Source organism: Rhinolophus hipposideros (genome assembly GCF_964194185.1).
Source record: "Rhinolophus hipposideros genome assembly, chromosome: 9".
NCBI lineage: Eukaryota > Metazoa > Chordata > Mammalia > Chiroptera > Rhinolophidae > Rhinolophus > Rhinolophus hipposideros.
In genome coordinates, this window is record NC_138055.1 from 92,620,209 (window position 1) to 92,692,297 (window position 72,089).

General features: G+C 45.6%; 1 protein-coding gene and 1 long non-coding RNA gene across 3 annotated transcripts; one reads left to right on the plus strand and one right to left on the minus strand.

Moving 5' to 3' along the window:
* The first annotated feature begins 7,594 nt into the window (after positions 1-7,594).
* On the plus strand, positions 7,595-21,418 carry AMER3 (APC membrane recruitment protein 3). Of its 2 annotated transcripts, XR_013994034.1 has the most exons (3): positions 7,595-8,072; positions 13,311-17,177; positions 19,807-21,418. XR_013994034.1 is itself a non-coding variant. In XM_081060217.1 (2 exons), exon 2 carries the CDS (start codon positions 13,331-13,333, stop codon positions 15,764-15,766), a length of 2,436 nt encoding a protein of 811 aa, XP_080916343.1. In that variant the 5' UTR covers positions 7,595-8,072; positions 13,314-13,330; the 3' UTR covers positions 15,767-19,763. The 2 variants fall into 2 exon arrangements, 1 of the variants encoding a protein (XP_080916343.1); XM_081060217.1 differs by lacking the exon at positions 19,807-21,418 and having other exon boundaries at positions 13,314-19,763.
* Positions 21,419-52,403: 30,985 nt separating this feature from the next.
* LOC308502169 lies at positions 52,404-58,058 on the minus strand. Its single transcript, XR_013994000.1, has 3 exons — positions 57,936-58,058; positions 54,032-54,203; positions 52,404-52,600 (listed from the first exon to the last, which is right to left on the minus strand). It is a non-coding gene; the product is annotated as an uncharacterized lncRNA (long non-coding RNA).
* Between the last annotated feature and the right edge of the window lie 14,031 nt (positions 58,059-72,089).

Consider the following 72,089-nt stretch of genomic DNA (forward strand, 5'->3'; position numbering starts at 1 on the left):
TTCACCAAGGCACATTGTATTGAAGCTGTCTAAAATCAATGACAAAGAAAGAATCCTCAAGGCAGCCAGGGAAAAGAAGACGGTAACTTACAAAGGAAAGCCCATTAGATTATCATCAGATTTTTCAGCAGAAACTCTACAAGCTAGGAGGGAATGGAACCAAATATTCAAACTATTGAAAGAGAGAAATCATGAGCCAAGAATAATATATCCAGCAAAGATCTCCTTTAGATATGAAGGAGGAATAAAGACCTTTCCAGACATCCAGAAGCTGAGGGAATTTTCTAATACACGACCTGCACTACAAGAAATACTAAAGGAGGTTATTCGACCACCATCAACAGGGACAACTTGTGGCAACCAAAACATAAAAAGGGGGAGCGTAAAGGCCTGAGCTGGAATATGGGAATAGAGAAAGTAAGCGTACTGAAGAAACTGGAATACTCTAAATATCAAACTTTCTTTTACATAAACTCAAGGGTAACCACTCAAAAAACATCCAAATCTGAAATATATACTGTAACAAAAGAAGAAACAGAGGGAAACATCATAGAATACCACCACACAGAAATAACAGACAACAACAAAAAGGCAAAGAAACAATGGAGACACAGCCTTACCAGAAAACTAAAGACAGAATGACAGGAAATCCTCACATATCAATAATCACCCTAAATGTAAATGGACTGAACTCACCAATAAAGAGACACAGAGTAGCAGATTGGATCAAAAAAGTAAACCCAACCATATGCTGCCTACAAGAGACACATCTCAGCCACAAGGACAAGCATAGACTCAAAGTGAAAGGGTGGAAATTGACATTCCAAGCAAATGGTACCCAGAGAAAATCAGGTGTAGCCATAATGATTTCCGATGTAACAGACTTCAGGGTGAAAACGATAACAAGAGACAAAGATGGACATTTCATAATGGTAAAGGGGACTATACAACAAGAAGACATAACAGTCATCAATATTTTTGCCCCCAATCAGGGAGCACCAAAATATACCAAGCAACTACTAACAGAACTAAAGGGAGAAATTGACCAAAACACAATTATACTGGGGGACTTAAATACATCATTGACAGCTAGGGATAGATCATCCAAACAGAAGATAAATAACGAAATCGCAGCCCTAAATGACACATTAGATGAAATGAACATAATTGACATATATAGAGCACTTCATCCTAAAACATCAGACTATACATTCTTTTCTAGTGTACATGGAACATTCTCAAGGATAGACCATATATTGGGACACAAAATCAGCCTCAGCAAATTTAAGAAGATTGAAATCATACCAAGCATATTCTCTGATCACAAAGCTTTGAAATTGGATATCAACTGCAAAAAGAAAGCAGGAAAAAACACAAATACATGGAGATTAAACAACATACTTTTAAAGAACGACTGGGTCAAAGAAGAAATTAGAGGAGAGAACAAAAGATACATAGAAACTAATGACAATGAAAATACATCCTACCAAAATTTTTGGGATGCCGCGAAAGCAGTTTTAAGAGGGAAATTTATATCATTACAGGCCTATCTCAAGAAACAAGAAAAATCCCAAATAAATAACCTCATGTTACACCTTAAAGAACTAGAAAAAGAAGAACAAGCGAAACCCAAGGTCAGCAGAAGAAAGGAAATAACAAAAATCAGAGCAGAACTAAATGAAATAGAGAACAAAAAGACAATAGAAAAAACTAATGTGACAAAAAGCTGGTTCTTTGAAAAGATTAACAAAATTGACAAACCCTTTGCTAGACTCACTAAGATAAAAAGAGAGAAGACACTAATTAACAAAATCAGAAATGAAAAAGGGGAAGTTATCACGGATACCACAGAAATACGAAGGATTATCCAAGAATACTATGAAGGACTATATGCCACCAAATTTAATAACTTAGAAGAAATGGACAAGAAATAGAAAACAAACTTTCAAATTTATGGAACCACAAAAGATCCCAAATATCCAAAACAATCCTGAGAAAGAACAAAACTGAAGGCATCACACATCCTGATTTCAAACTGTACTACAGACCTATAGGAAGCAAAACAGTAGGCTACTGGCATGAAAATAGACATACAGGCAAATGTAATAGAACTGAGAGCCCAGAAATAATCTGTTGCAAATACAGTCAACTAATACTTGAAAAGGGAGCCAAAATGGGTAAAGGTTAATCTCTTCAACAAATGGTGCTGGGAAAACTGGATCAGCACATGCAAAAGAACAGACCCCTATCTTATAACACTCATAAAAATTAAATGAATTAAAAACTTAAATGGAAGATCTGAAACCATAAAATTCCTAAGAAAAAACATAGGGAAAAGGCTTCTGATACTGGTCTTGGCAATTATTGTTTTGGATATGACACCAAAATCACCAGCAACAAAAGCAAAAATTAATAAGTGGGACTATGCCAAATTAAAAAGCTTCTGCACAGCAAAAGAAACAGTCAGCAAAATGAAAAGGCAACTTATGAAATGGGTAAAATAGTTAGAAATAATATATAGGATAAGGGGTTAATATCTAAAATATATAGATTCACACAGCTCAATAGCACAAAACAAAATAATCTAATTTTAAAATGGTCAAACAATTTGAGTGGAAATTTTTCCAAAGAAGACATCCAAATGGCCAACAGATACATGAAAAAGTGCTCAACATCACTAATCATCAGGTAAATGCAAATCAAAACCACAATATCACCTCATACTTGTTAGAACAGTTATCATTAAGAAAGAAAAGTGATAACAAGTGTTGGTGAGGATGTGGGGAAAAGGAAACGCTTGTGCAATGTTGGTAGAAATGTAAATTGACACAGACACTATGGAAAATAGTTTAGTTTCCTCAAAAAATAAAAAAACAGAACTACCATATGATCCAGCAATCAACTTCTGTGTATGTATCCAATGGAAATGAAATAGGGTCTCCAAGGGATATCTGCACTCCATGCACCTTGCAGCATTATTACAATAGCCACGATGCACATACAACCTAAGTGTTTGTCAGTGGATGAGTGGATAAAGAGGTGTTGCATACTCACATATACAACAGAAAGTAATTCAGCCATGAGAAGGAAGGACATCCTACCATTTGTGACAACATGGATAAACCTTGAAGGTATTATGTTAAGTGAAAGGTATTATGCTAAGTGAAATGGGTCAGACACAGAAAGACAAATACTGTATGATCTCACTCATATGTGGACTCTAAAAAAGTCAAACTACTGAAAACAGTAAGTAAAATGGCAGTTACCTGGTATTTGGGGTGAAAATAGGGAGATGTTGATGAAAGGTACAACCTTCTAGTTATAAAATGAATACATTCTGGGGACCTAATGTGCAGCGCTATGATTAGAGTTAATAACACTATTATGTACTTCAAAGTTGCTAAAAGACTAGATTTTAAATATTCTCACCACAACAAATAAATGGTAATTATGTAACGTGCTGGGGATGTTAGCTAATAGCTATGGTGGTAGTCATTTTGCAGTATATAAGTCTATCAAATCAACACATTGTACTCCTTAAAGTTATACAGTGTTAGATGCCAATTGTACCTCAATAAAGCTGGAAAAAGAGAATTATTAGTAGCAAATAAAAAAACAAGAGAAGGAAGGAAAAAAGAAAGGAAGGAAGGAAGGAAGGAAGGAAGGAAGGAAGGAAGGAAGGAAGGAAGGAAGGAAGGAAGGGAGGGAATAAAATGTAAAAACCATTCTTAGCTTGTGGGCCACACAAGCTGATCGGTTTGTTAAGCCAAGAGCTATCTGAGTCCTTCTGCTTAAGGTTTTGACTTGGAGGTCCAGGTGAGGTGGAGGCATGAGGATACCAGTGCAGCTGGCCCAAATCTGAGCATGCAAAGTCACTATGGCTGGGAAGAGAGTCACTGAACATTTCTATTGAGGAGAGTGATCCTGTTGAGAATGTCTCCCAAGCTGAATTATGGAGGGTGGACTGAAGGAGGCTGAACCGGAGGCAGGAACAACACAAGAGGGTCCAGGGACAATACATGAGTCTTGAAGCACAGTGATGCTGGAAAAACAGCAGAGGCGGGGGTGGGATGGGAGATAAATGTTTCAGAGGAAGAATTGCTAGAACTTCTCTGGCTATAACAACTCGGACAGACAGGGAAGGTCTGGAACGATTTGTGATTGGGAAGATGAAAACAGTGGAAAGAGCAGGTCTGAAGTTAAGATGATGAGCTCAGGTTAGGATGTGTGGAACTTGGAGGTGCCTATGGGATAGCCTGTGATCAGAGGTTTTGAGAGCCATGAAGAAAAAGTTGAGGTTGATTCCAGTGGTAATAGGGAACCATTGAAAGTTCTTGATCTAGGGGAGCAAATGGAGAACTTAGAGTTTAAAAAAGGTTATACTGGTGTTTCTCCAAGTTGACAGTCCCATTCCTGCCAGCCTTCCTCGGAGGTATGGGTTCCTGTTTCCTCACGTCCCAGTCCTCTCAGATGTGGGTCCCACAAGGAATTCGGTTCTCTCAGGCTGTAAACCTGGATTTTTGCAGCCCCGCTGGGGTTGTGCTCCAAGTCAAGTGCTCAGAGTCAAGTGAAATCCTTTGGGTCTGTCAGGAGAGCAAGGGCTGTGGCCAGAAGCTCTGAGACCCTCAATGTAAATTCAGTGTCAATCAAATGACCAAGAGTAAGGTCAGAGACTCCTAAGGGCCTGTTCCAGGAAGGAAAAGGTAAAACAAAGTTAGAGTATTATAAAAAGAATATAATGTAAGTTTACATTAGAACAATATTAAAGAAAAATAATTTAGTGATCTCTGAACTAGGTAATTTTGATGTGGAAGATCTTTCCAGAGGTTGTCTGTCGTTTTGGAAAGAATATATATATATATATATATATATATATATATATATGTATAATATATGCCAAAAAATGTATGCAAGTAGACACAATGTATACAAGTGGATACTCTGGTCAACACTGCTCAAGCAGTAGTTCGCCATAATCAGAAGTGTGTGGACGCTGATGGTAACCACTTTAAGCACCTCTTGTAATTGCAGAAATCAAACATGACTTGTATTCATCTTTTGTTATTGGTATATATTGAGTATTACAAGTTTAATATAGTTTTTTCCTTTCTTAAAATGTGTATACCTTTTTTGGCTCTCTCTCTCTCTCCCTCTCGCTACACACACACACACACACACACACACACACATATGTGTATGACGTGTGATGAAAACATATGGTGACTTTAAATAAAAAAATGTATTGCAGTAAAAGACACATTGCCATTAAGCCTTCTCAAAATACTCTCCCTCACTTTGAATACACTCATCCCATCTTTCTTGCCACTTTCTAAAGCAGTTCTGGAAGTCCTCTTTCGTGAGTGTCTTTAGTTGTGCTGTAATGGCTGCCTACATGTCCTGAATTGACTCAAAACATTTACCTTTCATGGTGATTTTGACTTTGGGGAAGAGCCAGAAGTCGCATGGTACCAGATCTGGTGAATAAGGTGGATGAGGACACACCAAAATGTTTTTATTTGACAGAAATTGCCATACCAGAACAATGTGTGACATGGAGCCTTTCTGTTGTGATCACAAAATACAGTGAATGCTGCTGCCGAGTGCCATCCAATGGAAAAGCAGGGATCTTCAATACGGGAAACGGCACATCAAACCTTAGTGTGTGACAAGTTTCAACTTGTTCCGTGCAGTCAGTCAGGTGTGAGCTATGGTTGAGAGAAGGTGTGTTTTAAAGTGTGCCATAAATCATCTTCCATCATGACAATGCTCCATGTCACACATCGCTTTTGGTATAGATATCTATATCTATATCTATATCTATATCTATATCTATATCTATATCATCTATATCTATATCATCTATATATCAAATGTTTGTTTTGTTTTGTTTTTGTTTTTGTTACCCAAAAGTAGGGACGTTTTAAAATTCTCTGAAAGGACAAAATGACTGGCTCAGAATAGCTGTCATTTACCAAAGGTTGACAAGCTAAGCACGGAAAAGAGCAATTATCACTAACTAGAAGTTTGAGGATAGAGCCCATAACTATCCTCAAAAAGAGAAAAGTTTAAGAAATATGAAGAGTCCTAATCCAGAAGAGAGGAGAACATACTACTGTGTTTCCCCGAAAATAAGACCTAGCTGGACAATCGGCTTTAATGCATTTTTTGGAGCAAAAATTGACATAAGATCCGGTATTGTATTGTATTGTATTATATTATATTATATTATATTATATTATATTATATTATATTATATTATATTATACTATATTGTACTATATTATATTATATATTATTATATTATATTGACCTGGTCTTATTTTCTGGGTCTTATATTAATTTTTGCCCCAAAAGACGCATTAGAGCTGATTGTCCGGCTAGGTCTTATTTTGGGGGAAACACGGTAGGAGAGGCTAATGTTTATTAACTTTAATTAGAAAGGACTGTGGAATCTGTGTGCATACTTTCCTTGATTTGGAGGATGTGGCAATGAGGTATAGGCCCGCTTTTGTTCTATGCAACAGGGGAAGAATTGATTCAAGGAACTCTGATGGCTGGAAACTGCCTGGAAAGGTAAGGACTGCACCACCAACATGGGAGAAGGAAGGACATCTGAGCTCACGCTGAGTCAGTCACCAGGTAGAAAAATAGTTCAACTGCAAGAAATGCAAGAAGGTGGGCTCATCCAAAGGTGGTGGGTGATACTTCCCAGAGGAGGGGCCTGCAATGGAGTGGCCTCAAGGTGGCTAATTATAAAGAAGGCAGATAGATGGGTTATGACAAAGCCAGTCCAAACCAAAGTGGGATATCTTGTGTGTCCAGGTTTTTGTTGTTGTTGTTTGTTTGTTTGTTTTTGGAGGTGGGGACAGGGAGCAAGCCCATGAGGCTCATAAAAAGGCATGGCGTTTGTCATTTGCCGGAGACTGCACCTCCTTTGGGCCTCAGCTCAATAAGCGTGGACTGGGTGCACCCTTCTTCCTTTATCCCATCCCTCACTGCCTGCACTCACCTCTGTTGTATGGGATCAGCCTCCCCACCTGCCGTACTGCCCACCCCCCTCTCATGGGATCAGATGCCTCAACTAGCACCAGATGTGCACTCCTGCCCCTCCACCCACACCCGGTCCCCCATGCTCCTAGCATTGCTCCCTGAGCAATCCTGGAGTTACTTAATCCGTACTTTATTCTTGCCTCCCAGTGTGCAGACCCTCTGTCCTCAGCTCAGCGGGGAAAGTCCCCACAACATTTCTGCTCCTCCCCCAAGACTGCTGCAGGGCACAGCACCATGAGACCCCACACGGGGAGTACACATAAGGGAACAGCCTCCTTCGTGCCCATTAATAATAATAATAATAATAATGGTGTCCAAGAAAGGCACTCTGTAAAGAAGTTTCTGGAAGACTCTGCCCTGCATCTGGAGATTGGCCTGCCCCCTTCTTTCAAGCCCACCCCGGATCCTGGGTAAGACTGGTGACTAGGCCGCATGTGCCCTATCCCTTCCGAGAGGGTTGGGGTTAAATCTGCCCCTGCGCTATGGGGTGTGAGAGTAAGGGCACCCCCACCTGTGAGCTCTAAGGAACTCGGACCTTGGCGCCAGAGTGCGGTGGGCGGCGAGAGGAGGCGACCCGGCGGCTGTCGGCCCAGCAGCGCCAGCAGCGGGGCCTGGGGAATGCAAAACCGCAGCCCCGCGCCGAGGCAGAGACACACAGAGGCCGCGACCCGGAGAAACAAAGCTAGGCCGAGCGGGGTCCAGGCGGCGGCGGCGCACTGGGGCGGTGGCCTCCGGAGCGGCCTCCATCCTGGCCCCACGCGTGTCACCTCTTCCACCACTGCGCTGGGCGCCTCCCTCCGCTTGGCTCCCGCCGGGTCCAGCCCCGCCCCATCGCCCTCCCGCGACTTAACCCTCGCCTGCCCGCCTGCGGCTGCGCCGCGAGCCGACGCTGGTCCTGGGCTCTTCCCACTCGGCGGGGGCGCGCGACGCCAGGAGCTGGCCGTGGTGCTGAGCGCGCGCCTCGGCTTGGGGCGCGGCTCCCTGCCCTGTCAAAGCCCGTCTTGCGACACTGAGCTCCAGCGGTAAGTCGCCAAGGCCCTGAGGATGTAGGCTTGGGGGGAGGGGGTGATCTGGCATTTCTGTGCATTCTTTCGCGTGATGGAAGGGCTGAGTGATGGAACTAAGGTCTGCCCTCTCTCCACCCTGTTTACCTGGCACGGATGGTTGGGGTCTGGAGACTGGGGGTGACGACTCTTGTAGGTCCGGAATAGGGAAGGGAAGAAACCCTATGCCTGCGGTTGGGGGCTCAGGAAAGACCGGATAAGACTGGAGACCCATCTTTTCTCGGTTGGGCAGACCAGGAATACCCAGGGCTGCCTTACAGGAGGTGGGCCAGAACCTTCGCTCCCCAAAGGACCCTTTGTCTCCCCTAACGTGGGGGTTGGGTGAATTGGTGATGCTTGCTGCGGATTCTATTTCTTGCTGCAGATGCTGCTTACCCCACACCCACTCCAGAACACAGAGGCTTTCCCGCCGCACAATCGCCTTCCTTTCATCCATCGGAGGGTTTTAGCTTAGACAAGGCAGCCTATGACAGAAACTAACTCTTGCCCTGTACATAGCTTCCCACACCCACACCAATATCCAGCAAACTCCCCTAAGAGGCCTCTGCTTTCTTATCACCACCCACCCCTTTGTATTTCACTGCTTGTGATTTTCCAACACACTGCTTGTGTGTTGGGGGCGGGGTTGGGGACGGCACAGCAAATATAAAACTATTAATCAAAATTTTTATATCTCCAAACCATTTCTGTAGCATATCTGTATGTTGAGGTTTTTATTTTGTTCCATGAAACACCCAGTCACTTTCATATTAAAAAGGGAAAGAAAACCACAAAAATTACCTTACAAAGGGAAAAGAGAATCCTAGGCAATTGAGATAAAGTCAGTCATCATGTAGAAAAGCAGCCAGTAAAATTACTTCATCTGCTTAATTTACAATAAGTCTATATGCACGTGCATACTCTGCGTAAGGCACTGAGAAGGAAGGTGTGTACGCACGTGGGACATCTCAACCATCACTTTCTCTCCATTGGACTCTGCTCTGGCTCCTAACCTGAAATCTTGCCTCCACTCTTGTCCTTATTTTCCATTCTCATCTACAACTGGAGTAATCTGTTAAAATGGAACATTGGCCCATGTCGCTCACCTTTGATGGCTGGTTCCCCATGGCACATAGGATAAAGGCCAAGACCTTCCCTGCGACCTTGGTCAGGTGTGATCTGCCCCACCCTCCTCCCTGTGTCATGCTACTGGCTTGCTGCTCTGCCTACCTGGGCCTGCTTTTAGATCTTTAAATATTCTCCCTCCCTTGCTCCTCAAGGTCTTTTCACAAGATGTTCCTTATGCTTGGAATATGCTTCCCACATCTTTTATCCCTGGTTGTCTTCAGCTGTCTTTTAGATCTTGGTTTAAATCCCACATCCTTGAATGCGAATTGATTAAATGAATACATGGTGTGGTCCCTGTTCTGATGGAATATGCAAGTTCATTTTAGAGATGAAAAACTCAGTCCAGGGTCTAGGCGTCACTGGGACTCGTCTTAGAAAATGACGTGCATGAACTGTGAATTAAGCAAATCCAGACCAACATCCTGTTTAGGAAACTTAGATGTAAATATATGGCTAAGATTTCTCAAAGCACAGATGTTTCATTTATATAAGTAGTAGCTCATGTCTACTATAGTTGGAATCCTGAACCTTAGAGAAATTTTCAACCTCGTTGGGGAGCAAGAAGACCAAGTAAGCACCAGAGTGAGCAGCTAGTGATCACTGAGTGCTACAGACAAGAAGGCCCAAATCCAGGGGAGGGACAAGTCTGCTTTGTCCTTTAGGGAGGGATAAATGGCACAGTTTCATGCTGGGCTCCACGGAGGGAGTGTTCAGCCACAGGATTGCAATGCAGATCTTACATGTTTGAAGCTGAGAACCTGGACGTATTTGGCCTCTGCCCGCAGGCAGTGACCGTGCCAGCGTCTGCCTGTCCAGATAAACCCCACTCTGCCTGACAGTATCATGGAAAGGCACTGCTCAGTCTGTCTCCACGTGGGCAGTGGGCCCTCTGCCCCCTCAGGAAATCCCCACTCATGTTACATATGGGCCCACCTTTCCAAAGAGTCAGGCTCTGATAAAATATTTTAATGTGGAAACTGGACTGAATACACACTGGATTTCGTATGATTGCTTCAGTATTTTGTGAGTCTCTCCTCTGGTTCATTGTTCTGGACCTCAGTGCTTATTGTCCCATTGTGCAAAGTGTTAAATGAACTTAGCAAACAGGGTTGCCAATATTAGGGACACTGAATCCAGCGACTTATAGAAATGACAGCTATTTTGAAGGATCATTTTACAAATTCAGAGTGTGGTGAAATTTTCAACAGTTCATGATTTTAGCTGTTCCATAAATTAAGAAGCCAGTAGTTTTATTTACAAAGATCAATATCAAATAAACCATCTTTGTTCTTGTGGGCGCAATATTCTGTACCCAATGAAATAATCCTTATCATTCCTGGTTGAAGTTATTTCCAAGAATATGGTAATAAAAATATTTTTCTGAAACAGAAAAGAATACGATAGAGATCTCATAATGAATATCTCCAAATTTCTTGCCATAGAAATTATATTGCCTTCAATTACAATTTTTCTAAATTTGTGTGAGCTAACTTTGCTTTTGTCTTTCATTTTCATTATGCTTTTCAAAGTTCATCATGAAAACACATTTACTGCTTGATTTTTGAATTTCCCGCGAAGGGGAGTTTGAGCTGTTGCTTCATAGAATAGCTATCACGGTTAAGAGCGCAGGCTCAGAATCAGACACGCGTGGGTTCTGATCCCATCTCCGTTACTTACCAACTGCGTGGCTTGAGTCAATCCATTGACTTTTCTAGATCTTCATGTCTCTTTTATAAAATGGGGGCTTTAATAATATGCCTCTTATAAGGTTATGGGCCAAGCACTCAGCATGATTATATAGATGTAACCAAGACTCAAATCTGCGTCCTTTGACCCCAAAACCCAGAGAGTAGCCGCTATTCTCTGTGCAGCAAAACCCACCAGGGCTGGGGGAGAACTTATCTAGGCCACAAAGGATTGTGGGGAGTGGAAATGGGGTCTGTCGACGCAGAGTGGGAAAGTTTGGGCTCATGCCACCTGGCAGGAAGCAGAGAGCAGCTTGAGGCACTGTCCTCTCCAGGATGCTGCCAGCGAGAGCTGAGCTGCAGACAGAGCCAAGGCTTGCTTCTGTGGGTTTCCCTGGCACAGTGCCTGCTCCTTTCTTTATCCTCCAGTTAAAAGTCCCAGGTGTCCCACTGCAGGGGCAGAAGCCCTGCTCGTGGGTGGAAGCAGGGTGGAGACTGGTCAGCTTGCCCCTGTGAGCCTCTGCAATGCCAGCTTTGTCGCCCCTTCTCATGCTTTTTGGCTTTAATGTTGCCTCCTGCATTGTGAGGAGCCCCTCTGCTTGCCTCATGTTGAAGCAGTTCGCTGACTCTGCTCAGCTGATGGTTGTCAAGCAGCTCTCTGGAGGTAGCTGTGAGGCTTCCTTGGTGTGAGAGACGTGGGAGCTGACAGAGCCTCAGGCTGCCACACCTGCTCCATTCCTCCCTCACAAGCTGTGGGCTGAGGGGTAGTGATTTCAGGTGCTCCCTGTGGTTGAGTCCTTAAGGAGAGTCCAAGAAACCAGCCCAAACTCTTCTCTAATCTCCCTGGCCAGACTGACAGGACCAACCTGTAGGTCACTCACTGCCAATCAGAGGAAGACACTGGGATGGACTGAGCATTTGAGCTGGGTGCCTATGAGAACACAGCAAAGGAGAGTCGAGCAGTTCTCAGGCTGCCTCTTTTGGTGCGGTTTTGTGGGCCTCCAAACTCACCCCCAAGGCAAAATGTTTAAAGCTAGACCCTTTTTTCTCTCCCTCAAAGCAACTTTTAGCACAGGCCCCTTGCTCGTCTTCTGTCAACTCTCCACTTTCTTGTCTTATCCCACTTCTCCTTATTCCCCTCTCCTGGCATGAATCCAGGCCTCAGGGTTTCGGGCCTTCTGCAGATGCTTCTCTTTCTGTATTCAGCTGCTGAATCCTGGTATTCCTTTCTTTGAAAGACACTATAACTTGACACCTCTTTCACACTTATGACTGCAGCCTCCTCTAGACCTTATCTCTACACACACAGCCCAGCCCATTTTACTTGCCTCTTTTGAGTCCCCTCTGCTCAGAGCTCTCTCCTGATTTATTCTGTCCTCCACTCAGATGTCAGATGAATGGTCTTAGATGAACAACTTCTTTTTACCACTACTTCTACCCACCTGCTCCCTCAGAAGACTTCCATAGCTCTTCATTAATCACTCAGGTAAGGCCAAACTTCTCAGCTGTGCAAGGATCATTAAGGTGTTAACTGTCCACCACCTTTCCAGTCCCACACCCAGGACAGACATCAATAAGGATCTCAGAACAGTTTTCACTGAACTCAGACTGGGCATCAGAAACCTTTTCTGGATGGCACTCTAGGCATCAATACCTTTCAGTTAGGTTGTGCACAAAAGGTGACAACTGCCTGCTCTTCCTGTCCTTGATGCGCTGTGTCTGTCCAATCTGCCTATTCCTGGCCTCCTCTCTTGGGTCTCCCATCACAGTACTCTCTCTCATCTCAGTGTTCAAGCTCTGCATGCTTGGCTGTGCCTTGCCTGATGGCCTCTGTGTAATTGAGTTTTGTCTCCCTGAACAGATGCAACAGCCCTGGAGGGCAGTAGATGTGTCTTCCCCTTCTACTGAGGACCAAATGTATCCAGCCCGGGAGGCAGGCTTGGGTTTTTCATTGAGCTTTGTCTCTTAGGTGAAGGCAGCAACTTATTTATTGAATTCTCTGCTCTGTCCATTTAGAAGAGCCATGATACTTCCCCATAAGTATGTGGTGCCATGTGTAGAGTGCCTGGGCAAAATGGAAGTGTGACTTGGCCAGACAAGCTCTGCGAGGATGCTTGGGTGAGTCATGAGACCACAGATACAGGAGCACCACACCCCAGTCCGCTCTCATGTGGGCTCCTACTCTTGCCTTTAGTCATGTGACTTAACTTCTCTGGGCATCAGTTGTCTGTGCAAGCCGGAGGCGTTAGCATGGCTGAGGCTGTTCCCATCTTCTCCACGGTGGATCCCAGTTTAGATGTCAGAGCTCAGCTCCAGTGCCACAGTGTGAGCAGGCGCTGCAACAGTCTTTGAGAACCATAGGCCTCTACCTTGGATACTAAGTGTCTCCTGCTTTTCTCCACAGCAGCTAAGGGCACTGGCAGCATGGAGTTGAAGAGAGGAAAGACTTTCATCAAATCCAGCCTGCACATTTCCCACGAGAAACCCGTGGGGCCAGCAGCCACTGCCTCAGCCAAAGAGGATGTAGCCCCCTGGTCAGTCTCGCTGGGAGGGCAGCAGCCACCCCACAGTGAGAGGGGCCCCCAAGTCACTCCCAGCACCCAAGGATATAACAAATGCTCCAATAAGGGAGTGCAGCCAGAGCCTGAGGAGGGTGCCACAGCCCTCTGTGGGGCCACCTTCAAACTAGCACGAAAGAGTAAGACCCACAACGACATGCCTGGGACTGACAGGATGGCTGCAGCTGCAGGGAAACTGGTGGGCAGCGCGAGCTTTCCAGGGCCCTCTGGCAGCCAGCACATGATAGATTACCGCCACTTTGTGCCCCAGATGCCCTTCGTGCCCGCCGTGGCCAAGAGCATCCCAAGGAAGAGGATTTCTCTGAAAAGACCAAAGAAGTGCTTTCGGAACCTATTCCATATTCGCAGAAACAAAACTGAGAACTTGGCCTCGCTGGCGACCAAGGGGAAGAGCCTGTCCTCCCCCAGGAGCCCATCAGAGGCTGAAGGGCAGCTGGGCGAAGTCTTTTTCCCTTTGGGCGAGGGACCAGGGCTGGACGGCTTGTGCCAGGACCTGTCTGATAGCGAGCTTCTTCCCGACTCTTCCTTCGACCTCTGCAGGGCCCTGTGTGAGGACGTGGCCTCGCTCAAGAGCTTTGACTCACTCACAGGCTGTGGGGAGATTTTTGCAGATGAGAGCTCAGTGCCATCCTTGGAGCTGAACGAGGGTGTGGAGAGGCCAGCCCGGGCAACACAGGCCCTTGAGAGCAAGGTTTGCTCCTCCCAGGACAGCTCAGAGCAGCTGGTGTCTCCTGCCCAGAATGAAATGTCTGACTTTGCCAGGTTCTGGGACAGTGTGAATCACTCTGTGAGGCAACAGCAGCGCGCCCTACTGGGCCCATGGGTGGGGGGTCCTCAGGGAATACACACAGCCCAGCCCAGGCTGGATTCAGCTGGGCTTGCTGAGCTCCCTCTGTGCTCCTGCAGGGACCCTCCCAGTGGCTCCAAAGCCAGCTCCATAGACACAGGCACCCCCAAGAGTGAGCAGCCGGAGTCTGTGTCCACGAGTGATGAGGGCTACTATGATGCCTTCTCACCTGGCCTTGAGGAGGACAGGAAGGAGGCCCTGAGCCCAGGCACCCCTGCAGCCTCCTTCCCTCGTGACAGCTATAGTGGAGATGCCCTCTATGAGCTTTTCTATGAGCCTGGCGAGGGCCCTGTTGGCCCGGACCTGGATGAGGATCTGTGCGTGTCTGAGAGTCTGTCAGGGCCAGCACTGGGGGCACCGCTGTCCATGTGCAGCTTCCATGTGGGGGCAGAGGAGAACTTGGCCCCAGCACCAGGCCCTGACCTGCTCAGCCAGGGCTTCCTGCAGAGCTCCTGGAAGGGCAAGGACTGTTTGCTGAAGCTCTGTGACACTGAGCTTGCTGTCACCATGGGTGTCATCAACTGGCTCCGCAGAGGCCCTGAACTCCGAGCCCCGCCCGCCCCAGTCCCTGGGGAGCCGACAACCCCACCCAGAGGACTGGTGGAGAAGCTGGGAACTGGCTCTGAGAAGAAATGCCCAGGTCCAGGGAAGCTGGAGGGCAGGGGAGCCCAGGCCTCAGATGCACGTGGGATCACAGTGGGCTCAGCACCCAGCAGGCAGGAGTTGTGGGTGCGTTCAGGTACCAAGGGTCTGCTTGCTGGAGAGAGTGAGGTCCTAGCAGGGGTCAAACAGGAGACCAGCTCTCTGTCCAAGGACCCATCTCTGAAGAGTACGCAGGTCTCTGGGGAAGAAGGGACACAAAACTGCCATGAAGGCTTGTTCTCCTTGGCGGGGTCTGCAGCCTCTGTGATGACAGACACTTTCAGCAAAAACAAGGTCCCAAACCCCTCTGCATGGCCTCACTCCCAGGAACCCAGGCCACCTGGAAACGTGGAGTGTCTCCAAGATCCCTGGAGACCAAGTCTTAGGGGGAGCACCCTGGATGCAGAGTCCTCCCTGACTAGCTCTGTGGCCCAGGTTGCAGCCCTGCCAATCCACCCAGACGGCCAGCCCCACGCTGGACAGCCCTTCAGGCAGGACACAGGCAGCAGGCTCTGCAAGCAACCTCAGGCCAGGGGCCTTGATATTCTGCAGCAGAAACAGCCTAACAGCTTCTCTAGAGTGGCTGCCACCTGTGGCCTGCCCTCCTGGGCCAGGCCATTCCACAGCCCACAGGATCAGCGGTGCCCAGGTCTCGTCCTCGACCTGAGCCGGCTCAGGGTGGAGCCCACCAGGCTGGATGCCCAGGTCTGTGCCTCCGTGGAGGACCAGCCTCCACAGCTCAGCTCAAGGGCCAGGGAGCAGGCGGCACTCAGGGCTCAGCTGGACTTGTAGTGTCCTTCAGCCCCGCTGCCCAGCTGAGCCCCTGCAGCCACCTGCCAGGAATCGTGGGCCTCATTTCTAACAGCCAGTGTGAGGCGATCTCCTCTGCAAATGCCCCAGAAAGCTGCTGCAGGTTCCTGGTCAATGAGGGCTTCCTCTGCAACCAGCCAGAAGTGGGGGGGGGGGAGCTCCCAGGCCAACCAGGGCAGAGCCGCTCCCCTGCAAGATGGGCTTGCACTCCCCAAGAGCTGCATCGTTGTGGCGACATTCAGGAGAACCTAAGACCCACATCTCCATGTTTGTCCCTGATGTGAGGACTGTGTTGGGGGTGGATAGGGGGCAGCAGAACTAAGGCAAGTGGGGCAGGGCGTTTTATTGCGGAGGCATCCATGCCTGAACCCATGAGCTCAGCCAGACCAGGTACCAGGTAGCCTAAGCTCAAGGACAACTGGGAGCTCCAGTACTCTCAGAGAGTGCCTCACTGACTCCCACAAGGAAATGAAGAGTCTGGTCCCAGTGTTGGCTGTGAAGTGGCCACACCTGGGTGCTCCTCGTACAGCATGCCAGAGAGGAGCTCAAGCTCGACACTGATGGGAAGGAAACAGTACATATTGTAAACAGGAAATCGAGTGAGCCAATAAGTCTGCATAGGGGTTGAGAATAACGAAAATGTGAGTGTGGCGTCCAAGGCTCTGGGGTGAGACACTGAGAGTGAGTGACAGATTGGATGGGGAGCTGCACGTGAGCTTAGAAGGGTTTGCTGGCCCCACCCCCACCTGTGCTCCAGCCCCAGAACAAGCAGCAACGATGTACTGGGAGCCCCAAAGGGCTTCCCCACAGGAATAAGAAGCAGGACCAGCCCCATCTCAGCAAAAGCAGAGGCCATGTGTTACTGTGCAACCTGGTTCTGACCAACAGATGTTGGTGAATTCTCTGTCATAAATCATCCCCTGCAAACAATAATTCCCCCAACTTACACTCTTTAATGGATCCGTGGACAGCAAAATGTTCTTTGGGAAGAACGGACTGATTCTGCTATTCGCACCCTCTTTACTGTCAGCATCCCCGCCTCCCCCTTCAAGAAAACTTACCTCGAAGGGGTTGGTCTCGTCCCTCCATAGCCACAACACATGCGCAGAACCAAACATTCAGAATTGTGATGGGAAAAAGTGGCCCATACCCTCAGGAAGGGCAAGCATCCTTTCTGGCCAGTGTCGGGACAGGAGGTGGAGCAACAGACTGCCTGTCAAGGTCCTCTGTGATGACACACTACAGTGAGATGTGAAGGCTGGGGTGCCACAGGCAGCCTATGAAACCGTTTCTACAGGTCAGGGGACGGGGAGAGGACGGCACACTGAGGGATGCTGCCTGACAGCTGGGCCCAGCCTGGTGCCTCTCCTGGCTGTCTCAGGCTCTGTTTCAGGTGAGAAAATGCTCCACAGCCCCGAGTTACAGCTGCTTGCTGGGGTGAACTGTGTGCACGACACAGGTAGCCCCGTAGGTGCAAAAGCTTGTGGCAAGGCGCCTGAGCAGGCCCATCCAAACCTGGACACAGAGGAAGGTCAGGGCCAGCCTTCCTGGGAAACTACACTTGATCCCTCCTCTCAGGCCCGCCACAGATGACTCCTACAGTTTACTGAGCACAGCTGAGGGCAGGTAGCACACAGCATTTCTCGCCTCATCCCTGCATCAGCCTGAGTGCAGCTGTCACCCTCATTGCTCATATGTAGAGATTGAGGGCAGTGCTGATGTGAGTTGCCCAGGGATACCCATGGCAAGTGAGTGGGGTTGATGGGATTTGAGACCTACCCGTGACTCCACAGGCTCAGCACTTCACCAGGCTCTAGCATGTCTCTCGCTGACCTCCTGCAGTGAACACCTCCCCCAAAGCCTTCATTGCCCCCTTCTTCAAGGGCACAGATGTCTGAGCACCCTCTGGGTGCCAACCTTGTGTCTACCTGAAAGCAGGCTTAAGATCCCCGGGGAAAAGGGGCACCCCCTCACTTGATCACAGACCTGTAACTTTGTACTACAACTGAGCAGAGCAGATATTCAGTAAATACTTGTTGAATGAATGAAATATCAAAAGGTTGTGCATAGTTTTCTGACTTCTTATCGACCGTGAACCTTGTGTCTAGAGAATGTCAGAGTTAAGGTCTCCCCTTGGCAGAAGTTCTGATGGCGTTTTCTTGATGTGACACTGACTGGTGATGATGGGGAAGAATCCAGCCAGGCCAAGAGCACTGCGGAGGGCAGGTGCCAAGGTGGCCCAGGCACGATCAGGAGGGGCCTAGGGTCAGGAAGGCAGGACAAAAGGGGACCCAGGACCATGGCAAGGCATGGTCTGCAGTGACCCATAGCAGGTACCTACCTGGGAAGAACTCCTGGCCCAAAGGCTTGCAATCCGGGGAGCATCTTAGGCAATCCTGGCACTCGAGGGATTAACATTCTCAGCAGTCTGGGGGGAGGTCCCAGCAACAGCTTGCTAGGCACCTTGTTCGGAGAATGGAGGAAGGCAGTGTGACCTTCCTCTGGTTTCTAGTGCGTCTGAGGCTCCCTCAGCCCATCTCTCTCTCCAAACCCTTCCCCTCAGGCTATCCTCCTCTGCAAGAGGAATCCAGGCAGTGCAAGTCTGACTGGGCTCTGCAGTCCTCAAGGACATCCTCAAGGTGACTCATGGATGGGAAAGAGGGGAACTGGGGAGCCAGCTCCTGGCACAGGCACTTAGCCCAGTGCTGGGAGCGGAGGAGGCCTGTCTAGGGCATTTTCATAACTCTGGTCATTTCTAACCCTCTCATTCACACATGGTAGAAGTTATAGGTTTTGTACTGTGTAAAGTGAATCCTGTGAAGTAGGTCCAGTTGTCCTCAGCTCACAGCTATCCCACAGAGCCTGAGTGAGTCCCATAGTGGTAAATTGGGGGCTGCGGTTCACTCCGGAGCCTTTGTGTTACGTGCCTTCCAACCTTCCAGGGTTGTACTGGGAACTAGGGGATGCTGGGTGGGAGTCGGGCAGGCCCCAGCCTGTTCTAAACATTGGGACAGCCTTGGGCCCTAAAGGAGGGTGGCTGTGGGCGGGCCAGGAGAATGAGGAAGACAGAGTAAGGGAGGTGCCCAAAGGGGGTGAGGCCAGACATGCTGGGGAAGAGCGTATGAACCACATTGGGGGTGCTGCTTACCTTACCTGGTTTCTTATTTTATTTATCTATTACATTTTTTAATGGACTAGAAAGGCAAAAGTCAAAAAGCACAGAAAGGAAAACAATGAAAACTGAGTCTCCTTTCCTCCTTCACCCCCTGTTGTTTTGATGATAAAATTAATTCCCATTGTGTACAACCAATCCAAACACTGTGAAGGGCTCAGCTCTTCCTCCTTGTCCTTGAGTACTGGATGTGCCCTCAGACCCTTTCTATGTTCCTGACATAGACATACAAGAACCTTACCGGTTTACCGCACAGCGTATTGCAGACATCTTCTTGGCAGGATCCAGCAGAGGGCAGTTTCCCTGTTCTCTAGAAAAGCTGCACAGCTGCACAGCAGTCTCCTTCATAGCAATTCATTTAAACACTCTCCTGTTGATGGATAGTCAAGTTATTAGCTTGGTGCAAAAGTAACAGTGGTTCTAGTAATTATTTTTAACTTTTTAAACCGCAGTTACTTTTGCACCAACCTAGTATTTCCCATTTTGCTGTTATAAACACTACTGTTCTCATTCTTTTATTCTCTTAAATGTTCTGTTTTAAAGTCCTCTTCAAAAATATAAAATGACACTTACCTCAACAATGGACACATGCATTTTTTAAAATGCATCCTGAACAGTGTGTCCTGCTTGTATGTTCCCACCTCACTGCCCCGCTGTCTTCAGGCCCTGATGCTAATGTCCTGGGATCCAGGCTGATACAGCTATAGCACACGCCCCAATATTTGGGAGAGGAAAGGTGTCTTTTGTTGTTGCTGCTGTTATACGTAAGACCTTAGAAGTTGTCATTTCCATCCTTACAACAAGAAAAGCTACACAAACTGAAATTCTATGACTTTTCTTGACTCATCAGAGAACTGAGGCTGCAGGGCAAACAACTTCCCTGAAACATGGAGAGACAGCAGCATCCTGAGAAACACAACAATCAAGACCTGGGCCAGAAGCTGCAAGATGCCCAAAATTGGTAAAGAGTAATTTTGACAAATTTTTTCAGGCTAAGTAAGAATCTGGGGGCTGCATAGTAAGAGGGGGGGCCTACACTTTTGTAGGCTTTTTCTCCGGGAGACATACTATGTTTTCAGGGTGGTAGAAAAAGATTCCCTTGTGGACCTGGCAGAGGGAGAGCAAGAACAAGCATTGTGAAACCCTCCAGACCTTTCTTCCTAATGGATCTACCTCACAGGGGAGGGACTTCTACAGAGGGCTATTCTAAAGCCAACTGAAGGAAGGGAACGCAACCCCATTCCAGTTCTCTCAAGCCTCCATGTCTCACGTCAGGTAATAAATAAATAAATAAATAAATAAATAAATAAATAAGCAAGCAAGAGATACAAGTCAATTGGGAGAGGACTTTAAGAAAGCAAATTGGAAATGGTAGGCCAGAAGGGACTAGGGCTTCTGAAGGTTTAACCCTACCCGTCAGGCACAGGCTTACAAAACACTGAAACCTAATTAGAATCTTAGAAGATAAGGGGACAACCCTCTCCTCCTTACCCCACCCATTCACCCTATCACCACACTAATAAGCCTCTAGTAATAACAGTGGATTACAACTGAAAGAGAAAAAGATTCTCTCTAAGGACCAGAACAAAAGAAAGCCACAAGAAGGGAGGAAAAACTAAACCCACTACAGTAATATCAAGCCTCCGGTGCCTATGTCTATGACAAATATTAAAACAGCCCAACTCTTAGCCAGATTAACATAAGTCCTTATACTAAAAACCTATTTACCTCAGTATCTATTACCCTATATAACATTTCTGGATTTCAACCGAAAATCATAAAGCCTGCTAAAAAAGCAAGAAGAAACGAAGTCTGAAGGATAAAGCTATCATCACAACTAGACTCACGGATGTTGGAATTATCAGATAAAAATTATAAATTAAGTATGATTAATATGTTTAGAGCTTTATTTAAAAAATTAGACAACATGCAAGAAAAGGTGTTAATACAACTTGACAGAAAGGATTCTAGGAAAGAAATCAAATGAAAATGCTAGAAATTAAATACATTGTGACAGAAATAAAGAATTCCTTTCATGGGGTTATCAGTAGATTCAACATGGCTGAGTAACTAGAAAATACCTGGAGACAGATGAAAATGAAACTCAACATACAAAAACATATGAGATGTAAGAAGGAAATTTATATCTGTAATGCATACATTAAAAAAGAAGGAACACAGTTTCTTAATCCAGTCATCTACCGATAGGCATTTCGGTTGTTTCCATGTCTTGGCTATTGTGTATAGGGCTGCAATAAACATAGGGGTGCATAAACTTTTTCGAATTAGAGTTTTGGATTTCTCCAGATAGACACCTAGGAGTGCAATTGCTGGGTCATATGGTAGTTCCATTTTCAGATTTCTGAGATACCTCCATACTGTTTTCCATAGTGGCTGCCACTAAAGAAAAAAATAAATCAATGAACTAATCAGAAACAGTCTCAGAGACATAGAGGAAAAACTGAGGGTTGCTAGATGGGAGGAGGTGTGGGGATAAAGGGGGAGGCGAGGGGATTAGAAAGCACAATTGGTAACTAGAAGATTGCCAAGGGATACAGAAGTCAGTTTGGGGAATGTAATCAATAATGTTGTAAAGATTTTGTAGGGTATCCGATGGACACTTGTCTCATTACGGAGACCACCTCAGGGATGATGTAGATGCCTGATCACTGCACTGTACACCTGAACAATAATGAATGTCAACTACAAGTTTATATATATACTCCACAAGAAGTGGAGTACAGCATTAGGAATAGAGGCAGTGGAAATGTAATGGCTGTATGTGAAGTCAGAGGGGTAGTAGATGGGGGGAGAAGGGGGTATGACTGTGTTAGGGATATAAATGATAATTGTTTAACTATTACATTGTTTTGTGCACCTGAAACTAATTTAAAATAAATAAATAAATAAGTAAGTAAGTAAATAAATAGAAGGAACATGTCAAATTGATAACCTAATTTTATACCTTAAGGAACTAGAAAAAGAACAGAAAACTAACCGAAAGCCAGAACAAGGAAGAAAAAATAAATAAATAAAAGCTTAGCGTGTAGATAAATAAAATGGAAACTGGAAAAACAATATGAAAAAGTCAACAAAACCAAAAGTTGGTTCTTTGGAAAGATCAACTAAATTGAAAACTCTTTGACTATATTAACTGAGAACGAAAGAGACAAAACTCAAAGTACTAAAATCAGAAACAAAAATGGGTATATTGCTACCAATTTTACAACAAACAAAAGATTATAGAGAATGCTGTGAATATTTATATGTCAACAAATTGGATAACCTAGATGAAATGGGCACATTCCTAGAAACATATATTTACCAAACTGGGTCGTGAAGAAACATAAAAGCTGACTAGAAGAACTAGCAAGGAGATTGAGTCAGTAATTTTGGATTACACAACAAAGATTAGCCCCAAACAAGATGACTCCATTGGTGAATGCAACCAAACATTTAAAGAAGATGTATTTGACCCTGTTTACCCTTATGTACCACCCTCCTCCCCCCTTACCCTCTGGTAATTATGAAACTATTGTCTGTGCCTATGAGTTTTTGTTTCTTTATTTGTTTGTCTTATTCCTTTGTTGCTTTCAGAACTGACTCCCGGTGGTGAACACACAATGTGATATGTAGATGATGTATTATAGAATTGTACACTTGAAACCTATGTAATTTTCCTAACCATTGTCACCCCAATAAATTGTAAAGGGGATCAAATATATGGTGATGGAAGGAGAACTGACTCTGGGTGGTGAACACACAATGGGATTTATAGACGATGTAATACAGAATTGTACACCTGAAATCTATGTAAATTTACTAACAATTGTCACCCCAATAAATTTAATAAATAAAAAAAAAAGATTTAACACTAATTCTTTTCAAACTCTTCCCCCCAAAATTGAAGAGGCAAGAAGCATTCCTAACTCATTCCATGAGGCCAGCACTGCCTTAATACCAAAGCCAGAAAAAAAGGTTACAAGAAAACTACACATGGGGCCAGGCCCAATGGCTCTGGTGGTTGGAGCACTGGGCTGCTGTGTGCTGCTATGGGCTGCTGTGAGCAGCTGACTGATGACTGGCAACCGACTGCCTCAGCCAAGGGGAGCGCAAGGCTCCTAACACCACCATGGGCCAAGGAGCTGTGTCCTACACAACTAGACTGAGAAACAACGGCTTGAGCCAGGAGTGGGGGGCGGGGGAGGAGTCAGAAGAAAGGGGGGAGAAAAAAAGGAAGAAGAAAACTACACACCAGTATTCTTTATAAATATATATATATATACAAAAATTCTCAATAAAATACTAGCAAACTGAACTCAGCAGCATATTAAAAGGATTACATACAAACACCAAAAGAGTTTTTCTTCTTGGTGATTTAACATACAAAAATCAAACAGTGTAATGCATCACATTAATACAATGAAGGGAATAAAAGCACATGATTATCTTAATTAATGCAGGAAAAACACTTGACAAAATCCAACATTTTTTCATGGTAAAAATACTCAGTAAACTAGAAGGAAAATTCCTATTTATGATAAAGCAAATTTATTAAAAACTGACAGCTAACATCATTCTCAATGGTAAAAGACTGGAAACTTTTCCCCTCTGATCAGGCACAAGACAAGGATGCCCATTTTCACCCCTTCTTTTCAAGGTAGTATTAGAAGTTTTAGCCAGAGCAGTTAGGTATAAAAAGAAAAAGAGAATGTATCCAAATTGGAAAAAAATTGAAATTATTTCTGTTCACGGATGACATGATTTTATACATAGGAAATTTCTTGTTTCCACAAGAAAACAGTTCAATCTAATAAATTAATTCAGCAAAGTTGCAGGATACAAAATCAGCACATGAATATCATTTCAATTTTTATACACTAACAATGAACAGTCCAAAAAAATAATAAAACAATTTCATTTGCAAAGCATATGATAATGGAAGGAGAACTGATGATGGATGGTGAACACATAATGCAATATATAAATAATATAGCATTGTACACTTGAAACCTATGTAATTATGTTGACCATTGTCACCGCAATAAATTTTAATAAAAAATTACTTAGGAATAAGTTTAACCAAGGAGGCAAACAAATTGTACACTGAAAATTACAATACATTGATGAGAAAAAATTTAAAATAAGTAAAAATACAAATAAGTAAATTAGTTTTTACAAATCTGTTTTTACAAATAAGTAAATAAGCTTTTACAAATTTGTTTTTACAAATAAGTAAAAACACATCCCACGTTCATGGATTGGAAGACTTAATATTGTTAACATGACAATGCTGCCTAAAGCAATCTTCAGATTCAATACAATCTTTATGAATATTTCAATAGCTTTTTTTCGCTTTGGGAGAAATACAAAAAATCCTAAAAATTTATATGGTCTCAATGGACATAAATAGCCAAACAATCTTGAGAGAAGAAAACTGGAGAATTCACACTTCTTGATTTAAAGCTTACTATTATACAATACTACAGTAATCAAAACTGGGTGCTACTGGCTTAAGGACAGACATATAGAACAATGGAGAGCCAAGAAATAAACCCTTACATATTTGGTTATCCTTGACAAGGGTTCCAAAACCATTTAATGGAGAAAGGATTGTTTTTTCAACTAATGATTTTGGGAAAATTAGATATCCACATACAAAAGTATAATGTTGGATCCTTACCTTATACCCCAAACAAACATTAATTCAAATGGATCAAAGATCTAAATATATGAACTAAAACTATAAATATATTAGAAAAAGACATAAGGGAAAGTCTTTATGACAATGGATTTGGCCATAATTGTGTATATATGACACCAAAAAGCACAGGAAATAATAGAAAAAAATTGAGAATGTAGACTTCATTAAAATTAAAAACTTTTGTGCATCGAAGAACACTACAAAGAAAGTGCAAAGAAAACATATAGGATGGGGGAAAATACTGTGAAATCATGTCCAGTAATGGATTTAAATTCATAATATATAAAGAACTGCAACTCAACCATGAAAAGATAAACAAATCAATTTTGAAATAAGGCAAAGCCTCAGACATTTCTCCAAAGAAAATATACAAATGGCGAACACACAAAAAGATTCCTGACATCACTAATCATTAGGGCAATGCAAATCAAAATCATACTGTGATATTACTTTACAACCATTAGGTGGCTAATACATACATATATATATAACCCCCGTATAATACAATGTGGTATAAACATACAATGGAATACTATTCCACTTTAAAAAGAAATAATTCTAATATATATTGCAATATGGATGAACTTTGAAAACATTATGCTAAGTGAAATAAGGCAGACACAAAATGACAAATATTGTATGGTCCCACTAATATGATGCACCTAGAGTAGGAAACTTCATAGAGACAGAAAGTAGAATAGAGGTAACCAGAGACTGACGATGGTGGGGAGGGAAGAGTGGTATGTTATTGTTTAATGGGTACAGTCTCTATTTGGAATGATAAAAAAATGTTCTGGAAATATGTAGTGCAATGATTTAACAACATTGTGAATGTACTTGATGACACTCAAGTGTATGCTACAAATGGCTAAAATGGTAAATTTCATGTTATGTATATTTTACCACAATAAAAAAAGAAAGCAAAAGTAAAGAATCAGTGAGTTTGAAGATAAGTAATTGAAACTTCCCAATTTGAAACATAAAGAGACAACTAACTGGGAAAAAACCCAGAATAGAACATTTAAGAACTGTGAGACATATAAAAAGGTATAATATACATGTAATTGGAATACCAAAAAGAGCAGAAAGAGGTTAGGGCATAAAAAGTATTGAAGAAATAATGGCTAAGAAGTTTCCAAAATTGACAGACACCAAACCCTATACCTGAGAAGTTCAGGGAATACAAAACAGGACAAATACCACACACACACACACACACACACACACACACACACACACACACGCACACACCTGTACATATTATATTCAAATGGCTGAAACCAAAGACAAAAAGCTGAAGAAATCTGGGTGATAGAGGATGGACATCTTAACTACAGAGGATTAAGAATAAGAATTTGAAATCTATGTAAATTTACTAACAATTGTCACCCCAATAAATTTAATATATATATAAAAAGAATTTGAGTAAATTTCTCAAGAGAAACCATAAAAAAAGTTAAAATAAGTTTTTTAGAAGAAAATTGATGTAGGTCAAACACTTTGATCTACATAAAGAAAGGAAGAGAATCAGAAAATAAATGAATAAGAAAAATAAATTATTTTATTTTTTGATTCTTACTTGATCTAAAAGATATCTGTTTACAGCAATAGTAGTAACAATGTATTGGGTGTTTATGACATATGAATAAATTACATGAATAACAGTATGTCACAAGGCACAGGAGGGAAGAATTGAGCAAACTCTGTTATTCGATTGCTGCAATCCACATGAAGAGGGTAATGTAATTTAAATGTGGACTAGATTATTTAAAAATGCATGTTGTAAACCCCAGGGCAACCACTAAAAAAGAGCTTAAAATGAGTGTAAATTATATGTTAAGATGGAGACAAAATGGAATAAAATTATACTTGAAACCAGAAAGGGCAGAAAAAGTGGGGGGAAAGCTGCAAAGAACAAATGCAATGAATAGATACACTTACCAAAAATAGTGGATTTTACTCCAATTCTATCAACAATCACTCTACAAGTGAACACCAGATAAAAGAACGAGATCATGATATTGGATTTAAAAAGGAATCCACCTACATGTTTCCTACAAGAAACTCACTTTAGGTCAAATATTTTTTGTTTTGTTTTGTTTTTAAAGAGAGCTCAGCTCACAGTGGCCCATATAGGGATTGAACCGGTAACCTTGGTGTTATTAGCACCATGCTCTAACCAACTGAGCTAACCCGCCACCCCCAAGAAACTCATTTTAAATGGGACAGACATAGGTCAGAAGTGAAAATATGGAGAAAGATATATCATGCTAACACTAATCAAAAGAAAGTGGGAATAGCTTATTAATTTCAGATAAAACTGATTTTAGAACATAGGTAAAAGGACCATTATTTAATTATAAAGGAGTTAACCCTCCAAGAAGATTCAACAATTCTAATATTGTAGTATACACTAATGGTATACACTAAACAGGAGGCTATCAAATTACATGAGGCAAAAATTGATTGAACTACAAAAGAAAAATAGACAACCCCACTATTATAGTTGGAGATTTCAACATTTCTTTGTCAGTAATTGGTAGATCAAACAGATAAAAAATCGGCAAGGATATAGATGACCTGAACAACACTATCAAACAACTTGATCAAACTGATCCAACAACAGCAGAACACACATTTTTCTCGAGCATACGTGGAACAAAAATAGATGACACCTGGGCCATGAAACACACCTTAACAGATTAAAAAGAATAGTAATTATAAACAGTATGTTCTCACGGAGACACAAGTTAATAATTCAGAACCCACTGTACATGTATATAGGGATTGAACAAATAAGTTAAGGAATGATAACTGGCAGATGGTGGAAGTTGGAGTTTACAGATAAGCAAGAAGAGAAGGCTAAAATGAAATATATCGTAATGGGTTAGAGTCAGAGACACCAGTATGAATTCATGTTTAGCTTAATGTAGGTAATGATGTACAAATATAAAAGCAGTTATAGAAATATGTGCGTATATAAGTGGGTCAGTATACATACATATATTTCCTTGTCTGTCTACTGCCAGGGTCTAGATATGATGACACCCCAGTACCAAGGAGCACACGCAGCCCCCAGATCTCAGTTTCTAATACTATTTTCTAATAAAGGAACCTTTTCTCTTTTGAGAAATGGCTAATACAAGGACTAGAGAGAGAATATACAAGATGAGTCTAGAGCATCAGAAAGTAAGCCAGGGTTTATATACACAACACACACACACACCCACACACGAGTGATAAGGGAACACAGGAAACAACTGGAAAAGCTTCCTATGACCAAAGCTGAAACAATTTGAGCAATAAAACAAATAATGTAGCATGACACTATTGGCCAAAGAATGTATGAGCTGTGCTTAGTGATTTGTTTCTAGAGTACAGTGTGAAAAGAGGATAAAAAGTAACTTTATGGTAGATAAACCTGGCAAATATTATCTTAGCCAGGTGATCAAAGACAAATCATGTTCAGAGCGTGTACCCCTGATATGAGGTGGTGAGAATGGAACTTTGCCTCTGTAGTCTTCATTCCAAAAACACATAAGCCCAGTGTAATCACAACAAAGTAAAACAAAACCAATTAAGGGGCATTCTATAAAATGGTTGACTAGGATTTCTTGACTGTGTCAGATCATCAAAATAGGGGAAATCTGAGAAACTGCCAAAGCCCAAAAGCGACTAAGGAGACATGAAAACTAAATGTAATATGGTACTGTAGAGGTGCCAAATATGAATGCTCCATTAATTTGGGTAATATGATTCACCCTGCCCTGGTAATTCCCTGAGACCCCACCCACCCAACTCATGAATAGCCAGAACCTCTTTCAGAGGTGGTTCCACAAAAACAATTATCCGTGGCTCACACTTGGGGCTTTCCTAAAATCTCTCAAAGTTTCACAAATCCCAAACAAGCGGCATCTGGCCTCGAAAACCTGTATTTCTTGCTAAGCAGTGCCAGGCCCTGCACTACTGGCAGCTGGCCTTGTTTTGTGGCTCAGCCTCGCCCAGGCATCTAGAAACCCAGCACAGGCAGCAACCATCTGCAGATCATCACATTGAATATTTTGTGCCAATCCCTTCTGGCCTGCAAAGTTTCTGTTGAGAAATTGGCTAACAATCTTATGGGAGATCCCTTATAAGTTACTAGTTGCCTTTCTCTTGCTGCTTTTAGGATTTTCTCTTTGGATTTAACCTTTGTCATTTTAATTATGTGTCTGGGTGTGAGCCTGTTTGGGTTCATCTGGTTTGGACTCTGTGCTTCCTAGGTTTGTATGTCTATTTGCTTCTCCAGGTTAGGGATTTTCAGTCATTATTTCTTCAAATAAGCTCTCAATCTCTTGATCTCTCTCTTCTCCTTCTGGTACCCCTATGATGTGAATGTTGCTACACTGGATGTTGTCCCAGAAGTCCCTTAAACTATCCTCATTTTTTAATTCTTTTTAAAATTCTTTTTTCTGTTCCAATGTTGTGTTTTCTGATAATCACTGATTGGATCCTCTTCTTCATCTAATCTGCTGGTGATTCCTTTTAATGTATTCTTCTTATGTAGTAGGTGACCTGTGGGGCATAGTAGCAATGTCCCCAGCCATCTGCTCCAGGTGCTCCAGGAATGTCCTTTGTGGCCCAGTTCAGCCACTGCCTGTGACCTGCCAGGGACTATCTGGTAAGAGGTAGAAAGCAATCAGCAGTTGGTCGCCACCTATACTCAACCTGAAGGTTCATGGAAGGGGCCACGCTTCAACTGGAGGATGGCTACCATCAATACTGGGCCTGGGATAGCTTTGCAAAAAGCCCAGGACACCCTGATGCATGCTGTCACCTTCTGGCTCCTGTAAGGCTCAGCCACTGATAAAGCATCATGGAGTGCGTGAGTTGGGTGAGGCAGGCTCTCAGAGTGTCACCAGGGTGGAACAAGTGATGTTCACCAGGTTAAGGTAGATCTTGGTTTGGTGTCAGTGCTGAGCCTGGAACTACTCATTAAAAGTCTCAGAGCTCACTGAGGCCACCCCCACCTGGGACACACAGACTTCCAAGAGTTGTTCAAAAAAGAGTGCAATGTGGGCAAGGCTGGTTGCTGGCTGAGAAAATGCCTCTGTTCTTGGATGAGTTGGATGGGGCCAGGGAGGCACCGGAGTGGAGGGCACAGAGCTCCGCAGGCCAATCAGATTCAGATTTGGCCATATGGGGGCGGGCTCAACACAGGAAAGCTGGTGATCCCCTGCCGGCTGCACAGGAGAAGAACCCACACAGGGGTAAACGGAGACTGTTCCTACAGTCCTTGACCCTAAGCCATGCAACTCGGTCTTTCCCCGACGGGCCCTTTGAGAGAAGCCTTGGGTTTTCTGCAGCCTCTGTTTCACCTGGATGGTTGGAATTCCCACTGTTTTTCACAACTAGTTGTTTTGGGTTCTCCTCTTCCTGGCACTGGTACTCTGGGCGGGAAAGTATGGTGTGGGGCTGGGGTCCCTCGCTCCTCCCAGGAGGCCTCCATGACCAAGATATCTTTCCCGATTCTCAACCTCCACACAGAGGTTGGCAACTGGCCAGTTCCACATTTCTGCTCCTCCTACCAGTTGCAACATGGCTTCTTCTTTATATCTTTAGTTATAAAACTTCTGTTCAGCTTGAATTCAGATGATCCTCCAGGTTGATTGTTCTATAATTTATTCGTAATTTTAATATGGTCACATTATGGATGCTGGAAGTCTGAAATTAGTATGCAAGTATGGTTGGGTGAGGGCTCATTCTTCTCATTGTGTTCTCATGTGGAGGAAGCTGACTGGTTCTTAAGGTATTTTTTTATCTCTATTTTTATATTTCCAATCTCTTTTTTGAAGTTCTCACTAAGTTCCTTCTTACCTTCTTTTGGCAGAGGTCACCAATTGTCCTGGTTTGCCTGAGAATGGTAGTTTCCAGCGACACAGGATTTTCAGTGCTGAAACTGAGTGTTCTGGGCAAAAAAAGGGCTGTACAAGACAAATCCACAAGACTGGCTACAAAATCTGTGCAAAGCCTTGCAAAATGAGACCCATTGTGACTGCCCTGGTTGCACCCTATAAAGTCAGCCCTGCATGACCTTGTTCTCTTGAAGCCTGCCTGTCCCCCCAGTGGCAGATGGGCCATGTGAGCTTCACATTGGAATGAACTGGAGCAGGATCTCAGGAATGGCAGGTCCAGAGTATGTACTCCCCAAAAAGATGACCCATAGGCAATGCAGCCTGTCTATCACTCTCACTGGCTATTTACTCTCTTAATCCCAGTGTTTCAGGTCACCCTTGTCTCCCAAATCCTTCGCACAGGGCCCAGGCCCATCTCTTCATTTTCTAGGTCAGTGGTTCTCACACTTTAGTAAGTGTCAGAATCTGAAGGATACATGACAGAGGCTGTATGTAGCACCCAAAGCCTAAAATATGTACTTTCTGATCCTTTGCAGAAAGTTTGCTTGCCCTGGCCTGAGCAGTATTTCAACCTTGAATGCATCAGAATCAACTTATGGGGTTGTTGTAACATCATTGTCAGCCCAGTTCCAGAGTCGGGGGAGGGTCAGATGGCCTGGGTCCAAGGCCTCAGGCTTCTGTATGCTAACCTTGGCCATTAGACCAGTCTCCTGGTAGCAGAGTCTCACCTGGGTCATGGGTTCTGCCTCACCAGTCACTGAGGACTGCATGGGGTGAGCATGGACAGCCTGGTGCCCACACACAGAGGGCTTTGCCCAAATACGCTCATTAGCCTGGTCCATAGTGATGCCAGTGTGGCTGGGCCACTCTCAGTGGGGCAGTTCCTGTGGGCTGGGCATCCTGTGGTTCTGGCATGGGGCTGGGAATGGCCTACTCCACTGTCAACATGATTTCCAGGCTCTACATCTTCTACATGGAAAATATCTCAATGGGAGGAAAAGAGTGAACATGTTGATTCCTCAGGAACACTGAGGCCCTGAGGAAGCTGACATTCTTCTGTAACAGTAACACTATCAGTAATGTTATCAGTGATGCTTTAAACTCCAGTACACTGCTTATGTATTTGAAACCAACTCTCTTTCTTGTTTGGTATTTTCTCTTTGGAAATTGCAAGAAAGTGGTCTTAAAAAATAAATTAAACAAAAATAAGCAAAAACAAGCATTGGTTTGGGGCTCAGGCAGAGTCTGCAGTGAACCATGTTAAACATCACCCCTGGAGGAGCCTCATTGTCTTTAGGCATCGTTAATGGATGCACTTCAGTGAGCAGGCCTGGTGGAGGAGGGAGGGGAGGGATGGGGGGCTTCGCAACTGAGCTTGAAAGCCCCAAGGCCCGAGGGAGTAGGAAGCATGGCTGATGCATGAAAGGCAGTACTGCCACAATGGCCATGGGAACACCACCTCTGGATCCCCAAGGACAGGCTTCTACCTGGCTCAGTCCTCAGACTGTGTGAGGGCAGTGGGCAATCTTGCTCCATCTCTAGGCCTCCACTCTCTCCTGCCCTGTAACCAGCACCTTCAAGGTTCTAAAAGCCTGGAGCTGCAGCAGTGGCCTAGGTGCAATATACCTTCTGCTCGGAACAGGGTTAGAAGCTGGGAAGCACTCACCATCAGGGTGCTTGCCTGGACCAGGGTGGCCTTGGAGGGTCAAGTCCTACTCCCTGAAGCCCTCCCCCTCAACCTTGTGTATCACACCTCTGAGCCCCATGGCCCTGGGCTGGATGGAGGGAGGAGCCTTCGTGTGGGCACCTAGTCCCATTAAACAGTGACCAGCTTCTGTTACAGCTCCCAGGGACACAGGGTGTTCAGATTCTGAGAGGACTCCCACTGCTTCCATTCCTGAAGTCACCACACATATGTGTGGAGTGAGACTGCTGGCCATGGGCAGCTGTCTTCGTGCAGGGACAGCCTTGTACTGTCTCCCACCAAGTTGCCCACAGGAAAAAATGGACCTGCAGGGCCCATCTAGGCCACAGTGTGGTGGCTTCCTGCCAAGGTCATGGCTGCCTTGTGGAATTGGAGACCCTTCTGCCTCCTCTGACCCAGGCCCCTGTTGTTGTGCCAGACCCTTCCACCTCATTGTGTGAGGCAACTGGCCAGGGTGAGAGGTCAACCGGGCAACCCTAAGGCAGTGGGCATTGCAGCAGAGGGACCCAGGGCCATGGCACAGAGCCTGACCAGAGCAGGTACCACCCACACCTAGCCACCCCAGGAAACTGCAAGTGCCCCTACACCTGCGGTTGTGGTTTAGATTTGGTTGAAGTCCAAACCCCAGTTCAGGGACCCTCCTCCCTGTGGTAGTGTCTACTGGGGTAGCTGTTCTCACATTTAGCTGGAGAGCTGCTGAAGACACAGACGACTGACTCAGCTGGTCTGAGGTGGGATGAAGCAGCTACATCTCTAACAGGTGCCCAGTCAGGAAGAGCCTCTGACTGACACATCCGAATGATGACACCAGAGCCACTAGCTCCCAGGCGCTGCTTTGCAGTGGCCTTCCTTATCCACTGCACTCTCAGGTTTGTAGACAGGAGGGAAAGGTTGTCTCTTTGAGAGCTTGCCTGAGCTCTCTGTCCAGCTCAGGAGCTGCTGGGCAGGAGGGTTGCCACAGAGCAAGAAGGAGGCAGAGGTCCACCCCCTCCAGACTTGGGCTAGGCCCTTTTCTCACATGAGAGCATTGCCTCCCCACAATTCCAGAAGAAAGGGATTCTGATTCCTGTTTTCTGAATAAAGAGATTGAAACTCCAAGGTCATGATGCTGATAATTGACAGAGCAATGATTCAAACCTAGGTCTGCCTCATTACCTTCTGCCTTCTATAGCGGCCTCCTCCATCTGCCTTCCAGAGCTCTGTGTGCCCTGTACACTCTGTTCAAGGGGAGTCACCCATGGTGAAGGACTGGCCCTGAGAGCAGTGGATTTTAATTTATTAACCTGTCTACTGCAGACACAGGATAACTTGATTTGCTACTCCATGTCACAGACCTACTTCTTTCAAAGACTTTTTGTGAGGAAGGTGGACCAGTGAAACTCCTCACCCCAGGTATGTAGAATTGTTCACGGAATCCCAGATTTTCTGCTGAACCCCTATAGCTGGGGAGGATGATGTTGGATTCAATATGCGAAGACCCAGATTTGCAGGGTTAGAAATTCATTATGTGCTGCAGAGGAACTCTGAACTCACAATCGTGTGAGGCCACAAGCCCAGGAGCTGCTGCCTCCCCTGCTCCGTGCAGAAAGAGGAGGATGTATCTTTTTCTTTGATATTTTTATAATTAAATTTATTGGGGTGACAATTGTTAGTAAATTTACATACATTTCAACTGTACAATTCTGTATTACATCATCTATAAATCCCTAATTAATTATAAATAATTAATTATAAAAAATTAATTATAATTAATTATAAATCCCTAATTAACAAAATCAGAAATGAAAAAGGGGAAGTTATCACGGACACCACAGAAATACAAAGGATTATCCAAGAATACTATGAAGGACTATATGCCACCAAATTTAATAACTTAGAAGAAATGGACAAGTTCTTAGAAACGTATAGCCTTCCAAGGCTGAATCATGAAGAACTGGAAAATCTTAACAGGCCGATCACCAGTAACGAAATTGAATCAGTCATCAAAAACCTTCCCAAAATCAAAAGTCCTGGACCAGATGGCTTCACCAGTGAATTCTACCAAACCTTCAAAGAGGATCTAATACCAATCCTGCTCAAACTCTTCCAAAAAATTGAAGAAGAGTCAGTACTCCCTAACTCATTTTATGAGGCCAACATTACCCTGATACCAAAACCTGGTAAGGACAACACAAAAAAAGAAAACTACAGACCTATATCTCTGATGAATACAGATGCTAAAATCCTAAACAAAATTCTAGCAAATCGAATACAACAATGCATTAAAAAGATTATTCATCACGACCAAGTGGGGTTCATCCCCGGGGCACAAGGATGGTTCAACATTCGCAAATCCATCAATGTGATACATCACATAAACAAAATAAAGGGCAAAAATCATATGATTCTATCAATTGATGCAGAAAAAGCATTTGATAAGATACAACATCCATTTATGATTAAAACACTTACTAAAATGGTATAGAAGGAAAATACCTCAACATAATAAAGGCCATATACGACAAGCCCTCAGCTAATCTCATAATTAATGGTGAAAAGCTGAAGCCCTTTGCTCTACGTTCAGGAACACGACAAGGTTGTCCCCTATCACCTCTGCTTTTCAACATAGTGTTGAAAGTCCTCGCCAGAGCTATCAGGCAAGAGAAAGAAATAAAAGGCATCCAAATTTGGAATGAAGAAGTTAAATTGTCACTCTTTGCAGATGACATGATGCTATATATAGAAAACCCTAAAGACTCTTTCAAAAAGCTATTAGAAACAATCAATGAATACAGTAAAGTTGCTGGCTACAAAATCAACGTACAAAAGTCCATTGCTTTCCTATATACCAACAATGAAATCTCAGAAAAAGAAATAGGAAAAACAATTCCTTTTGAAATTGCAGCAAAAAGAATAAAATACCTAGGAATAAACTTAACCAATGATGTGAAGGATTTATATGCTGAAAACTATAAGACAGTATTGAAAAAAATTGAAGAAGACACAAAGAAATGGAAAGACATTCCGTGCTCATGGATTGGAAGAATCAACATAGTTAAAATGGCCATATTACCCAAAGCCATATACAGATTTAATGCAATCCCCATTAAAATCCCAATGGCATTTTTTAAAGAAATAGAACAAAAAAATCATCAGATTTGTTTGGAACCACAAAAGACCCCGAATAGCCAAAGCAATATTTAAAAAAAAGAACAATACTGGAGGTATCACACTCCCTGATTTTTCCTTGTACTACAGGGCTACAATAATCAAAACAGCTTGGTATTGGCGGAAAAACAGACACATAGACCAATGGAATAGAATTGAGAACCCAGAAATAAAACCACATAAACATGGACAGATAATTTTTGAAAAGAAGCTAAAAACATACAATGGAGGAAAGACAGCCTCTTCAATAAATGGTGCTGGCAGAATTGGATAGCTATGTGCAAAAGAATGAAACTGGACTGCTATCTGTCACCATGTACCAAAATTAATTCAAAATGGATCAAAGACTTAAGCATAAGACCTGACACAATAAACTGCATCGAAGAAAACATAGGTACTAAACTTATGGACCTTGGGTTCAAAGAACATTTTATGAATTTGACTCCAAAGGCAATGGATGTAAAAACTAAAATAAACGAATGGGATTATATGAAACTGAAAACCTTCTGCACAGCAAAAGAAACTATTGACAAAATAATGAGGCAAACAACTGAATGGGAGAAGATTTTCGCAAACAGTGCCTCTGATAAGGGGCTAATATCCAAAATATACAAGGAACTCATGAAACTCAACAACAAAAAAACAAACAACCCAATTGAAAAATGGGCAGAGGACCTGAAGAGACATTTCTCCAAAGAGGATATACAAATGGCAAATAGACATATGAAAAAATGCTCAACATGGCTAATCATCAGAGAAATGCAAATGAAAACCACAATGAGATATCACCTCACCCCAGTCAGAATGGCTTTCATCAACAAGACAAATAGTAACAAGTGTTGGAGAGGCTGTGGAGAAAAAGGAACCCTGATACACTGTTGGTGGGAATGCAGACTGGTGCAGCCGCTATGGAAGGCAGTGTGGAGGTTCCTCAAGAAATTACGAATAGAATTACCATATGACCCAGCAATCGCTCTCCTGGGTATCTACCCCAAAAATATAAAAGCATTTCTCTATAGAGACACGTGTACGCCAATGTTCATTGCAGCTTTGTTTACGGTGGCCAAGACATAGAAACAACCAAAATGTCCTTCGATAGATGAATGGATAAAGAAGTTGTGGTACATATGCACAATGGAATACTATTCGGCATTAAGAAAAGATGATATAGGAGCATTTGTGACAACATGGATGGATTGAGAGTATAATGTGCTAAGTGAAATAAGTCAGACAGAAAAAGCAGAGAACCCTATGATTTCACTGATATGTGGTATATAAACCAAAAACAACAAAAGAACAAGACAAACATGAGAAAGAAAAACTCATAGACACAGACAATAATTTAGTGGTTACCAGAGGGTAAGGGGGTGGGGAGTGGGTGATGAGGGTAAAGGGGATCAAATATATGGTGAGGGAAGGAGAACTGACTCTGGGTGGAGAACACACAATGGGATTTATAGATGATGTAATACAGAATTGTACAGGTGAAATGTATGTAAATTTACTAACAATTGTCACCCTAATAAATTTAGTTACAACAAAAAAGATTACTAGGGGCTTTGAGGAGGGGGATATGGGACTTATTGCTTAAAGGATACACAGTGTCTCTTCGGAGCAATGAAAACGTTTTTGAAATAGATGGTGGTAATGGTTGCATAACACTCTGAATGTGAGAAATGCCACTAAGCTGTACACTTAAAAATGGTTGGAATGACAAATTTTATGCTGTGTGTTTTACCACAATAAAAATATTAAAACCTAGCATGGTGGACCAAGTTTGAAGATGGGAAAGAATGATGACTGGGACTAGAAACTGTTAATAAACAAAATTTTACTGAGTAAATTTGAAGACCTAATTGTCTTTATCAAATGTTCATGAATCTGGAAGCATCTCATCTAGCAAGCAGAGAAATGCTCTGAGGAGTTATTCAAGATGGAAGTTTCTCATAGAAGGGAGGATCATGTGAAAGTTCGTTTGAGGAATATAAGAGTTCAGATGATGACAGTTTCTCATTGGCTGAGCTGTGCAATTTCCACGGGCTGGGCTTATTGCTGGGCAAGAGAAAAATCTTTCTTCCTCCGGCTGGGGTAGCAAAGCAGCTGCACTTCTTATTCAGAAGTGCAAGTTACCTCTGTTGGAGTCTGTAACTGACATCTTTTCTTATTTGAAGTAATTTATGTCATTCTGTTTGGGGTTATTGAAGTTGAGTGGTAGGGTCGGAGAGCTCTCTGTATAAGCTTTTCTAACTCCAATTTTAGTTTTCAAAACCCATGTAAAGTGAGAGCTCTTTATATCTGCTGCACTGAAGGGGGAATTTGTGGGCATACCAGATCCACCTACTCTCACACAGGAATGTCCTTTCTGCAACACAGCAAGCATGGATCTGGAGTGGCTGGAAGGGTGGGGCCACAGGGAGGTCTGTGCAGAGATGACAAGGCACATTTCTATCCTAATGCCTTCTCCTCCTTTCCACTGTGGAAATATTGCTCCCAGCTGTCTCCAGCATTATTTCCCACTCATGCTTGGGAAGTGCTGAGCTTGTATCTGGGAGCTGCCTCCAAGTTAAGCCACAGTTGAATGCACTATGCAGATGTTGGCTTACGATATATTGATTTTATCTATCTGTCAATAATGTAAATCTCATTCCCCCTTCCTTCCCTACCAATTCCTCCCCAAGGGTCAAAACAATTTAGATTTTGATATGTTTCAGAGAGACAGAGGAATGTTGGGAAGGGGGTTGAGAGACTCTCTAAATACAAGCCTGAGAAACTGTAGGTGTTTCAGTATGGTGACCATCAAGGTATTTAGAATGGCATGAGCAAGGACAGAAGGGGAGAAGGCTGTGCCCCAAGGGGAGTCAGAGAGCAGCCAGTCCTTGCAGACTTGCAGCCCCAGCATAGGGACTGGGTAGGGCAGGACTCCACATGTGGTGCTCCACACAGCCTTTGTGGCATAGGCACAGAGCCCTATGACTTAGGTAGCCTACGGGCAGTGCCAGGGCAAGCATGCTACAGAAGATGTGAGCCTCTAGAAGACCTGAACTCAAGGCCCCGCATGTGCCAGGAACTGCGTGGCACAATGTACTTGCACAGTATGACCAAGGTAAGCCTCAGGGTCCTGGCATATTTCAGGGAGAGCAAGGAGGCCAGAAAAATGATTCCCGTGCATTAGTCACTACCTTGAGAGCGAGCACACACAATGCCGTTACTGTGCAGGCTTTCATGCACTGGCATTTCCCAAAGCAGCTCTCACTTATCACAGTTGTGTAACCTGGGAATGAAACTCTTCGGGTAAGGAAATTTTGTTCTAGTTTGCCATTTTTAAAAAACAAATTCATAATCCTTCAAATTCTTAGTCATACAAGTGGGAGCATCAAAAAGGACTTGTGTGCTGGACTCAACACCACCACTACCACCATCATCCTCATGAACACCCAGCGTTTACATGGCACTGCTGGGAAGCAGCCCCTGACCTTTCACTTTACATGCTTACTCTCATTTAGCCCACACGACAGTACCGCACACACAATTGTGTTAACTCCATTTTACAACTGAAGAGACTTAAGGTCATGCACCTCACATACATACCTAAGATCAATGACAAGTTGAGATTTTGAACTCAGATCTCTCTGACTCCAAAAAAGACCAGTGTATGAGTTTTAGGTTTAGACTGCTTTGGGAAGTTATTTACTCTCCCTGAACATAGTTTCTAAACTTGTGTCTTCTGATTTAGTAATTCCAACCCAAGGAATCCATGCAAAGGCAGTAACCCTTTGATAGATAAAACTTTGAACAAGGAAATATAAGTACCAGGGCTATTCCTGTGACAGGAAAAATAATTTGTTACTTAAAATTTCTTAGTTCTACACCAAAGAAGGCTGGATCTACAAAAAATCATTTGTTTTTTTGAGTTGGGAAATAGGTTGGCATGCAAGCTACAGAATCAGAAAGGGATAAATTGTTCTACATTGAGAGAGAGAGAGAGAGAGAGAGAGAGAGAGAGAGAGAGAGAGAGAGAGAGAGAGAGAGAGGATGATTTCCAGAATGGTAATGTGAAGAGCTAGGGAAATCTCTCCCGCAAAAGACATTTATTAAGTTGGTTGAAATTAACCAGGACAACTATTCAAAATCTCTGGAGATTAATCAAAGAGTTTACAACAAATTGAGGAATGTTTTATTAACAAAATATACAGAAACTACAATAACAACAGTAAGAGTGTGTGTTATTTGAAATAGGGACTGCATCCCTCTCCCCACAGCTCTGCCTTGTTTCAGCGAGTTTGACAGCCATTGGCAGTCTCCATCTTATCCTGAGGTGGAGGAGCCAACAGTTCTGAGGAGGAAGTTTATAGCAATAAAAGCATATACTAAGAGAACAGGAAGATCTCAAATCCACGACCTAACTTCACGCTCAAGGAACTGAAAAAAAAAGAAGAAACTAAACCCAAAAATAGCAGAAGAAATGAATTAATAAAGATTAAAGCAGAAATAAATAAAATAGAGATAAGTAATAGAAAAAACCAACAAAGCTCACAGTTGATTTGTTATTTAATTTTTTCAACAAAATTGGCCAACCCTTAGCTAAATTAACCACTGAGAAAAGAGAGAAGACCCAAATAACTAAAATAAGAAATGGAAGTGGGGACATTACAGGTAATATCACAGAAATAAAAAGGATTATAAGAGACTACTATTGACAATTATATGCCAACAAATTGAATAACCTAGAAGAAATGAATAAATTCCTAGAAACATACAACCTACCAAAACTGAAACTTGAAGAAATAGAAAATCTGAACAGACCCATAACTAGTGAAAAGACTGAATCAGTAATAAAAAAACCTCCCAACAACAACAACAGCAGAGCGCAGACCTGTCTGGCATCACTGGAGAATTCTACCAAATATTTAAAGAAAAATTAATATAAATCTTCCTCAAACTCTTCCAAAAAATTGAAGATGAGGCAAAACTTCCAAACTTATTTTATGAGGTCAACATTCCCTGATATCAATGATAGACAAAAATACTATAAGAAAAGAAAGCTGCAGCCCAATATCCCCAATGAACATAGATGCAAACATCCTCAACAACATAGCAAACGGAATTCAAGAGCATGTTAAAAGGATTATACACCGTGACCAGTTTGGATTTATTCAAGGATGGTTCAAAATATGAAAATCAATGTAACATACCTATGGACATAATGAAAGACACTCTCCCCCGATATGATCACCTCAATAGATGCAGAAAAATCATTTGGCAAATTTGAACATCCTTTCTCAATAAAAAGACTCTGAAAACTAGTAATAGAAAAAAAATGTACCTCAACATAATAAAGGCCGTATTGCAAAGCTCACAACCAGCATCACACTTAATGGTGAAAAACTGAAAGCTTTTCCTTTAAGATCAGGAATGAGACAAGGATGACCACTTTATCACTTATATTCAGTGTAGTACCAGGAGTCCTAACCAGAGCAGTCAGACAAGGAAATGAAAAAATAAAAAAGCATCCAGTTTGGAAGGAATATGGCAAAGTATCTCTGTTCGCAGATGACATGATCTTATATGTAGAAAACTCTAAAGATTACACACACACACACACACACACACACAAATGTTAGAACGAATAAACAAATTTAGCAAACATGCAAGCAACAAAACCAATGCCCCCCAAATAAGTTGCATTTCTATGCAATAACAATGAATAATCTCCCCAAATTAAGAAAACAATCCTATTTACAGTAGCATCAAAAATAATAAAATACTTAGGAATAAACTTAAGCAAGGTGGTTGAAAGACTTGTACACCGAAAACTACAAAATATTGCCAAAGAAATTAAAGACACAAATAAATGGAAACACAGCACATGTTCATGAATTTGAAAAATTAATATTGTTAAATTGTCCATACTACCCAAAGTGATCAAATACAGTGTAATCCCTCTCAAAATCCCAATGACATTTTTTTTGCATAAGTAGAAAAAATCCTAAAATTTATATGGAATTTCAAGGGGCCCCAATAGCCAAAACAATGTATAAAAAGAATAAAGTTTATCTACACAATGGAATACTATTTGGCGTTAAGGAAAGATGATATAGGAACATTTGTGACAACATGGATGGATCTTGAGAGAATAATGCTAAGCGAAATAAGTCAGACAGAAAAAGCAGAGAACCTTATGATTTCATTGATATGTGGTATGTAAACCAAAACCAACAGAAGAACAAGACAAACAAATGAGAAACAAAAACTCATAGACACAGACAATAGTTTAGTGGTTACCAGAGGGTAAGGGGGGTGGGGGAGGGAGATGAGGGTAAGGGGGATCAAATATATGGTGATGGAAGGAGAACTGACTCTGGGTGGTGAACACACAATGGGATTTATAGACGATGTAATACAGAATTGTACACCTGAAATCTATGTAAATTTACTAACAATTGTCACCCCAATAAATTTAATTAATAAAAATAATTAATTCAAAATGTATTAAATATGTAAACATAAGACATAAAGCTGTAAAACTCTTCGAAGAAAACATGAAGGGACACCATGACATTAGATTGGGCAATGATTTCTTGGGTATGACACTATAAGCACAGTTGACAAAAGAAAAATAGACAAATGAAACTACATTAAACTTAAAATCTTTTTTGCATGAAAGGAAATTATCAACAGACTGACAGGGCAACCTACAGGATGGAAGAAAATATTTGCAAATCATATATCTGATAATGTGCCAATATATACAATATATAAATAACTCATAAACTCAGTAGCAAAAACAGACTAAAATGAACAGAGGAACTAAAGACACTTTTTTCCAAAGGAGACTACAAACAGGCACATGAGAAAGTGGTTGACATCACTAATCATCAGGAAAATAAAAATTAAAACCACAAGGAGATATCACCTCACACCTGTTAGGATGACTACTGTCAAAAACAAACAAACAAACAAATAAACTAACAAACAAAAAACAGGAAAAGAAAAGTGCTGGCGAAGATATGGAAACACTGGGAACATTTGTGCATTGTTGATGGGAATGTAAAATGGTGCAGCTGCTGTGGAAAGCAGTATGGAGGTTCCTCAAAAAATTAAAAATAGAATTACGATATGATACAGCAATCTTACTTTATGTATGCAAAATAATTGAAAGCAGGATCTCCAAGAGATATTTGTACGTCCATGTTCATAGCAGCATTACTCATAATAGTCAAGAAATAGAGGTAACTCAATGTCTATCAACAGATTAATGGATAAAGAAAATATGGTATATAGAATGAAATATTATTCAACATTAATAAAGAATGAAATTCTGTCACATACAATATAGATTACCTTTGAGGATATTATACTAAGTGAAATAAGGCTGACACAACAAGACAAATATTGTATGATTCCACTTATGTGAGAAGTCAAAATCATAGGAAGTGGAATAATGGTGACCAGCGTCTGAAAGGAGGGGAAAATGGGCAGCTGCTGTTCATTGGGTATAGAGTTTTAATTTTGGAAGATGAAAAAGTTCTAGCAATCTGTTGCACAACAATGTGAATGTAGTTAACACTAATTAGTTGTACACTTAAAAATGATTAAGATGGTAATTTTTTTTTTTTTAAATTAATTTTATTGGGGTGACAATTGTTAGTAAATTTACATAGATTTCAGGTGTACAATTCTGTATTACATCGTCTATAAATCCCATTGTGTGTTCACCACCCAGAGTCAGTTCTCCTTCCATCACCATATATTTGATCCCCTTTACCCTCATCACCCACCCCCCACCCCCTTACCCTCTGGTAACCACTAAATTATTGTCTGTGTCTATGAGTTTTTGTTTCTCATTTGTTTGTCTTGTTCTTTTTGGTTTATATACCACATATCAGTGAAATCATAGGGTTCTCTGCTTTTTCTGTCTGACTTGTTTCACTTAGCATTATTCTCTCGAGATCCATCCATGTTGTCACAAATGTTCCTATATCATCTTTCCTTAACGCCGAATAGTATTCCATTGTGTATATGTACCACAACTTCTTTATCCATTCATAAGATGGTAATTTTATGGGTTTTTTTAACCACAATTAGAAAATTTTTTTTAAAGACTACGACCACATATTGTATGATTCCACTTACATGAAATGTGAAGAATAGGCAAATCCATAGAGACAGAAAGTGGATTAGTGGTTTCCTAGGGCTGAGGGGAAGGTGGCAGAGATTTGAAGTGAACTGCTAAGGAGTATGGAGTTTTTTTGGGGGGATGGATGTTGAGAACAGTGGATTAGAATCATAACCCAAAATCCCTAGCCATTTTTCTGAAAGGTTTTGGTACCTGTTTCTCCCTGGTGTCTCTAGGCTGTCAGTTTTGTTTTGCCCCATGTGTTTACTATGGCAGCTTTTCACTGACTTTAAATTTGTCCCTTGGCCTCACTACCTTCTAGGCTGCTGGAAGGTACTTCTGAAGTTTATAACCCACCACAAACTCAATTCAGAACCAATCTGCTTTCTGTGGATCAGGCCTGGATAAGATGTTGGGCAGTTCCTCAAAATATTAAACACAGACTTACCATATGGCTAGCAATTTTACTCCTGGGGATATACTCCCCAAAATGAAAATATGTCCATTCAAAAACTTATACCTTAATGTTCATAGCAGTATTAATCATAATTGCCAAAGGGTGAAAACAACACAAATGTCCATCAACTGATGAATGAATAAAGAATATGTGGTATATCCAAACACTAGAATAGTATTCAGCATTAAAAATAAATGAAATACTGATACATGCTACAATGTTAATGAACCTTGAAAACATTAGCTAAGTGAAAGAACCAGTCACAAAATATCATATATTGTATGATTACATTTATATAAAATGTCCAGAATTGGCAAATCATAGACACAGAAAGACACAGGTTTCCGGGAACTGGGGAGAGGAGGATCAAGGGGTCCTTTTGGACGTGTTGAAAATTAAATAGTGGTGGTGTTTGCACAATTCTGTGAATATAATGAAGATACTGAATTGTGCACTTTAATAAAGTAAGTTGTATAGATATGAATTTTATCTCAATAAAACTCAATAATATATATAAACACACAGTAAAACACATATACACACATGTGTATATGCATGTGTGTCTATAGAGATCAGTTCACTGCTCCTTTCAAAACCCTCCCTGGTCCTTCTGTCTCACTCAGAGTAAAGACCAAAGGCCTTGCAATGCCTGTAACTCCTTACACCACCTATCACAACCGCTTTTCTGACATCTTATACTACCCACCCCTGGCTCACTCCCTTATGGGACAACTGGTCATGCCAGGCATATCCTGATACCAGGATCCTGCACTAGCTCTCCCTCTGCCTAAAATGTTCTTGCCCCTAAAATCTTCATGACTCGCTCTCACATCCGATGTGGAGAAAAACAAAGTTGATTGTCCTTCGACTGCTCTGTAGTACCTTTATATGTAGAGTGAAGGCACAAATATATGGAATAAACATAAATATTTATTCCACTTATTGGAAAATATATGGAAATAATTTATAGAAAATAAACATATGGAATAAATAAATAATGTATGGTATAAACAATATCTTCAAAGCACAAATTTATAATGCTAGTAATTGAGGAATATGACTAAATTAAATTAGTCCATTACTGCACTGACTCCCTTTGTCCTTCACCAAATTTTGTTTTGTAAGTCTACAAACTTTTGCTATGTACGTAAGAGAACATATTTTAAATATATGAGATTAGTTGCCTATGAACTGAGGGAAGGAAAGTAAGTATTCAGGAAAAAGAAGGGGAAATAACAAATAAAATAATTTAAGATAAAATTATTTATAACTTTTTATAAATAAAATAAAATAAAATAAAGGAAGGTTCTTGCCATACTGATGGTAATCTGTGTACCCTGAACTAAGAAACGTGAATAACTTAACTCCCTGCATCTGAAGTGCCAATAAGACAAAGATGAACCAGGACAAAAAAACAAAACAAAGAAAAACCCTAATCACGATTGTAAATCAAATTGCTTTGAGAAGAAAGACAAGATACAGAAAAAGAAAAAAAAAAAAAACCTTTCCAAACTAATGTACAGAGAGGGAAGAAAATTGAAATTATAGAAGATGATATAATGAGAAGATTGGACAACCATTTAATTGGAGTAACAGCAAGAAAAGAGGGGAAAATGGAGCGGAAGAAATATTTAAAGAGATAAAGACTGAGAATTTTCCCAAATTCATAAATAATATGAATCTTCTCGTTCAGTAAATTTAACGAAGCAGGATAAACAAGGAGAAACTCATACCTAGTCACATCCTAGTGAAACCTCAGAAAATCAAGACAAAGAAAAAAACATTAAAAGAGAGAGGAGAAAACACTTTCAAGAATTAAAGTGATAGACTTCTCAACAGCAACACTGACTGTCATGGTGTGACCCTAGTATAATGTACAGAAAGACTATAATTGCTAACTTATAATTGTATACCAGTGAAAATAGTCCTTAAGAATGAAAGTTAAAGATGGTGTCAGATACACAATAACAGAAAATTCTCCACCAGCAGACATAAACTACTACAAATTCAGAAAATATTTTTTTGACAGAAAGACAATGATCCCAGGTAGAAAGTCAGAGATGCAGAAAAGGAATTAAGGGCAGTGAGAATGGAGTGTGTGTGTATACATCTAAATGAATGTGGATTGCATTAAACAATAATAATACTGTCTGTGGCATTTAAAACATAAGAATTAACATACATGACAACAATAGCATATTGTTGGCAGGGGAATAAATCTAAGATCCTTGCATTGTCTAGGAGGAGAGTAAATTTATCAGTTAATATTAGATTTGATGGTTCAAAAGTGTATGTTATAATTTTTAGGGTAATAACTAAAATAAAAGAACATATAACAGAAGAAAGAATCTAACTTACTACATTAAATGTAAATGGATTAAATGTTCCAGTTAAAAAACAAAAATGACACAAACTGTCAGACTAGATTTTTAAAAAGAGAAAAACCACTATATGCTGCTTATAAGAGACCCACCTAAAACCCAACACAAATATTCAAAGGTTGAAAGTAAGGTGGAAAGGGTACATATACCTTGTTGTCCTGCCCCAAACCCAACCTTGTGAGGTTGCAGATTTCAGAGACACTCGTTAAAGCTGGACAGGAGGTCACTTCCTCTGGAAAGCAGAGCCTCCCCACTCAGCATCAGAAGACTCTCCTGGGGGGAGGGGTGATAGTGGGTTCCTAGCTCCATGTCTGTGATGTGCCCCTTACTGGGCTCTCCTGCCTTCTCATGTGGGCCGCTGGGGTTGCTGGTTTGTTAATGCTCTGAACGCTTTGTCAATGCCAGGGCACCACTGCCTTGATTCCCGGCAGGACAGGCTAGAAGATACCTCAGCACTCGACTTGGAGCTCAGGGAAACAAACACAGGAGCATGGACGGGCCTCAGAGCAGTGGCCTTCTCATCAGCACAGCCTGAACTGCACTCTCAGCTCCTGGCCAGGCCCCCCTGAGAAGCCCTGAGAAACCTGATGTCAAAGACAGAGACAGGGTTGAGCCCTTTCTTCCACCTACTGTACCTGGTTTGGGATTCCACCGGGACAACTGAGCACAATCAGAATCCACTAGTGGAATATTGCTGGTATTCTGTAAACATTTTTGTGACTCCATGTGACTTCACCCTCTTCTAAGGGGCAAGAGCCCTCGTCCTCAAAGGAGAAGAATCTTAGATATAGAGAGTATTATCAGCTGTTATAGGCTTGTTTTGTGGAGAAGACTGGGCATGGCTGTGCAGATGTTCTGCAGAAGCAATGAATAAATGCACCCAGTGCATGAGAAGTCAATTACCTCTGGAGCACAGACGAGGAAAAGTTTTGTTTCTTCCTCTGTACTCTCTCAACTCACATTTAGACCATCCCACTGCTGACACCAGATGTGTGCAGGTTTTACCCACATCAAGCAATTCTCTGCGACACCCTCTGGGTGCCCTACAATTTAACTCACTTGTGACACGATCTACTTGGATTAGTGCAGACGCCACAAATTCAGAGCTCAGTTCCACAAGACTGCTTCCCTCCACTTCAGTCCCCAACCCCAATTCCAGGTTGTCACCTGTATTTCTGACCAACCAGCTGTAAATCAGAGGTTTCAAAGACCCCCTCCTCAAGTTCAATTATTTGCTAGAATGGTTCACAGAACTCAGACAAACATTTACTTACTAGATTACTGGTATTTTTGTTCTGTTTTTGTCTGTTTGTTTTATAAAAGACAATTCAGAAATAGCCAGATGGAAGGTACGCCTAGGAGGCATGTGGGAAGGGACACGGGGCTTCTGTACCCTCTGGGTGCGTCAACGTCCAGCTTCTCCTCATGTTCACCAACCCAGAAACTCTTTGAACCCATACTTTGGGGATTTGAGGTTTTTCTGAAAGCTTCATTATGTAGTCAGGATTGATTAAATCATTGGCCATTAGTGATTAATCCAACCTCTAATCCCTGTCTCGCTCCCCAGAGGTCACACAGGTGTTGATTAAATCAATATAAATGCTCTTGTCTTCCTCATGCTTCTCCCAACTGTTTGTGAGTTAATTCATTGTCCTCATTTTGAAGATGTAGAAACTGCTAAGTGAGGAGCCAGACTGCAGCTCAGAGCTTTATGTCTCCACAGCCTAGCCCTTTCCCACATGGCTCTTCCAGAAGGCTTCAAGGCCAGGGTCACAGGCCGGGATGCCTGGCGCTGGGCAGTGGTCATGGCCTATGGACCGCAGTGGCTCTCCTCGTCCCAGCCATGGAAATGCCTAGGCCAGCCCACGGTGGAGCCACGTGTGTTGGAAAGGCCTGTGAAACAACCGGCACCCACTCCAAGCAGGAAGGGACTGGGGCCTTCTGGGCTGGATTAATAGCCCACAGAAGAACTCAGGGTTAAGCAGGATGCAGAGCAAGGAGGCAGCCCCACGGCTCCATCTCCTTCGACTACCACCCCAGCCATTCCAGCCCCTGTGCATGTGGCATGGGGAATATGGCAGCTCCTTGCCACCTTGGGAGACCCAGACCAGAGGTGGCATGGTGGTCTGGGGGCCAATGAGCACAGAATCAGTAGACCTTGGTCCTTCCTGACAACTGTCCCAGCCAGAACAGCCTGGCTGGAGGGCCATGCCCACTTGCCACCCCCCAATGGGTTTGGCCTGTGGTCACCCAGTGGGTCAGAACAGACCAGCCTGGGAATAGGCTTCAGCCACTCAGGCCGTTCTGATCACCTCAGGTGGGTGGCTGTTGGCTGCTGTCTGCAGGAAGCAACTGGATCCGGCCCTCAGTCTTCATCTGGCTAAAATAGTCAGAAAACCTTTTAATCACAACTAGATGAGTTAAGTTATCATTGCCCTTTGTTTTCCCCATCTGCTCAACACCTGGCAGCCCTGTGCATGCACAGAAAAACATGGAGAAAAAGATGTTCTTCCCGGAGAGCTGCGGAATGAACAGGCCTTACTGAGAGTAAAAGAAAACGCTTTCCTCCCCACCCCAACCTGGATGCAAACCTTCCTCAGCAGGGAAAGGACTATGGCTTGGGGCGACTGCCTGCGGTGACAAGCTTGCCCCCAGAGCCATAAACAGTGCTTTCAGTCTAGAGCTTCAGCTTGTTTCCCCGAAGTTGAGGAGGCACTTACCTCCAGGTGTCGGACAAGGCACCGGCTGTCCAAGGAACAGTGGTTGGGAGGAGGCTCTTCCACATAGACTTTTTCAACCTGGGGCCAGTTACCAATCCCAGGCTCTTAGCGATTGCCTCTTGGGCGATGTGAGGGACCCTCCCTGATGGTGCAGTGCCCAGCATGACTAGGGACTTAGGAAAAGATTGTGGAATCAGATGAAATTAAATATTAGTGTAACTAACTTATAGGGAACTTGTACTTTAAAAACATTGTCTATTTTCACAGACAATAGTTTAGTGATTACCAGAGGGTAAGGGGGTGGTGGGTGGTAGATGAGGGTAAGGGGGATCAAATATATGGTGATGGAAGGAGAACTGACTCTGGGTGGTGAACACACGATGGGATTTATAGATGATGTAATACAGAATTGTACACCTGAAATCTATGTAACTTTACTAATAATTGTCACCCCAATAAACTTTAATTTAAAAACAAAAACAAACAACAAACAATAACAACAACAAAAACATTGTCTGTTTTAATCCTTACAACAGCCCTATAAGGGAGGATTGCTATTCTCCCTATTTCACAGGTAGGGAAATTACACCCCAGGAAGACTTAGCAACTTGCTCCAGGCCACACAGTAAATATGCATCAGAGCTGGGATTCATCAGGCAGCCTAGCTCTAGCCCAAGATCTTCATACAATCTAGTGAAATGAAATGAAATTAAACAAACAAAGAGAAATAAAATGCCTGGCTCTTAAGAACCTCGCACATGTACCAGTGAAGAAAGACTCCTGCAAGAAGAGTTGACTCTTGATTCAGCTTAAATTTGAATCTGAAGTTGGTTCCTGAGCATATCCCAGAATAGACTAAACATTTTGTGGATTTCAGAGCGTGGACCTCTCTGTGCTGGGATGGACTGGAACATGAGACCTGACCCACAGGTGGACTCTAGCAGGGAAAATGTGAGGTCCTAAATCTGGGCGTGAACGGCCCTCTGCGTGTGTGTTCTCTGTAGCTGGTGTGTGGTTTCTCTTTAAGGTGAAGAGTACCCTGACCCTCTGCACCATTTGTTCCCAAGGGTCTGGGCCCTGTTCTGCAGCCATGGGTTAAATAACAAGGGGTCTGGAGGGGAACTGCAGATGGCTGAGGGGTCTGGGTGGGATGCATGAAGAGGGCTGGAAGGGGAGGCCAGGTCTGGACTGGACACAGATACACTTGCACTGCTAAACCACGGCAGGTCCTCCCAGGGGACAGCATGTGACCAAAAGCCTGAATCATTTCAGGGGCCGGTCTGGCATCTCTCTGTACTTTGGAATCTGTTGGGGCTTTGTGTGTGTGTGTTGGGGGTGGGGGAGAATGCATGAGCTCATGACAAGTGGACGCTACCCAAGTGCAGTAGCAGAACCACTGGGGTGACACGTGATCAGAACTTTATTTCAGCCATTGGATCTTGCACGGTTGTGGAACTGGGTGATTGGGCCTCGTCTTTGCCCCTGGGGTGGGGCTGAGTCAACAGGGAAAGAGGAGTAGATGTGCAGGAGGCATTGGAAGAGAAGGGACCCCAGGACAATGCTGGGATCCAAGCCTCCACTCAGATGATGGGTGTCCTGCACGTGAAGCTGGTGCCCTTTTCTAGGGCTGCCCCTCCGTCAGGCCCAAGCTGGGGGAGGGTCCAGCAGAGGCTGGCAGAGCTGAGGCCAAGCTGCTGCACACAGCTGGGGAGAACTGGCACTTACGAGGCCCGGGGCCAACCTCCTGAGTGTGAAAAGAATGTGGCTTTGCTTCTACATCCCAAATCTCATGCAAAATGTCTCTTGTGACAGTTAAACACAGGTGGTTCTTGTGGCCCCGCTGTGCTATGCACTGGTCAGCACCCAACAGGCAGCGGTGGGCACATGGCAGCCCCATGTCCTTATCTCTTCACCCCAACTAGGCTCCCTGTACTCAGGTCTCCCATCTGCATTACCCATCTCCCTGGGCCAAAACTTGGGCCTCTCTCCGAGAAAAGTCAAGACATCCCCCACCCTGTCTTTCTCATTGGTCTCCCCTCTCCCCTGGCACTACCACCTCCTCTGCCTTTAGCCACAGTGGAAGGCTTCTATGCAGCTCAGCTTTCAGGTATCCTCAACTGAAGCAGCCAGTTCCATGCCCCAGGTTGGGAGCCCCTTCTGCCTGCAGGGCCAGCCTTGACACCCAAAAAGGTGGATTCCACCCACTCAATGGTGGGACATTCCTGAGGGGATGAAGCTGATCCCAGCAGCAGTGCCTGAGGACGGGATCAGACTCCTGAGCACCCCTGAGGGCACAGCCTTGGTGTCAGCAGGTCCCTCCCTGACCTACAGCACAGCCTTGGCCCTGGGTCTGCTGCAGGAGGCAGAGAAGGGAGAGTCAGGAGGGCAAGCAGAAGGCTCCCCAGGCTCTGTACCATGCACATGTCTTCAGGTGCTATAGCAGCTTCGGAAAGGGCGTCACTCTTCCCAGTGTGTGGACATGCGCACAAGGGGAAGCAGTGAAGAGACCTGTTCACAGGCAGTGAGGACATCTGGAGGCCCAGCACGTCTCCTTTGCTCCCTCGCTCATACAATGCTTATCTTTGGGGGGAAAGGCAACCAATCCCAGGCTGTGCTGAGCTCAGATGGGGGCCAGGGCAACGCAGAAGAAGAAGCAGTCTCCTGGACAACATACCTGGTGGGCAGACGGAGTCTCACCTGTGGGCTGAAGGCCTGTGGAGGAAACCACAGGCAGCATGAGGCCAAGGCTATCTGTGTGGGGTGGATGCCAAGCTGACAGAACAACCGGCCAGGCTTTGTCCACCTCAGCCTCTTCCTCACTCTAACTCATGTGGCAAAAGGCACCTGACTACTTGCCTCACAAGCTGTAGGAGGAGCAGACAAGAATGAGCAGGAGCCGCCAGCCTCATTCACATGGGGGAAGCCCAGTTTCCCTGATGCTTGTCCGTGGTGTGAGAGTGAGGAAATGTGGCAGACACACGCAAGACATACGGGTAAATACTATAAACGGGGGTGCCAAAAAATGTATTCAAGAGGACACTTTGGTCAATGTAGCTCAAGCAGTAGGTCGCCATAATCAGAAGTGTCTGGACACTGATGGGAACCACTATGGCGCTCTTGTAATTGTAGAAGTCAAACGTGACTTGTATTCATCTTTTTTTATCAGTATATATTGAGCATTACAATTTTATTTTGTTTATTTTATTAGTTTCAGATGTACAAAACCATGTAATAGTTAAACATTTATCATTCATATTCTTCAGTGATATACCGCCCCTCCCTGCATCCACTACCCCTCTGACATTGCACACAACCATTACATTTCCACTGTCTCTATTCCTAATGCTGTACTCCACTTCTTGTAAATATATATACATATATAAAATTGTAGTTGACATTCATTGTTGTTCAGCTTCAGCTTCAGGTGTACAGTAGCAGTGATCAGACATCTACATCATCCCTGAGGTGGTCTCCCAAATGGGACACATGTCCATCAGCAATTTCATTCCTAGGTATCTATCTGGAGAAATCCAAAACTCTAATTCAAAAATCTGTATGCACTCCTATGTTTATTGCAGCTCTATACACAATAGCCAAGACATGGAAACAACCGAAATGCCCATCGGTAGATGACTGGATTAAGAAGCTGTGGTACATTTATACAATGGAGTATTACGCAGCCATAAAGAAGAAAGAAATCTTACCATTTGCAACAATATGGATGGACCTAGATTATTACAATTTCAATACAATTTTTTTCTTTCTTAAAATGTGTATGCATTTTTTTGGCACCCTCTGTATGTTGGTCTCCGCCCCCAGTTCCTGACACAGAGTCCTAAGACCTCTGTAAGTTTCCTGAGTGACAAGAGTCTCTAACACAGCTCCTAAAGCCTGTGGAATTTCCTGGGTGACGGGAGTCTTTGTTCTAGTGAGGTGACTCTTGGTGTCTCCTGGATGGGGCTTGGTCACCAAAAAGATCAAGCCATGATTAGGAGCTTGGAACTTTCAGCCCCACCCCCATCCTGTGGAGAACGGAGAGGGGCTGGAAATAGAGTTAATCAGTTATGTCCACAAAAAATCCCCAAAATACTGCGTTCAGAGAGCTTCCCAGTTGGTGGGGAACGTGGCGCCTCTGCAAAAGGCATGGAAGCTTGGTCCTTCCCTAGACCTCACCCTGTGTACCACTTCATCTGGCTGCTCATTTCGTCCTTCATAAGAAACACAGCGCCTCCCTGAGTTCTGTGAGCAAATTATCTAATAATCAAATTATCTAGGAAATTATCCATTCTCAAGAAGGGAACCAGATTTATCACCAATGGGTGAGGAGAAATAGGGACAACCTCGACATGTGATTGTCACATGAAGGGGGGAGCAGTTGTGTGGGACTGAGCCTTTAAATGGTGGGACCAGAATTTAGGTAGGTAGTGAAAGAATTTAATTAAATTATGGAACACACAGCTGGTATTGCAGAGAACTGCTTGATGTGTGGAGAATGCACACATCTGGTGTTAGAAGTGTTGTGAATGTGTGAGTAAAGGAAAACAGGAGTGCTTTTCCTAGACAACACACCCCCTGAGTAGGCCCAAAACACAGTGCTGAGTATGGAAACAGAGAAACACAACAACTGCAGCACACAAGTGTTTGTGCATTTTCAAAATATATTCACAAGGAAAACCAGACACCTCGTTCCAAGGACACATTCCCAAACCTGGGAGCGGTTGCCTATAGTAAGGGAGGGATGGGAAGGAATGTAGGAGAGAAAGAGAGAGTAAAGGGAGGGAAGGAGGAGAAGGGGGGAGGAGGAGGAAGGGGGAGTAGGGGAGGAATTTGCTATTGCTGGAAAACTAAATGTCACAGATCACTGTTGAGATTATTGATTAACTAAGAGTTGGTAGTACTAAATGAGGGTCTGTAGTCAGTGGGCCATATGCCCTGTTTGCCCAGCACTCACCTGGTTGATACATTGGTCCCAGGGCTGCTTTGACTTTCCAAAGCACCTGGCCTTGGGTGCACATGGCCATCTGAGCTCCTCTTCACTTCATCCTGGGTTCAGCAGAAGAACATTTATCCTTGTCCAGCCCCTCAGTGATCTCTGGCTCCCACCAGTGCACTCATGACTACAGCTGGAGAAAAGCAGTTTACAATAAGGGTCCTAGCCAAGCTCCAAGGGTGACCCCACTGTCCACTCTGCCCCTGCTGACCACCTCCATCCAATGTCCACTCTCAGAGGAGGGAGACAGGGCACCTCTAGGCCTATGTGTTTCAGATGGGCCACCACCTTCCTACTTGCTGGCTGGCTCTTGTTTTTCAAGTCCCGCTCTAGTGTGGCTCCTGAGGGTTGCCACTGCCCATCCCGTAGCAAGGACAGGCCTGTCCCTTCTGGGACAAAACAGCTGGTGCGGAACCTGCCAGGTTGTCCTCCTAGGCTGGACCAGCGTCCGTCCACAAGCATCCCAGTCGCCCCCACCCCCAACCCCCGGCCAGGGCCTTGTCAGCCTGTGGCATTGCTGGATGCTTGGGTGACTCCAGGGTGGGTACACTGAGTTTGGGAGTGGGATTATGGAAGGTATTTACTCTCTGGGGCAAGGGAGCAGGGCAAGGCCAGGAAGGGATGGCCGGGCAGCTCCTGCATCCAGCTGGTCCTGCTGGAACCTGCCTGGCAAGGCATGGAGACTGCTGCGTGGAGGGTACAGCTGCTGACTGGGGAGGAGGAGGGAGGGAAGAGCTAAGGGTGGCCTTGAGGCTACTTGTTGGCACTTGACCAGGAAGTTGTAGGCAACCAGCCTGGAGATTTGGGGGTGCAGGCTGTTTGGGCCATCCTGCCTCAGGAAAAGTTGGGGTCTGGCTGCCAAGGGACTCAAGAAAAATCCTTTGTGGCCATCTCATTCTAAGCAGTCTCTGCAGCCTGCCTGTGCAGGACTGACAGCACTCATGCAGGATGGAGCCCCATGCTGTCACCTGGTTTCCAAGTGACACCGTGTGTGGGTGACGCCATTGTAGCTCACCTTTACCTTGGGCCTGTGTCTGCTGCCTCTGCATAGAGTTGCCCCAGTGCTTGAGAAAAGCCTCACTCCTCTCAGTCTCTGGTACCAAGTACAGCCTTTGGGGTCACACTGGCCTTGGTCACGAGGCTGCTGCCGGCTATGTGGACTTTGACAGCTGGCCAGCTAGCCCCACTGGACAACCACCCAGGGCATGGTTTTGGGGGCAGTGACTAAGACGAGAAGCCCAGCCAGGGTGCCCTGTTTTATGTTCATTCCCTCTTGCATTCATTCAAACCTTCTGGCCCCCCAGGGACCTTCTGAAGCCACATGGGAAACCTGTGACTTCCAGGTCCCAGGTGAGACACTTGATGGCCACAGAAGCTGGAACTTTCCCAAGGCCACAGGAGATTCAGAATTGAAAGCACATACTGGTCCCACCCTGCAGTGCCCCTGCTCTGTTTGACAGACTTTCCCATGGTGGCAGTTAAGGGGACCTGCCTTGGGCCTTTCTTCTGGCAACTGCTCTTCCCCTTTCCTCCCCCCCACACCCCAAAACTAAGGCTCTGCCAGGTACCTATGACTTGGCTGGATACCTAGTGACCTCATCATGGATCCAGCGGGTTGATTACACCCACCCTTCCCACTTCATGCAGTAGAAAGTCAGCTGGACCTGAGGTCGAGTCTTGACTCCAGTACTCCCACACTGGAGGGGAGAAGGGGAAAGCCATGACTTCTGAGCCTCTGTTTCCCCGTCTGTGAAATGGGCTATTGATGTAGGTGGAGTGCCTGCTCCGTGTGAGGCTGGGCACTGGGGACAGTGCCTGTTAGAGGGCTGATGGCAGTCCTGTCTCTGGGCGGCCTGGCACCAGGGCTGCCAGCTGGGGCCTGCACACACCCTGGACAGGAAGTCCTGTGCAACCCATAGCACGACCACCTGGACCAATCCTTCATACGAAAACTAAAGGTTTTTATGAACACAGCCTAAACTGCTACTCAGCTGCTTTATTTTTTGAAAATTCTGATTTCTGTTCCTGTGTAAGATAACTGATTCACAGACACAACTGCATGGTGTGTGGTGTGCAGGAACTTCTAAACCTGTTTCCTGCTTTGCATGGGAGGGTTAGTCACCAAGACTCTGAAACGCCTGCTGATGGTGAATGAAGCTGTTGAACTCTCACTCATCCCTTTTGTTCTGCTTGATCTGCACTGTCCCATGTGTGAGCAGCAATCACACACACACACACACACACACTGCCTCTCTGTAAAGGCGTTTTACACGAGCACACAGTCACAGTGGCCCGCAGCCAGGCATAGCCTGAATCATGGGCAGATGAGTCCCTGTGTGCCCCGCTGCGGACAGCAACTTCAGCCTGGCTCCCAGGCATAGGAATCCAATGTCTGACCTGCGGCTGGCATGGGCCATGGGGACCAAGTGGGGCTGCAGTGAGCATAGTGAGGTACTGTGAGTGGGCAGTGGTGCAGCGTCACCCGGCTCTGGCACCTCCCCACGGCTCCCCAGGGCTGGCTTTCAGGGAAGAGCTAGGTGTTTGCATGGAAGTGCTCAGTTCACAGTTGGCTTCTGGCCTAGCCTAAGAGAGAGACTGGACTGGGGATAGCCACACAGCGCTGCAGAACACGAGCCCCTGACTCGGGTCTGAGTCAAATCCTAGAGGTTTGCAAGCTGCCCTCCTCCCCAGGCTCCCCAGACCCTCCTCTCAGAAAGCAGGTCTGTATGGGCGTGAGGCCCAGCGTGCTTCAATGCTCTGCAGCTGCGGGGTCCTCTTCAAAAGAAGACTGTCCATCAGCAGACGGGGCCTCACCCAGGCCTGGGTGACCTCCCCTCACAGCAAACGCAAGGTGAGGCCTGGGCCAGGCACAGAAGCAGCGCCATGCCCAGGAGTCACTTCACTCCCAGGCGACTGACGCTCCCTGGGGGCCAGGCCTGCTCCTGAGACCGGAGCCAAATCCACCGCCTGGGCAGACCCACTGTGGGAGGTGATCCCATGGCTCGGAGATCATAGGCTTCTGGCTCTGATGTGTTCTTCTTCCGACTGACCCTGGGTTATCTTCTGGCCTCATGGAGGAGGGAGAATGAAGGCCCTGCCATGGGACACTACTTGGCCTGCAGTTGTGTCTATAGTCCTGCTCCATCCAGACAGGCACAGGTGGAGCCTTCTTGACCCTGAGTGGAGTGCTTTTCTCAGGCCTCAGAGCCCCTGATCAGGCCCCTATTCACACTAGGCAGCCCTCTGGCTTTCTGGGCCTGGAATAAAAGCTACTTGTTGCCTTTTAGCTAGGGAACTAGGTGGGCATCTTTGTCATGTTTTATGGCCCCTTTCTTTCCTGCAGTCATCTCCTCCCTCCACCCCTGCCTCCCCGTCAGGCCTGGGAACACCCCTCCCCCCCATCTGCTGCGCACAAAAGCCCATTCTGGCTGCTCTCTTTGAGAACAAGCAGCCAGCCTCTCATCACCCCGGAGACTGGCACCTTCCAGCACTAGTTGCCCCTTCTGCCCAGTCTGGCCCCCAGGCTGGCGCAGCTCAGCCCCAAGTAAGTTCCCCGCACCAGGGCTCAGCCTGCTGCTCCCATTTCAGTTGCTCTGATTCCTCTCTTGTGAAGCGGGGAATCAGACATTCTCCCCAGGGGCCCTGCCAGCCCCCACTCACACTCGGGTCTTCTTCCTTTGCTGCAATAATTGCCTTGCCCTATCCTGTGGCCCTGGGCTGGCCCCTCACTCCAAGGCCTCCAGAGCCCAGCTTGGGCCCCTCCCCACAATGCCCCCACGCCCCTTGGGAGCTGCTCCAAATTGATATCCCCAGCCAGGGTCTGACTCAGGATTCTGAAGTCACTGGCTCCTGGTCACATACAGACCTTGGTTCAGATGCAAGTTCCCAGAAACACCTTCCAAGATTCCTCCTGCACGCACACCCTCACTCTGTTCACACAGCTGTAGTCCTCCCTGCTGAAGTCATCTGTGTCCTTGAACTGAGAACAGTGGTGCCTGGTGGGATCTGCACTGCAGCCACACACTGCTCCAGCTCCAGGAATTCAGTGGGGGCCAGTTCAGCAGATGGGGGTGTGTGTTCCCAGGCCTGGGGCATCTCCAGGATAGAATTCATGACGTAGAATTCGCCACCCCCCAGCACGTGAGGGGTGGTGAAATGCAGGCCTGAATGACAAGAAGGCCCAGGGGAAGGTGGGGGGAGGACGAGGGCTGTGAGTGGGGGTCGCTCATGCCCATGTTCCAGCAGACCCCCATATTCCCACCTTCATTGGGATGTGCCCTGAGGAGGCATATCACCCCCTTTATGTCCCAGCTCACCCTCTTTCCTCAGTCCACTCCAGCCCTCTGGGTTTTCCCTAATGAGGGCCTGGTCCCATTCTCTCATGGCCCCTCCCCTACAGTCCCACTGGGTGATTTCCCTGGGGGTGCAGAAGGTTGTAGACAAGACCCTCAGCAGGAAGGAGGTCCCGGGGCTCCCCAAGACATGCCCACTCTGCTTCCAGCTTGAGGGTTCCAAAATCAAAGACAGAAGAAAGGTTCCCGTTGTTCCCAAATAAAGACTCCTGGTTCTTTCTGCCTTTCTTCCTCTTTCACTCTATAATGAACCATCCATGGTGTTGGCCATACTCTGTGGGCACTTTTCTTTGCCCTGCACAGAACATGCTTCATGAGTCATGACCTCAGGGTCATGACGTAAGGTTTTTTCAGGCTTGGGAGGAGAGCTAGGGAAGGATTGTTTGTTAATGCACTGAGCTGGTCACATTATTGTTGAATGGTCGGTCCACTGTTCTGGACTCAGAATGCCCCAGCAGGACCGGTGTTGAAGCCAGCCCTGTCCTGGCTACCTGCCCCTCCAAGCAGACCATATGCCCAGGTCACCTCCACAGAGCTCCACATCTCGGCCCTGTGGGAAGTGTGGCCCCGGTATTTCTAGTGACATGTCTGTGTGGCATGTAACACCACTGATGGCCCTTCCTAAAATGCTCTCCCGTGGGAAGGACCCCAAGCCCGAAGTCCCAGCACTGGGCCGAACCGGGGACTAAGCCTGTTCCTTCTCCCACGGAGGAAAGGCTTGCAGAGGAAAGGCTTTTTCCCCAGAAGGGGAAGTACAGAAAGTCCCTCAGCAGAAGTGAGTTGCAGACACTGGTGCCTTCCTGCCAGAGTGCCTGACTGCCTACATGAGAGGGGCGAAGGCCCCCGAGGCAGGGATTCCAGGCTGCTTTCCCACCAGCGGTGCCTAGAGGCTTCTTTCAGATCGGAATAGGACTACTAGAGAACAGAAACTGCTGAATGTGCAGGCCCGGGGGCCTTGGGAAAGGGGTGTAGGCCCTGCTTGTATTCACACTGCTTGTGACTGAATCTCATGGGTGCAAGTCACCTCCTCCAGGAGGCTGACCCACACCCCACTTGCCTCCCCCAGCGACTGGGAGCTTCTGAGGACTGGAGACGCTGCCCCGCCCCCAAGGCAGTCCTTAGTGATGGCCAGTCTCGGCTCAGTGCAAGACTGGTACACAGGGCACTGAGCTGCTAACCACACGGTGGGCGGGGCCTCCAGAAATTTGCCTGTATTCTTGCCCAACTGCTCCAGAACTCGGTGTCCTGATCCATCCGTGAGACTGAGCGGCTTGGGCAATTATCTGTATACTTGTATGAAAGGCTGATGGACGCATAAGCTCCCGTGTTTCTGACATGGCCCCTTCCTCCTCCTGGGAACCAGCCTTTGCTTTGCCCATGGAAGCCCCTGCTCCGCCTAAATGGCGCTTCTGAGGACCTATGAGCGCTGAGACCTCCTCGGGGGCGGGGCTGGGCTCATTAACGACAAGATCGCGAATTCTCAGAGCGAAGAATACAGCTCTGATGCGCCTGACTGATACTTCCTGACTCACCCGAAAATAAGACCTCGCCAGACCATCAGCGTTAATGCGTCTTTTGGAGCAAAAATTAATATAGGACCCAGTCTTATTTTACTCTAAGACCGGTCTTAATATAACATAATATAGTATAATATAAGACAGGGTCCTATATTAATTTTTGCTCCAAAAGACGCATTAGAGCTGATGGTCCGGCTAGGTCTTATTTTGGGGGAAACACGGTATTAGTGTTCACCCGCTGCCGCCTCAGAAAAGGCATTTCATATCCACTCACTGCCCCCTGGCAGTGGACAAGGAGGCCTGTTCTGGGGACCTGGGGTTCAGTGTATTCACGACAACCCCACCCTGCACCCAGGCAACAGGCACCCTGTGAGAAGTCAGAAGTCAGCTCCAAAGGTGGCACCTGGGCTCCAAGCTGAGGACTAAAGCAGAGGGGCCCTACCTAGGGGTCTGCAAAGTTGCTTCTGAGAGATGGGGTTTGAACTGAGCCTGGACTCTAAGAAAGGGCTTGCTATGACACCGGGGAGCTAGGGAGCCAGGGAGTGTGTGGCACAGGGACATTCCATGAGCAGACATGGCAAGATGTGAGACAGCTGGATGGGAATGAGCAACATGACAAGGAGAGAGGCCAAAGGCCTTGGCATGTGTCTGGGGATCAGCCAAGGCAGGACCCCGAGGACCCTGGGGCTAAGGCTGTTGCCCTCTCTCTCTTCCCTGTGTTCAGGCCTGGATACAGGCACATGCTCACAGAACTCTTCAGCTCAGGTCACCCAGCCTGATGATCCCTGATAGCACCGGAGTCTACTATCTCCCCCTGATTGTAAGCTTGAGAGGGGAGGCACCCTTCTCTCATGCTCTCCGAATCCCCTGGGGCTGGACTCAGGAGAGCACCCCAAACTTCACCTGGTCAAAGCTGAATTCTTGTCCCCCCCACACACCCCGACAGTACCTTCCCCAGGGTTCCTCCTGTCTCACCGAACAGGACTATCATCTCTCCATTTAATCAGGAAAACAAACAAACAAACAAACAAAAAAACACGGTTTCCTCCCTTTCTCAAAGCCCTACACCCAATTTACCAGCAGCTCCTATTGGCTGTACCTCCAAAATGTCCCTCAGTCCTACCCTCCCCAGCACCTTCACTTACTGGCCATCTCCCCAGAGGCCTCTGAAGTCCTCTCAAAGGCTCTCTTCCTTCTGTGTTCAACTCAGTGGTTTCCCACTGCCCTTATAAGAATCCACACCCTCCCTCTGGCTTCCAGGGCACCTTTGCTCCGTCCCCACACATGGGCTCCCAGCTAAACTCCCCTCACTTTCCTCTTTGTTCCCAGGTACTGCTACTTGGGCTTCTTTCTGCCTTCCCCACCAAACTCATTGTGGGTCCAGAGCCTTTGCACTTATCCCTTCTTTAAGGACCCTCTTTCCTTGGACCTCCAGGTAACTGGCTTTTCTCAGCCACCAGGGCTGAGGGAGGACTTCCTGGCCACCCAAATCATTTTTCCCTCCCTTTCTTTGCACTTTTTACCTCAGTGGCACTTAATCCAATCTGCATTTTTCTCTTTGTTGATTTGTTTCCAAGGGTTCTCCAGGGCAGGCAAACCAGGCTGTTCCTGATGCCTGAATTGTGCATACATACATCAGATACTCAGTAAATATTTCTTGAATGAATTCACTTATTGAGTTGATCTGCAATAACTATAGACTATAGATGAAACAAGTAACAGAGGCTTAATCCCGACCTTTGATGTGCTTGCTGTTCACAGCCACACACAACGCCACGTGGGGACTTGGGCAGGATCTCCTGAAGAAGAAGCCAGGCCTTCAGCTCCCATATTCCCTTTTCTAAGGGAGGGAGCTCACATCTATGCCTTTGGTTATGTGGTAGACACACCTATGCCCCTTCCTGCCATCTTGGAAGTGCCAATAATAATATCTGAGCTAGGGGGGATAGTTGCATGATTGCATAAATCATGGCACTGAATGTCAAGTCTGTGAAGCCAACAGCCTTGAGAGCTGGTACTATTATCACCCCCATCTCACCGATGAGAACACCAAGGCACAAGGGGTTAGATGATTTGCTCAAGCACGTGCAAGTGAAAGAGCCAGGCTTTTGGGCTCCCGGCCCTTCCACCTTCACTCCAGCCTGGATGCTCCACGGTACTTACAAAGAGCAGCCCAGTCGTATCTATGTACAGATATAGTGGAGGGACATAAGAGCACAATAAGGCAGGGGTCCTGGCTTTAGAACATGACCCTGTGGAGTGGTCTTGTCAGGAGAGGACCCCAATGTCCAATGGTGTCAGCCTGGCTCCTTAGACTGGGCAGAAGGAGGTCAGCTGTTGCCAGACTAGGGTGCGGCCCACTTCCAGCCATGCCTCCAGGAAATCCGTCCAAGATAGAGACCTGGGCTCTGGGTTCAAACCCTGCTTCTCTGTTCACTAGTTCTGAGACTTGTAGAGGAGGCAGGGATGCCTGAATCTCAGCGGGGCTGACGGTTTCCAATTCCAACTCTGCTATCCCTATGTAGTTCTCTTGGCCCAGGCTCTGTCTGGTCCTCAACCACTTTGACCCTGAGCGCCTTCCAGCCAGTGTGTCCCCAGTCGCTCTAAGCCCCAGTGATTGAGAGCAGGATAGAGAGGTAACAGACTTTATAGGCCACTCCCTCAGAGACCTGCACTATCAAGGGCATCCTCACAGAATGTTCCCCCAGCTCTGCTGCCCTCAGCGCCCAGCCAGGCCAGCGCCCAGCAAAGAGCTCTGAGGACACCCAGCCCAGCCCTGCACAGGAGCTTCTGGTTGAATCCCTAGCTTCTCTCTATGCTCCTTCTTTGCAGCTTCCCAGAGACCTTAGGCCTCAGGGCTCACCTCTGCTCTGCCTGGCCACCCAGGCCCTGGCTGCGCCCACATTGCACTCTGGGCTCATCTGACCCTGACCATGAGATTCCAGCTGTGCTGGGTGCTTGTAGGCTACAGGCCCCACCCGCGGCCTTCCCAGGGCCATCACACAAGGTGCTCTACCTCTTGGAATCTCAATTTCCTCAGGTGGTAAAATAGAAATCTCTTGCCTCCATGCCTTTCTGTCTATTCTGTGCCAAGAGTTTTCTGTGTATTGATAAAGAGTGGGCCTATCTTCTGTTGGTTGTTTTTAATCCAACTCCCAGGTCTCTTCTCAGCCCTGGAGGGCCTGGATGCTGAATCACCCAAGATCATCATCTTTACTGACCAGTCAGTGCGGCTCCATTCTGACCAATCAGAACAATGCCTTTTGGACCAATCAAACTGTGAGGATTTGGAGTTCTCATTTGCATGAGGACAGACCAATCAGGGAATAGGGGTGGGGACTTCTCTCTATATAAGTCAGCAATCTTCTAGCTCAGGGAGTGCACCTTCCCTGCTGACACTGAAGAGGTGCAGGTGGGGCAGAGCTGTCTAGCGAAGGGCCTCCTCCCCCCAGGGCCACCTCACCACTAAGGCTACCTCACAGCAGTGCTCTTCCACAGCCACGCTGTTCAATAATTTAGCTGTAGCACTGTTGAGCAGTTCTACAGTCATTCTGTCCTCACAGACATGCTGTATCACTATAGAGTTCTTTGCACTGAATAAAGTTTCCTTCTTCACCACACCCCAACTTGGGGATTCCTGTTGGTGTTGGTGCCAGTGACCATTGGTTGACAACATCAAGGTCTCTTCTGGCTCCCATCCTGGCTCTAAGCACTGAGTAGTGTGTGCCTGCTTCCTTTCTCCTGATGGACCTTGGAGGAAGCCAGAGTGGGTTCTTCTGGGCCTTCCCTATTTCCTTTCTGCCCTTTCCACACGCCACCACTTCAATCCTGAGTCAGTCTAGAAGATAAGCATTTCAGATTCTCCCAAGTCCCCATGAAAATCTCACTTGCAGAGTTGGGTGCAAGAGAAGTATCGTCAGGGAAGCCCGTCTTCCGAGGCCTGGCCAAGAGGGGACACCAACATTGCCAAATCTGTCCATGGCTGGCTACCAGTGGCTGCACCTCCCTGGCTATCTGAGCTGTCTCTCTGCAGACCTGCCCTATGTCAGGGACCATATGGCCTCAGTTCAGCACTTTACATTCATTCCAGAGAATGGCCTATGGTGTCAGCCCAGCTTTCCAGCCCGAGGAGCTCTTTTAAATTCTATTTCCAATATGTTCATGATTTTTACCCCATTTGGTGACAGCAGTGCAGGCCGACATCTTCCTATCAAGGAGGCTACAGACTCATCCCTTCCCCATCTTCAACTCCTTGGAGCAGGCATATGATGGGAGAAAGCCAGTCCTCAACTTTACATCTTGGGAGGTGATCTATGCCCAGGGACCCCAGGGTCACTGGCTGAGGCCAAGCTAGGAACAAAGCACAAGTATTTGGGGCTGCAATGCATTTAGGGAGAGGCACCAGCAGTGGCCTCTCCAAAAGGGAAGTTTCTCTTGTACAATCTTGGCTGTGGCTTCCTTAGCAAACTTTCCTGCTTTCTGCCTGTTCCCTAAGTCAGCAACTCTCCATCCCCTAGGGATTTTGTGACCTACTCCATATTCTTCAAACCAACTCCCCACCACCATCACCCCCTCCTGATAGATTAGCTGTAGGGGGCAGTTTCTGTCCTTTGTGACCCAGACCCCAGTAGGTGGCATAGGTCCATCCATATGTATACCTAGGGACTCAGGATAGAAGTAAAGTGAGTGAGGGAAGGTCACCAGTGAGGCCAGCCCAGGGCCTTGTGAGCCCTATTTGTCTGCAGGAGCCCACTCCCTTCTTGCCACTGCAGGGCTTCTTAGCATCTGTTCTGTTTTCTCTCTGACCACTCACCCCTGAGTGGCTGAACCTGCTTACTTGCAGTATGTGACAGACTTGAAATCAGTATCATAAAATTTAAACACAGTGAACTTAGCTGATTAGAAACCCTGTTGTGTAAATCCTTCTACAAATCTAACGGGCCCTTCTTTTTCCTTTAAAAAAAAATACACTATTTTTAGAACAGTTTTATGTTTACAGCAAAACTGAAAGGAAGGTGCAGAGATTTCCCATGTGCCCCCACCCCTACATAGGCACAGTCTCCCCCATTATCAACATCCCCACCAGATGGCATATTTATTTTAACTGGTAAACCTACATTGATACATCATTTTCACCTGAAGTCCACAGTTTTCATCATTAGGGTTCACTCTTGGTGTTGTACATGGATTTTGACTAATGCATAATGACATGTACCCACCATTACAGAATCATATGGAATATTTTCACTGCCCTAGAGATCTTCTGTGCTCTGCCTTGCTTCTAACCCTGGCAACCACTGATTTTATTCCATTTTATCTTTTAATAGTAAAAGAAAGAGCATACCTTTAACTCCACAATGCAGTCACGTTATCCTAAAATTATGTTCTTCTGAAGATAGAAGACTATGTTCGACTTATTTCCCCTTGAGCATTCAATGTTGTCATTTCTCCCAAGACTGCTGAGAGATCAAATGGCATAAGCCTGCCAAGGCCCTTGTCCAGGGCTCGGACACATGAGGTGCTTGGTAGCTGGAGTCATTATAATTATTCTCTAACCTGGGGTCTGCCCCTCTGCTAAACTCTGAAGCTGGTCTGGGCCCCACTACCTAGACAAGGGTTCTCTGAATGTGGTCCCAGTACTACCAGCAGCGGTGTCACTTGGGAACTTGGTAAAATGCAAATCATCAGGCTCCACCATGGCGCTACTATCCAGAAACTCTAGAGTGGGCCTTGCAGCCTGTGCTCACACATGCCCTCCAGGTGTTCTGATGCTCACATCTGAGAACTGTGATCCACCGCCTCCTCCACTGGTCGAATGAAGATGTCCAGGCAACTGTGGATTCTGTGGCTAGAGCTTTGTGTATTCTCACTGGACAGCCCTGGGGCTTTTGCTGAGCACCAGTGAGGTTTACTTTTTCCTTTAATCTCCACAGCAACCCCATCAGGCAGGTCTTCCTCTCTCATGTTAAAGAAATGGGTTTAGAGGGGAGACCAAGGTTACACAAGTCATGTGCAGCACAGCCAGGTAACCAAATGCAAATCCCACACCTTTCTTGTCACCATCATAGGCCTCAGGGACATCCTTTCAGCAAGGGTAATGGAGGGTAGGGTTGGGGATGTAGGACTTTCAGATAGTCTCACGGCTGCCTCCTCTGCTCTGCTTTCAGACCACACAAACTCTAAACATTTATTTCCCAGGCTTACTGCTCTGGCCTGGGGAGAAGCAAAGACAGGTTGGGTGTGGCAGGAAAATACTGTACCAGGCAAAACTGGACATGTGCTGCTGACCAGGAATAGCTTTCCAAAGGGCCAGGAATTGGGCCAGGGATGCAGGCGTGGGCAGGGGTGTGCAAAGCCAATCTGGGCAGATGCTAAGTCCCCCGATCCAGAAAGGGTGGGCTTGGAGCAGGACTATAGTATGACACCCATGGGCCCAGGGCACTTTTCCTTCAGTAGACCCTTCCAGCATAAAAATGTATATATTTAAAATTATTTTTTTACAACTGTTATTTGTAAAAAGATGAGCATAATCCAGGCTGGATTATTTATTATTATTATTATTATTATTATTAATTATTATTATACTGGGGTTGTTTTAATCTTAAAAGAAATTAAAATTAAAATATTTCAGTTGGTCAGTAAAAATACTGTGTTTGGCAAGCAGGAGTGTTTCCTGGGCAGGTCTCATCCATTTGTTTTACCCCACAAAGAAAACAGCTCAGACTACCCCTGTTGACCCTAAGAAGAATATACCTGTCAAAAAGGACTCCTCCTGGTTAATTGGGCTCAAATTCTAAATCAGAGTCTAGCAGCCCTTGTTTACAGAAGCTCCTCACACACTCCCACCCTGCATTTCAGGGAAAAGCCACTGACTGGTCTGCCAAGTGTCTGCCAGTCTGCCAACTGGTCTGCACTGTGCTCCTGCCATCCTACTCAACCCTTATAAGAGAGCTCTTAAGATCAAAATTTGACCAATAGCACTGAGACTTTCTCTGCCCAATCAGAGCTGTACAGCCTTATTCTTATTTGCATCTTTACTGACTAATCAGAGTGGCTCCATTCCAACTAATCGGGATGGTGCAATTTGGACCAATCAAACTGTGAAGATTTGGAGACCTTATTTGCATAGCAATAGGTCAATCTTTATATGAGTCAGCTTCACCTTTTCCTCAATGGAAACACACTTCCAGTTTCCATGGCATACTGTTGCTTCTCTGGCTGGGGCTACAAAACTGGAGCTCAAGCTGCAACAGGGAACTGGAGCTGCAATACTGGAGCTGTAGCAGCTCCTGAACAGCTCAGCCAGATACTTTTCACTTGAGATGTCTTACCCAACCTGCTTTGACTGAGCTATCTCACACCTGAGCTGTTTTACAGCTCATCTGTTCCATAACAAACCTGCATCACAATTGAGGTGCTCTCACCAGATAAAGTATATCTCCTTCTCTGCACCCCAAAATGGAAGTTTTTGGTGGCATTGGATTAGTGGCAATGAACTTCCGTTAACACCTCTTAGCAGAAAACAGCTGTTATCTACCTGAGGGACAATTCTCCTCCTACATCCTTGCTGCAGGAACATACCAGGAATGGGATAGCGGTGGAGTGAGAGAATTCTGGACAAATAACTAGGTCCCAGGGGTTCTAGTCCACGATGGCATATCACCAGCTTCGTAAGCGCAGACTTGTTGCCCTCTCCCGGCCTCAGTTTCCTGAACTGGTAAATAAGGGTGAAAAAGCAAAGCTCTCAGGCAGGAAGATAGGCTGCACCTCCCTTGGAGAAAGCAGAGAAGCAGAGTCGCCAGAGGAGGGTACAGGGCCAAAGGGAACCCGGGCTGCATGGGGTGGCGATGAGCGCCTGTGTGTCATATCTGTGCATATGTGCACCGAGCGAGTTCATGTGTTCTCTCTTAGAAAACACTTTTAGGCTCCCTGTCCGCCCAGAACCCCGCTGGGCGCCCAACAAGGGGCGGGAACTGGGGGCTCCCTGGGTCGTGTCCCTGGACGGCTCCGGTGTGTCTGTGTGTCTGGGGTTTCGCAGGTGAGCCAAGCCCTGGCGCATGGGCGCGTCCCTGGAGGCCCGCACGTGCCTGGTGCGGCCGCGCGCGGGGACGCGGGCGTCTGGGCGACAAGGCGGGCGCGGGGCGCCCCGGCCGGTGCTCCAGGAGCTGGGCCTCGGCGGCGCGGCTCTCGGTTCCCGCAGCGAAGCGCCAGGCTCCGCGCCCCGAGGCGCATTTCCTCCGGAGCTTCTTCCAGGTGAGAGACGGCGCCACGCGCCGACGTGCCCAGGCGAGGGCTGGGCCCCAGGCGGGCAGGGACATCCCGGAAGCTCCCTGCAGCCCCCAGCGTCCCCACGAGCGCCCGCTGGGAGCGCGGCCGCCGGCGCCCGGCCTCCCGGCACCTGCTCGCCCCCAGCAGGCAGGTCGCTCGGCAGCGCTGGCCTTTCCGCTCGGGACGCCGGTTCCGGGGAGGGCGGCTTGTGCCTGGCCCGGTAGGAAGTGCTTGGTATTGTTACTACCCGGGCTGAGGGTGCCTGAAGGTACCGAGGAAGAGGACCAAAGGGCTTGGGGCACCGTTTTGAGGAAGAGGTGTCCAAGGTGGAGAGGGGGAGCAGGAACCGGGTGGCCTGCGGAGTGTTCCACTTCTGCGAGAGATGACCCCTCCCCTGACCCTAATTCCAGGACTGCTCAAAAGCAGCCATGGGGACCCACTCCTTTGGGACACCTCTACCTCCCCTGCCCCTGATGGGGCCCCCAAAGTGAGTAATAGCCTCCAGGGCACCGTCAGAGGGGTGACCAGCCACAGATTGCCAAGCTCCACTTCTCCGGGTAAGCCATGCAGAAGGGTGGGTGGGAGGCAGGGTGCTCTTTCCTAAGCACCAACCGCATTCAAAGAGAGGCAGGCAAGTGCCTGGGAGTGGGCAGCTGTGAGGGGGGCTGCCCATGGTGGGCTGAGCTGTTCTACTTGGCTGTGCGGCCACCTTCTCCCAGAGGTGCAGATGAAGGCTGGGGGTAGAGTTCTCTGGCTCCAAGAGCCCTGGGGAAAACAGCAAAAAACCAGATGACCCAGGGCTGTGCCTGCAGGAGCCCTGCTTGAGCCTGTTCCTGGGAGGCTCTGGAACAGCAGCTGTGAATCAGCTTACACCTCCAGGAAAATTATATTTGTACAAACATCAGGAGGAGAGAGGGACTGAGCCTTTCTTACACCAGTGAGTACTGGAGGTGCTTCTGAGGAATACGGGCCTGGATGGTATCCAAAGCTGCAGCGCTGAGCACATGGACCCCCCCCCCTTTGAATTCTGATTCTATCACTGACAAGTTGTGCAGTCTTGGAACAATCACTTAACCACTTTGGTCTTTGTTTTCCCATTTAAAAATGTGGCTGATAATTCTACATCTTCCAGGGTGGGTGTGAGGTTCTTATTACAAAACATGTTTAGAAAGTGGTGAATGTCGGACCCTGGCTCTTCCCCATCCATGGCAGTGGTGGCAACAGGGCACCTGGGTGAGGGGAAGTCGGCTGGGCGGAGTCTGGGCCACCCAGCTGGCCTCAGGAGCTCACAGAGCAGGCAGGTGTGGCTGGGGAAGCAGTCACTGGGCATCCCAGGACAGCCACCTCGCCACCCACTAACTGGGAGCTTCCTTGGAAGGGGACCTTTGGGAAAGTATGCCCACAAAACACGCTGTCCTCATATTCTGACCTGTTCTACCCCTCCTTGTCCCCAGAACTTGATGCCTACCATTTGGACCCTGGAGGTCCTGAGACATCTCAGGCCTGTCCTGCACATATGGAGATGATCAGACGTGCCTCTCAGAGAAACGCCCTTTCTGCCGTTCCTCAGAGCCATCCTTGGGAGGGGTCCTGAATGCCACGGCAGTCCACTCTGCCTGTGCAGGTATATGTTGCAAAACCGCCTATAAACTCAGTTTGTCCTTGTTCTTCCTCAGTTACTGGTCGTAAGGAATGCCCCATGAGGTCCTAGGTGTGGGAGGTGAGGGGGAGCCACCTGCTTGAGTCACCTCCAGATCCCTCCTCGGCCTGTCCCTGTACTGACCACTGAAAATGGGTGCCTGACTTGGCTGCTTGGTGGGTCAAGAACACTGCTTTATCCTAGGAAACCTAGATTGTTGGGGTCCCACAGATAGTAGAGACAGTCTCCACCAAGGCCCAGGAGCCAGAGCAGTCTGTCAAACCCCAGCCTTCAGGCGAGACTTCTTTGGGGACATACTGCAGACAACACAGCGTCCAGATCTGTTGTGGGCGCTCTAGGTGCTATGGGGTCCACGGGGTGTGACAGAGCCCCTCACAGTTTAGGTGGACCAGAGAGCTGGCACTTGCATGGGTTCCACACAAAGCTCCCTGCTTTTGGATCACCCAGCAAAATGAGTTGGAGCAGTACACCCAAGGGAGAAACACGTTGCTTCAAAACTCCAGAGGCCCACCCAGCACTGTGTATCTATCTTGGTGTTAGGGGGCCAAGGTCCAGCAACATGCTGTTTGTTTTCAAGGGGTTGTCCCACGATGCTCCAGACAACTCACCCCTCTGTGCCTGCCTGGAGCCCTCACTGGACTGGAAGCTCCCTCTGTTTTCATGGAATTTATGTCCCACACATTTAGGGCAACTTGTCACTTGATGTTCTCCAAGTCCTATGAACCTGGCCCAGTAGACCAGCATGAGGTCCTTTGGGATACAAAGGTTACGGTCTCTGTTAACTAAATCATGGTACAGAATCAGTGACATGTAGAGCCCTGAGGAAGGATGCTGACATTGTGCTATTGAACCTCTCATGGGGAAAGCAACCTGCTCCTGCCCACCCCTGAATGCTGAGGCAGGAAACACATATGCACACAAATACGCAGGCACACACATGCGCACACCACACAGGGGCATATACACACCACACAGTTTTCACCAAATCAGTTGCCAACCAAGGACCATATGTGTTTGTTCCAGTAAAGAGATCACATGTAGGACGGCACAGGAGAGTTCACACGACTAACCCTGAAATAGTCCCCTGGCATTCTTCGAGGCCCACATCTTCTACTCAGGTCAGGCTAGGAAGTTGAATAGGGATGGCAGAGTGGTCTCCACTCCTAGGTTAGTGATCTCTTAGTCACCAGAGGTGAAGCATTGCTTATGATTCCCTATTTTGGAAGGGAGAAGGTGTTCCAGAGGTTAGCCTTCCATACCACAAAAGTCTCCACATCGTGAAGGAAGCAGGATGGAATTTCTATCAGGAACTGAGTATGTCTTTGCCAACTGAACACTCAGGAGCTGGGAGGTCACCATAGAAGAGATTCAGGACCCTAATGGGCTACCATGAGGTGGACGTGCGGCAAGCAATCCATTTATGACCTGACCTGACTGCCCTCCCACAGGCCCTCACTCCTGTGGGCTGTAGTGACATCCTGAGCCACTAGGAATTAATGCGAGCTCAGAGCCAGTGTTCAGTAATTTCTGAAAGGTGTTTCTCCAGATTAGAAGACTTGGGAGATTCACAGTCCGTGGTTAGGGTGATATTGCAGGCCATCAGCCTCCCCTCAATTTAAGGAGCTTTGGGCTACTGCCTTGAACCTGGGGACTAGGTAAGGGACAGTGGGGCTTAGCCAGTGAATGTTTATTGAACACCTACTATCTGCTAGATACTGTTCTAGGCACTGATGGAACCCTTTGCCTAGTTAAAACAATTTTGTTGCATTATTATCAATATGATACAAGTCCAATAAGACCCCCTTGGGTTGCCCATCCATGTCATTCCTGGCAGTCCCAATTGGCATCAGGATGTTCTGATACCACTCTGACTTCTGGCACTTACATGCTGCTTCTCATCCTTTGTCATGCCAGCTCCTGTCATTCCTGTCTGTAGAATTCCCGTGAAAGCTGGCCTGTCTCATCAGTATCTCCAGCAGATAGAGAACAGTATAGCAATTTTCCAAGATGGTGACATTCTCCTTGCCAAAGTACTTCTTGGTGCCTTGTGGGTAGTACGTGTATTTTTGGCTCTCCAAGGGGCATAGTTAGGAGGTACTGGGAAAACTGCTCTTGATAAATCCACTCCAACACTCTGTCCCTTCAGATATTTGGATTCTGTCAAGGAATTTCTGACTTTTCAGTTTCATTTTGTTGAGGTCAATACTAAGCTGAGGTCACCT

Coding starts and splice junctions, on each gene's coding strand:
- AMER3 (XM_081060217.1), top strand. CDS start 13,331: ATGGAGTTGAAGAGAGGAAAGACTTTCATCAAATCCAGCCTGCACATT.